At 42.7% G+C, this 65927-nt stretch overlaps 1 protein-coding gene across 1 annotated transcript; it reads right to left on the bottom strand.

Annotated features, from left to right (window-relative positions):
* Positions 1-5761: 5761 nt before the first annotated feature.
* Positions 5762-42201, bottom strand: TBX20 (T-box transcription factor 20). The gene is made up of 8 exons (XM_057425798.1): positions 41883-42201; positions 39783-40017; positions 38647-38811; positions 33416-33524; positions 27870-28028; positions 24349-24425; positions 12357-12466; positions 5762-8069 (listed from the first exon to the last, which is right to left on the bottom strand). The coding sequence occupies exons 1-8, from the start codon at positions 42007-42009 to the stop codon at positions 7729-7731; spliced, it is 1323 nt and encodes a 440-aa protein (XP_057281781.1). The 5' UTR covers positions 42010-42201; the 3' UTR covers positions 5762-7728.
* Between the last annotated feature and the right edge of the window lie 23726 nt (positions 42202-65927).

Below are 65927 nucleotides of genomic sequence, written 5' to 3'. Positions count from 1 at the left end.
ACCTCTGACACAGGGAAGAGATTTTTCTGCCACCTACCTCATCCCTTCTACGAATCTCTCAGAACACAGAAGTTAAGGATCTAAACAGAGAAAAGCTGCAGCTGTTCAAAGAACTAGGTCACTTCCTTTTAGGGGTTATTTGTTCTAAATATCATCAATTACACATTTAGTTGCAAACATTTGCCCTTCTTTAATTCGTCTTCCTGTTTGATCTGTTCTCCTGCAATAGTTCACTGAAGTAAAACAGGTGAAAAGCCAACTGAGTGCCCCTTGTGTATCTGAAGGGTACTCATTCATCTCGTCACGGTTTCTCCTAACCACCCTTTTCCAAATGCAGGAGAGTGCAGGACTTTGAAGTAGGAAATCATGAAGCTAGTGAAGACGTGACTCAAACATAGGAGATTCTCTAGGACACAGAAACCTGAAGCCACTCAAAAATTACTGTGCATGGCATGCCTGGTAGGCTTCACAATAAAAACAATTAAAAGCCAACTAATAGACAAAAATGATACAGTGTGGCTGTGTGATTTTAATTCAACAAATTAGTCAACACAGTCCCTGTATTAACCTGTTTTCCAACCTAAAAAAACCTTAATACCAGATATTGCTGTATGTGGTTGTAGAACTGAATTTTGCGTTAACAGAGCTAAAAATGCTGCCGTAGTGAGCTGTCTAATACTCTCTGCACTGGGAGAAATTGTCATCCTACTGTTCTATGAAACCTCTCTTGCAAACTTCTGAGGTAGGCATTCCCATAGGTTTTGTTATTAGTCCGTCTGGTTATGACTATGGAGAGCAAGGACCAGCTTCTGTAGTTCCCACAGAAGTCCCTAGAGCCTCATTGACCAACCGTGATATCAATGACTAATAAGGATCTTGGGCATCAGACCACTTTTAATTCTTTATTCTTAGAATTACCATCACTGATTATTGTTAGTTTATATATGCTGAACTGATGGTGTATAGTCTAAGTATCTTCTGTGTATTTGAAAAGGTCTTTTCACTCATGATTCAAAATACCATTTATTGCTCTGTATTTCTTGCATACCATTAAGTCAGTGCATTCATTGTGCATCTACACAGGAGGCTTAGAAAATAACACCCTCCAAATAATTTGTCTGCTGTACTGCTCATCTCCATCATAGGTAATTTGGACATAAATCTGTTTTCTAAATGTGAAACACAAGGCAGCCTACAGTCATCATAGCTGCTCATCCATCTCTTCAAAGTAACACTATTGGAAAGCAGTTGAGATTCTTCACTGGGACAATAGCAAATAAAGGCTCCAATTATGCAGGTGTTTGGTGCACAGGCAGCTTGTTCCCAAAGGTCTTGACTGAACAAAGCACTAGGTGTTTTACAATTGCAGAGCCACTGAAATACTTAAGCACTGATTTAACTTCAAGCAGGCAAGCCTACTGATTTCAATGAGACCATTGGCATAACTGTATCTCAAACCACCATACAGCCAACATTTCTGATTCAGGAAAGTGCCAATGCACACGTATAGCTTTACATGTAATCAAGAAAGCCCCCTAGCCTGAGATAAGGCAAACGACTTTCACAGCACTGAATATCCATGAGAGAATACACTGTTTTTGCTACCAAGATGATATAAAAATGTAATAGAGAGACAAAAGGCATCATATACACTTACCAGTTCAGTGATCTGTCCTCATTTTCATATATTCCAAATGTAAAAGAGGTACATTAACACATTTTTGCAACTCAGCATAGTTAAAAGCAGATTTGCATTACCTCAGGCTGTTCCTTCCTTGCTCACATACACAGATAAAACCAAATTAAGACAGTACTCCTGCTGTTCACAAAGACATTACAGCTCTTCTATCACCCTGGGTTTCTTTGTAAGCCAGGGACTCTAGTGAACTAGCTGCAAAAGACCCAGCAGCTGATCTCAATTTGAGGACAAGCTGAACTGCAGCTGTGTAACAAGAACTTTGGGAGCATGAGGATTTTGTCAGAAGCTGCTTTAAGGGATGGGTCTCATAGAAAGCTTGGAAGCACCTCAGGAGATCATTTGGTTGTCCCAAGGCAAGATTAGCTGTAATCACGTAATTCTTGACTAATGCATGTTCAACCTGTTCTAAAAGACTTCCAGTAACAGACATTGCTCCTTATCTTCTTTAGGCAATCCAGCCTTGTGCTTCACTATCCCTCTTTGAATATCTTGGATGTCATAGGTAACTCTCCCTTCCCTTGCTATTAAATAGAAATAAAATACTATTAAACAAAAACCTGCAGCAGATACAGAGAATAATTTACTCCTTGCTTCTTTACATTGATACTTTATTGTATCTGCCCATAATTTTCACTTCTCCAGCCTAAACAGACCTAATTCCTTCCCGCTTTCATAGAATCCCAGACTGGTTTGGGCTGGAAGGGACCTTAAAGCTCATCCAGTTCCAACCCCTGCCACAGACAGGGACACCTTCCACTAGAGCAGCTTGCTCCAAGCCCCTGTGTCCAACCTGGCCTTGAACATTGCCAGGGATGGGGCAGCCACAGCTTCTCTGGGCACCCTGTGCCAGCACCTCAGCACCCTCACAGGGAAGAATGTCTGCCTAAAACCTCATCTCAATCTACGTTCTGTCAGGTTAAAGCCATTCCCCTTGTCCTGTCCCTACAGGCCCTTGTCCAAAGCCCCTCTCCAGGTTTCTTGCAGCCCCTTTAGGCACTGGAGCTGCCCTAAGGTCTCCCCTCAAGGAGCTTTTTCTTCTCCAGGCTGAACCAGCCTTACTCTGTCAGCCTGGCTCCAGAGCAGAGCTGCTCCAGAACTCTGAGCATCTCCGTGGCCACCTCTGGACTCGCTCCAACAGCTCCACAATACCTCGTGTGCTGTTGCCCCAAAGGTGAGTCAGGACTGCAAGGGGGTCTCACCAGAGCGCAGCAGAGGGGGAGAATCCCCTCCCTTGACCTGCTGCTCACACTCCCAGGGATGCAGCTCTCTTTATTATCTTGGGGATCCTGGGATCCACAATTTAAACCACCTTTTACATCTGAGCAGCCCTACCCCATTCTGTGTGCTGTAAGGAAAATCCATCACTTTTCCCACTGCACTTGCTTAGTGACTGGATTAGAGGAAAAACAACAAAAGCAGAAAGATTTGGCTAAATAAGAATGGTATATCAAAACACCCAATATTTTAATGAAAGAAACTGAATATCCACACATTTGCACTTCTGTACAATTTTTTGTGATATATATATATAATTTTAAGCTGTTTACAAATAACATTTAATGCTTCAAATATTACATAATGTTGATATTATATTTCTAGCAGAAATAAATATATTGCACTTAAAAAGAAACTTTTCATTAGATGTTACTTCATAGTTTATGTTCACAACTTCTTTTTCCATAAAAAGATTTCCCCCTACCCACAACCCCATACACACAAACACACACTTCGGTACATGGTGAATGTGCTCACGCGATGCATTATAAACAACAAAGTCAACACAGCAAACAGCAGAACTGTGGTACATTCTGTTAAAGAGATTACATCCAGTTTTTTACCTTCCTTATTTTTAAACCGAATCTTTCCTCATGTTTCTGAAGGTACAAATAGAAAACAAAAAAAAAAAGGAAAGAAAAGATTGTTTAAATGTGCTGAAGGTAAAATACAGCAAACTGTATTTTCTGTCCTTAAACTATTATAAAAGGTTACTTCAGAGTTTACTTAAATTACTGCTTAGTTTTCTTTTAAAAAGATAAAATAAAAAGAAGTTGTCATTTAATAAACTAGAGATTATATGCAAGGACAGTTTATTACAGAGTAATACATAAATCCTCTGGCCAGCAAGTGTTTAGTAAAGAAACCACATCTCCTGCAGCAGAAAATGCTCTGTAAGGAATAGTGAGAATAAGATCTCACTAAACCCAAAGCTGATCTTGCAGTGAGTGAATGTCATCCCTCTGCAGATGACGAATAGAAGCACTGTGGCCACAACTCCCTCCCAGACAAGGATCCCTAAGCATACACTAATCTCTCTGTTGGTTTTACCCCTTATGTAGGGATAAATTGTCACAATTTATATTAACTTACAGTTTTGGAAAGCTCCCCAAGTTTTTGCAGTAATTTTCATTGGTATGTCTCTTTCCCTATAGTACACGCACATGAAGAGGATGCAGTCCATAGAGTTGCCAGCCCAAATGTTTTCAGTTTAGAAGAGGTTAATTTTCAAATGCTGGTTAAGTGTTTGCTGGGTGCTGGAAACAGCAACATCTTCTTATGTGTATACACTCATGCAGTGTCCTGGTCTCCAGGGATAAAGCATTCTGGGAGAAGATCTGCAATTGTATTTTGTAGATTGTGCTACCAAGGATGTTAGGTGTTATACAACTTACCATCTTTGAACTCATGAAGAAGCATTTCCATTAGAAACTCTGTGCCTTTATCCACTTAGGCTATGCTTGTTTGTCAGTTTATACCTAGAAGATTACCGCTGAAACACAGTTGCACTGAATTTCTCTCTTTGACAGTGCCTCAGGCCATACAAAGCAATAGTGCAAACCAAATTTAAAATGGGGGGGGGGGGGGTGTGGGTATGTCTACCTTCAATCAGTGCTCCGAAAGTAGAAGAAAAAAAAACTCAGACAAATGCATCTAAGTCAGCTTGTTAGTCTTTGGGATGCTTTTGTTGGATTAAAGACCTGAGGCTGTTGACTATGTATGGATAAAAGAGTAATCCAGAAAACACCCAAAAGTACTTGTAACACTTTGGAGGATAATCTTACCATTCTCCTTGCAAAGCATATTCAGGCATGTTCTCTCCACCCTGCTTGAAAAAATCCCCACAACATAAACCAGCACCAGTTTGCTCAGCCAAGAGAGCTCATAAAGGTGAAGAGCACTTCTTATGGGATATAAAATGTGAATTATATTGGAAAATGAACTCTAGATTATTATTTGGCATTCCCAGACCATCTACTAGCAACAGATGTTCTGTCCTGAAAGCGATGAAATTTTGACGGCAGTACAGCAACTCCTTAAATAAATTACTGAGTTGTCATCAAAGTCATACAGATGGTTTGGTTTCGGGGTGTTTTTTGGAAAAGAAGTTTTACTCCTTAACTGATTAATTATGAATTTATATTCATTTAATTCCAATTGTGAAATCAATGATAAAGCTGATTTGTAGCTGGGGTTTAGTCTTGTTTTTTTGTAGAGTTCCTGTTTGTTGCTGTCGCTGCAGTTCATTGTTCTTCCAGTTACACTTTATTTTTAGGTGAGAATGTTGAATGAAATCCCATCTTTGTTACAATCAAGCTGACTTCAGTGGGCAGGAATTGTAACTCTGGAATCACTCACATACTGCCCACTGGAAGGTGAGACGGACAGGGAGAAGAAACCTTGCGAGGTGGCAAGACCTCTTCATTGGCCTCCTGTGGTCTCTGTGAACTTAATCCCGTCAACCTCAACCCTGAATTCTGAACCTAACCATATCCCCTGCAACTTCAGATAAGTTAATGAAGCTGCAGAAGGAAACAGATAAAACAAATAGAATTTCCCTACATGCTTCAGTGCATGTCATCAGAAGGCCTTAATACAACTCTAACAGAAGTCAAGCAACTGAAGGAGAGGGATTAAAATTTGCTTCCATATCTCCTTCCCTGAAATTCCTGTTTCTGTGGCCAGTATCATCCAATTTCCTGAAAAAATATGGGGTTTATACCAACATGAGTCATCAGTAGACACAACCTTGCAACATGCACTTTTCAGGTGAAACTGATAGCCTAGAGCAAAATCTAGTATTTAGATGCATCTAGCCAAATTCAGTGTCTGATTTCAAGGCTGGGGCTATTATAATCATTTGTGGAACTCTTTGTGGTAGCTCTGAACCCAGAAACTGTAACTAAATGTTCATTTTCTTTCACATACAGAGACCAGAAGTTGCAGATTGCCTCAGGTCAGTTTTTAACAGCAGGTCCAACAGAGAGCAAAGGGAAATGAGGATGACACTGCTACCAGGAAAATCATAAAGACGGCTCTTACTTGTGGGATGCAAATACTGGCCTACAGTGGAATGTGGGGAAAGACTGACATTGTCATTGGTCTGTGTGATGGGGCAGCTAAGACGAGGCAATAGGAGCAAAAAAGTCATGTGATTTGCCTTGCACTTTACAGAGATGGGAGGCAGGTGACTCAGTATACTCCACTCTGCTTCTTACCATATGATTCCAACACTCACTGGTCAAAAGTAGAGGAGAATAGTGCTAGAAAAACCTGGTTTCCATTCTGTGTTCTCGTTCTACATAGATCTTTAATATATGAGATTGGATTGCTAGTTCTTTTTTATCAGTAGATGTGTTACTGCCTGTAACTTGGACACAACTCTAGACATAAACTCTGTTGACTTACATATGATGAAATCCCAGCTCCTAACACATAGAAACCAGCATTGCACTGGTACTCTTTTCAGCAGTGCAAAGGATTCATGCCAGCTCACTGCAGAGGTGTCATTTTTAATTACACCTCTACAGTTCTTCTGTTGCATCAGACATAACATACTAGGAAAAGTGGACAGGAATGAATGAGAACCCTAATTACGAACTGAAAAAAGGCAGATATTAATCAAAGTTACATGTGAAGCTCTGCACTGATATTTTCCCAAGGAAACTCCACCATTCTACCAGGACATGGAAAGCCAGACAGTACAGCCCTCATTTTCCTGGCCAAAGAGTATAGTGTCAGCCATGACCAAACCTAAGAAAATCAGAACAAATTGCAGAAGGATACTGCAATGCCACTCATCTTATTTCAGTCCATTGATTATAATTTGACTTATAGGCTGTTCTAGCCTGAAATTTGGTTACCTTGATACGCATTTGCTGTTAGAAACAGGTCTTCAGTGGCAAGCACAGCAGCAAACAAGCATTGTTTAAAAGACTTGGTATCTTAGGTTTCTAAGTAACAGGTTTTCCCAAATCAACGTTTTCCTTCATCATACCTTAATAGATAGTTACATTGCTCCTCCTAGGATAGAGGTCAAACTCCTGTTTAGACTGAAGGACAGAATACATCATTACTGCTACAGCCCTGTAACACAGTTCTTTTTTTTTCTCTCTTTTCTTTTTTGAACTGATAAGTGTTTTGTGAAAGAAGCAAATAAAGAAAGACTCATTAAAAAATTTCTCTTTGGGATTATAGTAGCAACTAAGAAATACTGCTTTTGGTGAATATAAGCCAGTCTTTTAAAAAGGACAGTGGTCTTCTCCACTTTGTCCCCTTCCCAGCAGACGTGTGCTGAGATAGCTAAAACATGCTCACAGTTACAGCAATACGTTTTTCTGCCTAGACGCTCGTCAGTCACAAGAAGAGATGAAGATGAGTAAGAGCATTGCCTGATCCAGAACTTATCTAGTATATGAAAAGAAAAAGCTTTATACACAATTAATTTGTACACTGCTGCATAAGCGTCATCTCTTTCCGCTGGGTATAATGCACCTTTGGAACGAGCGGCACGTGGCGGAACATCCTGGGAACTTTGGGATCCATGTCGGCTGTGTTACACCATAAGATCTGGGAGCAGGTCTAAGCTGCATGCTCTCTTCTCGTGATCCCTAATGGAGGAATCTATATCCATAATGCATGTTTCTTAGCTGGTTTGTGATGAGTTCAGCACTCCTGCCACAGGAAGGTCCCTCATATCTTTTCATACCAAGCTTGCACATTGAAAATCTCACATTCTTCGTGTCTTACATCACTCATACAAACGGCGTCATCACTGCAGAGGAGTGGCGCAGTCCCTGGATAGCTGCATAAGGACCCTGCTGGAAATAATGATGGTACCTGGGCATATGGAAGGAAGGGAAAGTGGGGCCACTACCTTGCATAGAGCTGGCTATAGCAGAGGGTGTGAGAGGCATTCCCAGGCGGCTGTATGGAGGCAGAGATCCTTGGATTGAATGAGGAATGGGTGTAGCTATGGATGCAGTGCTGGTACCCAGGGCACTCAAAGACTGTGGATGCTGAAATCCAGGGAAACTGGTTGAGGAGGATACCCAGGAACTGAGGGACAGGTTGTCAGATGTTGTAAATGCTGACCCTGCAAGCAAAGAGAAATAATGCCTGATGCTTCATTCTTCAGGCAACACGCAAAGCTGATAACATAGCAAAAAGGGAGAAAAAGAGCCTTTCACAGCAAGGCAGATTTTAATGACAAGTTGTCATGGGAAGTACTTCTCTCTCCTTTTGTATTTCTTTATATTATTATTTGCCATTTGTTGTTCTTTATCACATATTCAGATTTCCATTTTAAGAAGTTGGTTTCACTGGCTTGAGCAGTAAAATCAGTTTTGCAATTGGACATCTTTGGTATTAAACACTGAAGAACCTTGTAATGCTGACTCTACACACTGAAGCAGCCACTCTGATGTGGAATCTCACTGCATTACAACCCTGTTTTGAAGACATGCTTTAGCTTTTTACATCACATACTCAATAGAACTGTTTAGGGCTTTCTCCTCAAATTTTAGTTTGGCAAAAAAATGCAGAAGAATGCAATTTGCACTACAAGTTTCCCCCTCCCTTTTATTTTATCCCAGTGGAACCTGTCCGTACAGCATCTTTTCACTCAACCTGACTTTTCCAAAATACAGAAAACAAAAGCCCTAAAATGTCAAAGCATTTGTTATTTTTCCTACTGAATACAGTGCTCTGGGAAAAAACACTAATGCTAAATCCTAGTAAGAGATGGGGGGGTTCAGTGAAATGCACAAAAATATTAAGAACTGGCTCTCAGGGTAATTATTACTTTTGATCAAATGGGAGCAGTGTTTCTTTGGTGTTTTCTGAATCTGAAAAGTTCCAAAAGTTATTTTCACAAATTTTCTATCTCTTGAAAATACTTTTCCTCTGAAGTTTGCAGAATCATTAAAAATGAAAAATGGTTACAACTAATTACTTATTTTATATTAACTTTTTAACTGTAAATTTGGGGGAAAACAATAATTTTTTGGTTAATTACATGGTTGTTGTTAGATCATAATGTGACAGTGTTGCCCTTCACCTCTGCAGTTCCTCTATGCATCTGCTCATCATCAGATGCCTGATTTCTAGAAATGGGAATACATAAAATCCTATAAATAAACTCTTTTGATTTCTATTCAAACAATAATTCAGCTCATGTCCCTTCTGTATTTTCTTTCTTGTCCAATTTTGTCCATTGAGAAAATGTTTCTTACTGTAAGAAATAAATTTACTGGCAAGGATATTTGGCAAAATTTAACTTCAATTCTGTATTGCAAAACATTCTGAGACAACACATTTTACAACAGGTATTAGTTTCATAAATCTGGTTCTAGAGGATAGGTTCATCCAGGTTGTGAAAAGAAAAATTACAGACAGCTATCTGTTAAGGTAGACTTACTGGAATGACACATACGAACCAACTGTGGCCATATACTCGAAACAAAACTGTAAGCAAACAGCAGCAGAAAAGCAAAAACGGAAAATGATTTGTTTAAACTCATAAACTTCTTTAGGGTTATATTCTCAAATCAGAAAGAGAGGTACTCATGATTAATTCCTCCCCTGCTTAACAAAACAAATAAAATGGCCCAGTAAAGAGCAATTATGTTGATTCAGCAGTGGAAATAGACTTGAACCAAACCCTGTCCCTACCGCTGAACCAGATCCAAAATGCTGGGAAGTTAGGATCCAGAGCCAAATTATAAGGTTAACACTGTACTCACAGACCAGAGCAAATCAGGGAATATCTCAGCATTATTGCACTATGGGGGAAGCAGGATGGAAATCAGGATTTGCCTGGAAGGTTTACATTTGGCTCTGTTCCTGGTGGCTACTATGAAACCTGTGTGTGGATGCTGGAGTGCAGGCACCCAGACACTATGCATTAAAGAGTTTTAATTGGATTTATATATTTCATATCTGTTAATTCCTTTGGAAATAGACTTCCTGTGATAAATACGCTACTGAAGGCTAGCTATTTCCATCTTTGGATGGCCGAAATTGGCTGAGCTGAGAATGCTCTAGGTGGGTGCTGAAGTAAATAGAAATAAATAGCAGGGGTAAACTTCCTTTGTTCCACACAGAATAAAGTATGTGATTCTTTCTGTGAGTGATCATGAAATGATTAGAGAAATAAAACAGCCTGAGAGAGCTGGGCTTGTTCAGCCTAGAGAAGAGAAGGCTCCAGGGAAACCTTAGAGTACCTCCCAGTGCCTAAAGGAGGCTTATAAAGAAAGATGGGGACAAACTTTTAATACGGCCTGTAGCAAAAGGACAAGGGGTAATGGTGTGAAACTAAAAGAGGAAAGATTTAGATTACATATAAGGAAGAATTTGCAATAAGGGTGGTGAGGCTCTGGCACAGGTTGCCCAGGGAAGCTGTGGCTGCCCCATCCCTGGCGGTGTTCAAGGCCAGGTTGGATGGTGCTTGGAGCAACCTGGTGTCCTTGCTCATTGCAGGAGGGATGGACAAGATGACTTTTCGACCAAAACTATGGTATTATTTGCATGAGGAACATACATAAGTTCCTTTCTTCCTCCAACTGCAGTGGTCTCTAATTGCAGCTTAGTAATACAAAAAGTCTCTCATGCCATGTTTGCCAGCACCAACGAAATGTGCTTTAGTAATTCTGAGGCTGCTGAGGCCTCAGAGGGCTTCTAACACATAGGACCCAGCAGTGTGTATATATTTGGCTGTCATACATATGAAAGGACTTCCCTCAACTTTGCAAGCAGGGTAGTTTTAAAATGCAACAGAAGAAATTAAAATGGCTGTGGAGTTTCTATAAGATCATTATTTCTATTATATCTTGGAGGACTTTTCCTTAGTTAAGTACACCAGACCTAAACAGAGAGTGAAGGTAGTAAGTACCAGTTACTTATCTGCAAGAGCGGTATGTTTTACCCTCTGTGCATTCCTCTGGTTGCCCAGAACAATCACTTCCTATGATAGCATATGGCTCCCAGATTAGAAAAAAATGGGTTGCCACAGCTCATCATCTTCCTCACTTACTCATTTGCCATATTGCAAGCAAATGCAGAACCATACCCTGTAAGATCAACTGTTATAAACTATTCTTTCCTCCTATGACGCCTTTCTAGACATTCTCTTCAGTAGAGAGAGGCTTTAATGGCAAGCTCTCATACCGAGGTTCAACTTGTTCACTTTGTCACTTACAAAGGAGGGTATCATAACAGGGAGAAACTTAATTCTTGGAGAGAAGGTGCCTTGCTCTGAGCACTTCTGGCAAAGCGAAAATTTAACACTGTCTTTAACAATGACTGGCCTAGGATCAAAGGTGACATGAAACGAGGTAATCCCCCAGGAGGATGTGAAAGGATGGCATCATACCAGCTGAGGGGTTGCTCCAGAAACTCTGCAATGTAAGGGACTGCTCTTAGAACAGACGTGTATGAACAAGGCCACCTAATCACGGCTTGTTGAAAAGCAACTCATGGTTAAAAATAAGTGTTTCCTCTGCACAAGTCAAAGAGCTTATGACCAGAAATAATGCTCTTATCTTAGCAACACTGTATGAAGTTAGAGGACAAGACAAGGGCACTGCCAGTTGGAAGGCAGATAGAACTGCTTTACCTCAAGTGGCTGTTGCACATCAGGCAGGTCACAAAGTCAACGTGCAAAGTATAATGCAACACAAGTTTATGCTGGTGATCCCACAAGATGGGTTTGAGATTTATTTCCAGTGGCAAATAATGACAAATGCAATTTGTCCAGCAAGTATCCCCACAAAGAGCGACTGTCTTGCTAAAGTAGACAAACCATTTGATAAAGCATTTGAGCTAAATTGCCTCAGCAGGAAGGGCACCTTTTAGAGACCAAGAGATAACAACGAAACATCAATTTTCCAGGGAGCTATGGACTTTTATTCCTGTAGAGGCAAAGCAGGTTAACCACAGGCTGGTTGAAGATGGTCATAACTAAGTCCTCTGTTGCTGGAGGGCAACAAATGGCGTATCTACATGGTACTTTACAAAGGGTGCTGAGCCCCAGATAGTAAGTCCTGCCAAGGGACGGGGAGTGTTAGCTTGCTTTCAGCACTATGGTAATGATGTTGGCTGTTTTTCAGCCTTCTTGAAGAGGAAGCAGAGATAGTTCTCTTCTGATGGCAAAGACTGTATGAGACATCTCAAGATGCTTCCTGAGCTAACCACCCACACTAGTACCATGGGCATATAAAATGTCCAGAAAAGCCGTGAGGTAACAGGTATTCTCTTTATAGGACTTCAAGGCAGAGAGGCGCACCAGAGAAATGCTTCAGAGCACCACAGTACTGATTGTGGTCCTACTTTTCCAAACCATAAATAGGTCACCATGGTTTACCTCATGAGCACGTTTTCCTACCTCTGCCTTGTGTTGCCTGGCTGTCATCTCCAAGATCATCCTCTCCTCCATAGGTTCGAATGGGGGATCGGGCATAGGAATGCTTTTGGATAAGGCTCTCCACACTTTCTCTGTGAAAGGAAACGACCTATTGTATCAAAAACATCCTAAAACAGCCTCTTGATTCGTTAGGTTAAATACAATGAACACACTGCCTTTTCCCTGCCCAGATCACAGCTTTCTCACACAGACTCTCCAAAATTACTTAACAGAAGGGTTACCTCTTAGCTCTGGAAATGCTAAACTTGGCTTGTGGTGTTTTAACATTGCTGATCACCTCTTACCTGCGTGGTCCTGCTTCTTCAGCAAAGTTGAGAGACCTTCCTATTGCATTTCCTGTATTCAGCCTCATATAGTGGATGTAAGACCAGCAGTCTTCACAGATTTGAACAAACAAGACCTAGGGTTATTTGTGATGAGTGATCATTCTGGGTTCAAAGAGACACCTGTGGTCTAGCACCTTTCAAACAGGCTTTCACGTCGCACATGACCACCTCATGTGGTGCTCCCCCATTTATCTGAAATCAGGCAAGAGGTAGATGAATCCAGAGACAGCTCAGCTCTAACCATACTCTCTCAGCATCAGAGTGAGGCCAGTTCAGAACAGGAAGTCCACAGATACTACTGATCTCTTGCCATGTCTATTCTGGGAGGTTAGATGTGCTTTCCAGGCCCCTGCCTCACTGGTGGCACACAGCACTGAAGTCACCCAAACAATTTTTAAATAGAAGGAAGGCATATCTGCGCGATAAGCCATAGCAGTTTGTAAGGAAGGTCCAACTTTACACGTTCCCTGTGCATTTCCATGTAAGTAGGTGGCATTATACCAAAGAAGAATAAGACCTAGGCACAATTCCAAAAGGGCTTTGACCTTCTGTTCCCATTTAAGAAATCTAGGTAGCAATAGCTGTTTAAATCTGTTTTGTCTGACTTTACCATTTGGCCATTCCTACTTGCCCTTCACTTGGAGAGTGTAGCTGTTGCAGAAATTCCAAGGAAAACCATTTTCCAAGTAACACAATACATCACAGTGGCACGTGTTTTCCTTTCCTACAGAAAGCCCATTATGGTCATTTTGTCCTTGGTCTCTCACTGGCATCATTACTTATGCTGGTCTCCTCCGAAAAAAAAAAAATAATGAAGGGATCTTATCAAAGTGATTTACTTGTGTCAGGATTGGAAGTGGACTGAAAGCAATGGCGGATCCTACATCGAGGATGAGATAATGGGATTACTGCCTTTTAAGTGATTGAAAACAGTGGGCATATCGGGGCTATCTCGAAGAAGATTTTACAAAGAAAAAGACAGATGGCATTGTTTACAGTATGTGCTGAAGGCCCCTTCAAACTCCCTTCTTTGCTAAAGCAGAATGTGAAACGCAAGGAATTTTCCATCACCAAAAAAAACTCTCTCAGATGAGCACAGAATAACCAAATAATGAATTAGCCAGTGTCGTCTGAGTGATTTAGGTACCAGTCTGTAACCATACTCATAACCAAAGTATTACTAATCATTAATGGTCTGAAAAATAGATGAGATTCAACTGATTGATTGTCTGAATTGTCTCTATTGACTTTATTTCTAGTAAAGGTCTGCTTGTAATGACAGACATTACAGCACGTAACAATATCCTGATGCAACAGAAACAATGCAGGCTCTAGTTTTAGTGCAGTGGGCCAATTTCATCTCTAAAACATTGGATCCAATGGTGGTTTGGGGATAAACTCACCCCAATAAATTTACATTTGAATTACCTACAGGGATTTAAAGCTAAATCAAATGCCCACAATTATTGCAGACTAAATTCTTTCCAGATGGGTTTTTATGCTAGACAGAGAACTCTATTATTCTATATGGTTGTCTTCTTTTAAAGGAAAAAGAGAAGTGACTTCTTAGTGAACTCTGAATCTGCAAAGTTTGAAACCAGGGAACTGTGTAGTAAGTTTGTTTATTTATTTTTAAAGCTGTAACATTGCAGGTAGTTTGCTAAAGGTTTTAGAAGATTAGTCTTACTCATTGGCACAAGAAGCAAAGGTTTTTATGACAGAGGGAACAGTCTAAGGAGGAAACTTGGATCAGGGAAAGCAATGAATTTCACAAAAGCTATTTCGTTTGTGCTGCTGGGATTTGATACTCAAAAGCACGTATGCTGAACTTGCCTGACATGGTGGTGGTTTATGCTCGAATCACAACACACCCACTAATGTTTCATTTTAGAGCTTGAGGCTGTGATTCACATGATGAGCACAGTGCGTTGAGGTTCACACCAGAATGTAGGCACCTGTCCCCCAAAGCCTTCAGGTGGACATTCTTTCCACGTACAACACATGCTGCATGTATATAAACCTCCAAACAGACCTACAAGATCAAAAGGCTGAGTAGGAAAACACCTAAGCGTGCAAAAGGACAGAAGTTAAAACAAGTAGTGGTGAATTTTCTCCACTCATATATATCTCTGAGTTATCCTACGGAGCAGTGCTTATTCCACCTAGAAAAACAAGAGCCGAAGTTGCACTCCACCCCTCCCTCACCCCCCCATCCTGGACAAGTGACCTAAATTAAAAGATTACCTTCCCTTTGTGTTTCAAATGAAAGGGATTTCATTTGAAAAAAAAAAATGCCTCTGCACCCCACTCAAATATTTCATGCCCATAGAACACCACCTAAAGATCAAGTCTTCTTGGAGAAGAAAGGGGTTGCAACTCGTCTCATCAATGGTTATGTGGAGTTTCTCCACATAGGTTGGAAAGAGGAGGCCAACCTCCACCACCCTTTAAAGACAGGTGATTTAGGACTTTCTTGAAAGTAGATGTGTGGGAAGAAGCAAAGCTTTAACAATGAGATTTAAGTATCCATGGAATCTAGTTTAAAAAGCAGGAACAAAGCTGACAATCTGGAGCACAGGTTCCTGCTTATACCCTCATTTCAACCAGGGCCTAAAGGACTTAAATCAAAATCTTCCCGAAAATTCCCTTTATGGAAGTGTGAACTGTTCAGGGTATCCAGAATATAGAGGGATAAAATACATTTTTTAAAGTCCCAAAATATTATACTGCTACTACTACTAAGAGGAAAAGACATTAAACTTCTGGCTTTATAGTTCTGTATGCAGCATCTTCAGATATCTCAATGCAGCTCAAAGGATTTATGGAAATAATTCTATAAGTTACTGAACAGTAAACCAGTAATTGACATTTTATGATTCTGCTCAATAATAATAATAATTTAGCAAGTGAAGACTATGGAGGAGTTGGGTTTTTTTAAAGCTTTCCATTAGTATTTTTCAGAGCTTATCCACTCTAAACTGGCTGAAGACTTCCAGTTACTCAATGCTCAACTTCTGTTACTCAGTTTGTGATCAGACACTTACTATCTAATACTTGGACCTAGCAATTTTTACCTTTTTAAGTATGTTAGAATGCCCTAGTTTCTTCTGTTAGCAATAAATTAGCAATAAACCGTGTTTTGAGAGATCACAAGCTGCCAGCTGGATAAAGGAAAGATGTCTTCTTTCTGTCAAAGTCTTTTGTATGATCTACCAACAAGTTGCAGTCTTCCAGACTGCACTTCAACTCACAGGTATCTTGTAAATACCCAGAGGAGGGGAGAAACACACACATAGGCATAATATATTACTATGATTAAGCTGTGCTACGGGTATAACTGGGTAATAGTAGCAGATGACAGGCTGGAGAAGAGCAAGTTAGAGGCTGAAACTCCTTGAGAAAAAGAAGGAACCATATGCCAAATGGCATGGAAAACGCTAAGCTCATATTGTCTAGTGCACCCAAGGGAAGATCCTGAGGCAAGACAAATGGGAGGAGAGATGATAGGGAAAAGCAGCTCAGGCTTATCCTGGTTATCTGTATCCCGACACACCTTGAGCCCAGCCCTGTCAATAAATCTCTGCTTATTATGGATGAAGCACTTCTCTCCTTCATGCAAGAAATAGAGCAGTGAATTTGGAACCAGAAATTGAAGGGAGTGAAGGGCTGCGAGAATTTATCAGTTAGCAAGGTTTTAAGATGCACAGGGAGCATCTTGCCATTCTGCAGGTTTCAACCTCTTGATTGAACATTTCACTCTTGTCCCTGCTGGCAACTGATTCCAAAACTAAACTTCTAGCTAGAGATGCTTTATGTCTTGCAGCTACAAGCTGAGTCTTTGGCCATGTTTAGTTAACAGCGCCCTATACCTACAGAGTAGTCTCAGAGGATCAAAAGTAGATAGGAAAATCCTGATGTAGCTGACAAATGATTCACACTTTGCAGACTAAACCCACGATCTTGCCATGCATATGCACTGGGAGATGGCAGAAAACAGAGCTGACTTGGGAAACATCTGAGGAGTGAGGCCCTGTGTGAGGGTGCTCACTTCCTTTTGCTGTCAAGCCAGATTACATAGAATCTCTCAGGAGATGGTGAAGTCCCAGATTACCCTGAGCAGGATCTTTAATCAAGATGAAAGAACAGTGCTTCTTTGTAGCAGGAATCAGGCATCTCTCTGATGCTTCTTCGTGTAATTTCTTCTGCTCCTTTTGCTGTTGCTCTGCTTCTGCTGTGCATTCAGCAGCAGCCTGGTGGTCACTATGATCCTGATTGTGAAGAGTATGACCATGAGCCCTGCTGATACGGAAGAGGGCTCACCTGGCCACAGTGCCCTGTCAACACTGGTGCTGCTACATGCCTGCATGCACCTGAAGCTGTGGATTTTCCTGGATTTGGCAGAGAGCTTACCCAAGGGATAGAGACAGGAAGCCTACTGCCTCCTTTTGGGACTAGAAGGCTTGAGGCAATGTATTTGGGTTTGGCAGAAGGTGTTAGAAAAGCTAATCCAGAACTAGCTTGCCGGAGCCAGGCCTGGATTAGTATTCATCTTAGATCTGTACCATGGCTCCAAAGAGGATAGAGTTGATGGAATAGGCAGCCACCCATTCCACTGGGAGCCAGGTTCAGCCTCCCTTGAAGACAATGCAAAGGAGCCAGACTGCGGTGAAAAGGAGCAGGTAGCAGAGCCAGGGACTCTGAGTTCATATCTCCTGCAGAAGTTACTGTCTCAGGCATTGGAACAAGAACAATTGGAATTGGAACGTTCCAATTTCAGGGCAGATTTGAGTGACCTGTCAGTGTTTTTTGCTTTTGCCCTCACTACCCATGTGCTAGGTAAGCAAAGAGGTGAGGATAGCCTCACCCCGTTCCTGGTGTGATGGGGTTTGCTGTTTTGCCCTTTGCTTTACAAGAAAAAAGGCAATGTTAATAATAACAATAATAAAAAGGCAGAGGGAAAAATGATAAAATATTGAAACTGACAACCATGTTTTGCTTGGCCATTCAGTCCAACACAAAGAAAAATACAGAACAGGATATAAAGGGTATGAATTATCAGTTTGCAGCCTGAATGAGTTCTTTAGTTCTGCATTTCAAAGGTTTCCTTTTTTTGTAGCTGCCAGTTAGTATGTTTGGAAGAAAGCCCAGATAACAGAAGACATCAGAAGTGAGGTGAGGTGAAGACAGATGGAATAAATGGGCTGAGAAGGCACAAAAATAAACTTGTCGGAAGTGGCACTGTAGTAGAAACTTTTTTTTTTTTTTTAAGGAAAAAGATGATTACTTTGCCCAGGACACAATTACTAAAAACAAGTCTGTAAAAAAACCCTACACCAACAAAAACACAAACCCAAATGAGGAAAAAATGGAATATAAAAACCAACACTGCAAGAGGAACAAATACATTTCCATAACAGCAGCTGAGAGAGAACAACAACAACTGTTCAGGCGCCACTCAGCCTTCATGCTCCTGTTGCTTTTAGGTGCTCTTTTACACAGGCACTAACATACAGAGATATTAATTTGCTGTATGTTGTTGCTCTTGTAGGTGAATATTACAGGCTGACCATAGGAACCTAATTCAGCTCCGACATGGTATGGACCAAATCCTCAACCAGAACGGACTAGCTTGTTTCCACTGCTTAGACTGAAACTGAACCAGTTCTGACCAGGAAGAACCAGGGTCTCTCAGACTACATTGGCTTACATGGCCTAAAAGCTAATACAGAGCCATCAAACACTTTCACAAAGTCAAAACTATTGTGTTGGATGGATATAATACAGTGTAGTGGAAAGTGTCCCTGCCTGTGGCAGGGGTTTGGAACTGGGTGATCTTTAAGGTCCCTTCCAACACAAACCAGTCTGTGATTGTAAAAAAGTGAAACAATAACTAAATCATAAGAAAATCTAGGGTTTGACGATTGCAGGAGAAAGAACAAATACATCTCCAAAGTGGTGTTTGCTGGCAGCCTCAAATAATCATCTGGCTACTGATGGCAGTGCAGGAAGAGCTGCAATATGCATGGAGGTTATGTAGCCTGGCTGAAGCCATTACTTGGTAAAAGTAATGACACTTAGGAGGAAGGATCATGATGTTATCAAATATAGCCACCCTGCTTCTCCCAACTGCAAATAAAAATGAGGAAAACAGCTTTCTTTATACAGGGAATTAAAACAAACAAACACAAAGATAAAATTACATTTCTGTGACTTGGAAACCATGGGTCTGGTCTGACATCATGCCCTCCCCTTATGCACGTACGACACCTGCATGAGGCGAGTGGAAAACAGTAGCAAAATAGAGCTTTTTTATATCGTCATTTTGCACAAATAAAAGGGATAAATAACAGAATGCCTACGTGGAAAATGAGCAGCTGGAGGCTGGAGTGGATCAGCACATCTGGAATGGCACCAGGTACCAGGCATTTAGGCACTGTAGTCCCTGGTGTTTCTCTAAATTCAGGATTTCACTTTGTCTTCCAACCTAAGTGTTGGAGATGGTCTCCCATGGCCGGTTGCTGAAATTCACAGACTGAGAAGTAGCTGGAGGTAAAAGATCAACTGGGGAGTTTGACTTGCTGGAGAGCTATGACAAAGCCCTACTTAATCATGGACATGGGAGTAGGTCGTAGAGAGTAAGTATTTCTGGCTGTTGGTAGGGGGCTTTTAAGAGTCAGGGAACTTGTTCTAGACCAGCAGTATGCAATGGGAATGGAGAGAAAGGCAGCTCAGAGAGAGGATGGAAGAGGAGACCACTGTGGACAGCGCATCATTAAGCACACGGCTTTGAGAGTTACTTCAGCAGGGCAATGCCCATATCTGGATATTAACATTGGTTTCACTTACAGCCTTGTAAACCAGTACAATGTATTTCCACATCTCAGACATGAAGTTCCTCAGGGGAGAATTCAGAACCTGATTACCATGCAAATCCAGCTGGGATGCTGGGATGCAGCTCTCTTACTTCTTCATCCCCAAATCCCTCCTTTTTCTGCCTAAAAATTACTTAGGTGTCCACATTGCCTCTTGAAGTATGTATCTACTCCCAGAAGTATTATTGGTCTTGTGCAGTTGGGTATACTCACTTAGCTCTCTATAGTTGCAAGTCCACACCCTGACTTGCCTATCACATACTGGATCAAACAGAAGCAATGCTCAGATCATAGAGTCATAGAATCATAGAATCTTTAGGGTTGAAAAGGACCTTAAGGTCATCTAGTTCCAACCCCCCTGCCATGGGCAGGGACACCTCACGCTAAATCATATCACCCAAGGCCTCGTCCAACCTGGTCTTGAACACTGCCAGCGATGAAGCATTCACAACCTCCCTGGGCAACCTATTCCAGTGCCTCACCACCCTAACAGGAAAGAATTTCCTCCTTATATCCAATCTAAACTTCCCCTGTTTAAGTTTTAATCTGTTACCCCTTGTCCTGTCAGTACAGTCCCTAATGAAGAGTCCCTCTCCAGCATCCCTATAGCCCCCCTTCAGATACTGGAAGGCTGCTATGAGGTCTCCATGCAGCCTTCTCTTCTCCAGGCTGAACAGCCCCAACTTTCTCAGCCTGTCTTCATACAGGAGGTGCTCCAGTCCCCTGATCATCCTCGTGGCCCTTACCTGGACTTATTCCAACAGTTCCGTGTCCTTTTTATGTTGAGGACACCAGAACTGCACACAATATTCCAGATGAGGTCTCACGAGAGCATGTTTGTGATCTGTCGGTTCTTGTTTGATCATTATTTTACAATTCAGTAGTTCTGTTCACTCACGCTCTTTGTGTGTTCACCTTTTTCCCTGGATTGTTTGCATGACATTAAATCACAATGGTTTTATTTATCTATTTATTTTTAAAAGGCTAATTCTTCACAACAGCTCAAAAGATAAGTTCAGGCTTGAGATAGAAAGTAACCCATTGGGTTCTGATTTTGCATCCTTTTATGGCTTTGGCAGTCCTTTCTTAAGCAGAAGCATAAAGATATTCCCTTAAAACTCATCTCCAAGGTGAATTGCTCATTATAACACCTACATTAATCTTTTTAACAAAGGCTACCATTAAAAAAGATCGCACTCACCCACAATATTGCATTTAGCATCCAATAGTCAACACCAGTGTATGATAGGCTTCACATTCTGACAATTGCTGCTAAATGCTCAGTTTTTCCAATAACAACCACAGTGAGAGCCTTTTTGTAATAGAGGAAATGTAAATACCATGTGAAAAGATCAGAAGGTGAATCAGCTACTTATCTAAATCACAGTAGCCCCAGATAAAGTCTGCCCCATTGCCATAAATAGATTACCACAAGTAATGTATGGAAAGACTTGATTATGGAAGGAATTTCACATCCTACTGAAAATCTGATATATACCAAACTTACCAAAGATGTTTTCAATGGTTAAAAGCTTTGCATATATAGCTATGAGTACAAAGAAACCATTGTAAGGTATATAGCCAGGAACAAAACAAAATAGAAGCATTTCAGCTCCTTTGATGTTGCTACCTCCTCTACCATTTTGTGAATTTCACTATCTTTACATATATTATTTTAACTCCAACACATACAATGCAAACAAATTTAATCCTAAATGCATTTTCAGCTTGGGTTTCCTACTTAAGGATCGTAAATCTAGAATGGGAAGCCTGAAGTCGTTAAAGTCACATATTTATAAAATCATATTCAATTAGGTTAAAAAAGTGCAATTTCTGTCATCATGTCATAAAAAGATGTGTTTTTCTCTCAGATCTACTATAAAGAAAAGCTACCTATATTGTTACAGATAGAGGCTGTTTTCAATCAGTTACAAGGAGCAATCCAATTACTGGATGGTTTAGTGCAGTAACTGACTCCAGACTAATTTAATTTCTTTAGGTCTCTAAAGATCAATTGATCTGATTTGTTTCCCTCCCCAAAGGCTGTTTAGGAAAAAGCAGGCTTAAATACCTGGAAATGAAATACAAAGCTCTGTACACTTTCACACTACTTAGGTCATTCAGAAAAGCTGGAACTCGTGATAAATGAGTGCTCTCTGGCCCTAACATCACAGGATGCTTTACAGGAGACCATTAGGATCACTGTGTGGATTATGCATGCGCGTGCTTCAGAAGCAGTGCATGCAAGTAATTTTCACAGCTTCAAAGTAACTGTTCAGTTTTCAAGAGCTGTACTAATGTGTCTTTGGCTTGCATAGCCTTTTTCCTAGAAAATAAAGATTTTTCTCTGTAATCTTCTAGAAATAGCTAAGTTTCTGACTAGACCAAGAAAGAGTCATGCTATACTATTCCATGTATCACCTACATCTTGTAATGCATGTCACAATGGATATTAAGTGAGAAATTCTTCCTGTTGTCATACGGAATCACAGACTGGTTTGAATTGGAAAGGACCAATTCCAACCCCCTACCACAGGCAGGGACACCTTCCACTAGAGCAGGTTGCTCCAAGCCCTGTTCAACCTGGCCTTGAACACTGCCAGGGATGGGGCAGCCACAGTTTCTCTGTGCCAGCGCCTCATCATCCTCACAGGAGCTGCCTAAGGTCTAATCTGAAATCTACCCTAGTTACTTGTCTTACTGTCATACCATATGAAATATCTCACTTTGCTTTTCCTTGCGCTTTTTATCAGATTCCTTTAGCAATTTTGCTGGCACTAACATGAAGTCTATGGAGCCAGTGAGCACTTAAAAGAATGGCATTCTCATCTGCCTGGATATTTTAATGCTGGAACTGAATAAAGCCCTTGGTATTTCTGAAGCATATCACATAACTTAGGAAATTCTCAAAGAGTTTCTTACCAGGCCTCTTGTGTGTTACACTATGACTATCTCATTACTTGATCTGTTGTGCAGCAGTTTCTGGGGTTATTTTTAAATACCGTTCCCTAATGAGGGATAAACTTTCCAATTTAAGTCAAAATAAGTCCTTAACTACACTTAGACTCTTAAATACAGAGCTTTAATATCATTTAAATACTTTCTACATTCTGTTTCTTGTATTTATTGTAGGTTTCGCATGTGGCTCCCTTATCTTTCGAGGCAACGTCGGTGCCTGGGCTAGCCTGCCTGTCTCAGGCTCTATTCTTACACTTATCAATAAACAAAAGGGCACTGTGGTTTATGTTCAGCATTTCTGACTCCATGCCATGTGCTGTTATAATAAGATGTCCTCTGGAAAAATTCCCTTCATATCCAGCACCACGATAGTCTGTTCATCTGCACAGAGGTAACTTAAGTTTTTCTCCCAGCTTATCTATTCAGACTCACTCAGCCCTTCCAAAGCTGTGTCATTAGGTGTTGCCTGCCTGTAAAACAAGGAAACTGAAGTGTGAAAAATCAAAGTATCTGCTCTTCCTACAGGTCTTTTATTGACTATTTATTGCACACAAACCTGAGCTTTGGGTGTTCTTTACCTTAGTACTTTGTACAGCAAGCTGTGCTATTTTAATCGAATCTGGTTTGGTTCTTTTTCCAATTTCAACAAAGGCTTTCAATTAGGAAGCAATTCTTAACAACTTTGCAAGAGTGCTGTGTAAAATTACTCTTCTTTAGCCAATTACTCAACATATCACTAATGATCCTGTCACTGGCAAGGTATAAAATATACCACTATCTCCCATCAATGTTGCTGCTTAGATTGAGGTACTTTTGCAGTGCTGTAAAGACTTTCCCTAGCTGTATGGATATGACTTCATTGAGCAGTTTGTCCCCTATGTGCACCTGCAAAAGATGATTCACAGATACATCTGGATATCCCCAGATGACATAGGAGCCTGGAGGGTTTTGGCCTCTCCAAACTTTCTTTCATGACTGTGTGCTTACAGGGAAATTTGGATGTGCTGTATCCATCTCCATCAAGTTCCCTTCCAGACTGAAGGACACAGGCAGCTTAATTTGCTTCATTTGCCAAACTGTTTGACACGGTATCGTAAAAATGTGATGTGCTGGAGAGCTACCAAGAGATTGAAGTTAATTTCCTACTCAACTGTGGGTTAATGCTTCTTTCCCTATGGCAGCATTTGCTTATAATGAACTGCACACACACAAGACTCAACAGTTTCCAGATAAGGCTTTCCCCTGATGCAGCCTGCAGTGCAATTTTGGTGAAACAAAAATGGCATCTTTGTCATCAGAGTGGGAGTTATGGGATTCATCCTGATAGCAATAATTGCTGACTTCAGTGTCTGGAACTGCTGAAGTGTATTTTGGGAAGCTCCCCTCTCTTTTCCACTGTGTGGAGCAGTGGGGAGCTATAAAGATGTTTTTCACAGGACCACTACCCTTGTTTCCCATTGACCCAGTTCACAGCCCTCAGTAGGGTTAAATGGCACGATAAGAAAAAAGCTTTTCATTCTGAAGTTGTAAAACTGACCCTTTCCCCCACCCCCTTCAAGAAGTCCCCTCAGGAAGATGAATATATTAGCCCCAACTGGAACAGATGTCAAAACTCAAACCAGCTCTTTCTTCATAAAGTTTATAAGTATTTTTAAAGGAGGTGGAGGAGGCTTATTGCATGCAACAAGATAACATTAAAATGCACAGCTTCTCAGGAGTTGAAAGGATGCTTTTCCTACAAACTCTCTCTTCTCTTTATCTTATCTGCATGGAAAGTAAACAGAAAGTCCCCATTACCTCTCGATATCAGTGAGTCTGGAAGAGTCCCGGAATCCTTTAGCAAAAGGGTTGCTGTCAATTTTCAACTTGGTTATCTGGGAACACAGAAAAGAGCAACGCAACATGAATATAGCGTTAAGGTATTGTAGCGTACAAAGTGTTAACCGATCCATCCTCCTGACTTCACTGCTAATTTTATCCATGCTCCTTGTGTGTGTTCATATGCGCTAGCTACTCCTGAAATGCTGCAAAGCTGGCAGGGGCAAACCAGGGTGTATTACACATATGGCAATGGAAAGACCAAAGGGCACAGTGGTCTCAGCTGTCATGTTACCCAGAGCAGGAGGAACCCACCCATGTATACAGCATCACTGTTTCCAAATACTTGAAGCGGATGAATCAGGCTGTCTTTTCCATGAGCAACAGAGCACCCTGCTAACATCCGAGCCTCATTGGTGGAGCTGCACATCAACTCATTTGAGCCCAAACTAGGAGCTAATGTTTTCAGCCAAACCTACCAGCCACCACACTAGGGCAGTTTAGCTACGGAAAGAGGCTAATGAGGGAAGAAAAATGTGGGGAGAACTCAGATTTAAATTGATGGAACCTGGGTTAAAGGAGTAACCCCATTAAAACCATCAGTCAGAGATCACACAACCAAAACTCTCATCCCTTCTTTAGAAAGCAGCTACAAACCTGCCCAGTGCATCCTGTCATCCTTTCCACTGTGCTCAAGACCCTTTGCCCAAGAGCATCAGGGCTCACCTTGCATTTGCAGTGAAACTTTTCAGCCGTAGGTGATGTCTGCAACTGTGGTTTTATGGGAGCAGGAAGAAAATACACCACTACCCTTGTGAAATGTTCTGACTGTGCAACCAGATGAGATTTGGTGGATAAAACCCTAGACATCATTGTAACATTCAGATTTTCCAGCCATACTTCTTGAAAGAATTCAAAATAAAACCATAAATGTTAGAGCTTGACAAGGGACAACACAGGACTTGTCCTGCCAGGCAGTGAATGCCACCAACTCTAGATGAAACTCACGGAAATAACAGCTCTCAGCACTTCACATTGAGTGGCTATGTTCGCCTGGCTTTCCTCAAAAAAGCCTGTATTGAAGAGGCCACAACCTCATTTTTAATAGCTGTCCCTTGAGACTCGGCAAGAAAAGGGATCTTCTCCAAATCCTCAAACAATCAAATCCTCTCAAACAACAGTATTTCAAAATGGGGTGGGTTCTCCTCCAAATTAAAGAAAAATAAATTAGTAAAAATAGTTAAAAAGGACAACTGAGCCCAGCTTTTCATTATGAGAAAAAGATCTTCTGGGAGGGAAATACAGAGGGAGGGAATGGCTTACAAAGGCAAAACATGAGTATTTAAGTGCTGGTCTGCAGTGTATGAACAATGCGTTGAGTGGCTCATCTTGGGCCCATACAGGTCTCCCAGGCTCTCTGGGGAAGGTCCTTGCTTTGAAGTGCCAGGCAGGAGCTGCTGCAGCTCACCAGTTGTTCCTATAGCTGGCCAAACAGCATGGGACCTCAGTGCTGGCTGAGAGTTTGAGCCCGTCTCGTGATGGTACAACCATGAGGTACAACCAGTGGAAAGCTCCCTGAGCACCAGCCTTGTCACAACGCGGCAAGTTAGCCCTTGACTCACAGTGATTTTGCAAAAAAGTTAGTGCCTCACATACAGTGAACGTTTTTACGGCAGCATCCTAAAAACTACCTTGAAAAAAGACATGTTCTAACTAGTTCCATTGACTTAGATCACCAACACACCAAGCCAACTGTGCTGCAGGATAATAAGGACATCTATTCATCTCCTGAGCATATTTTCACCAATCAAACTTATATTTTCTGATATTAAAGATTTGGTATGACATCACAAGAGAAACTTTTTGTGTACACCGGTGCCAGATGAGACTCACAATCATTTATGGCCATATTTTTCCTGAGAGACTGTCTCACAAACAACTAGAGCACATCTGCTAGGAAGCATTTTAAAATTAAATCTGACCTACAATTCAACTCTGTGGCAGTGGTTTGACTGCTTAAATAAATGCATGCCCTTTAAATCTTAAATTATGAGATAGTTTGTTGAAAGTGTAATGTTATTTAGCTTTTATCTAATAACCTCCAGAAATGTAATCAATCCCTCCTTAAAACAGTTCTGAAAGAAATGGCAAAAATGAAAAAAGGCTCAGTTTTCATCGGTCATAAATAAAAAGACAGCATCAACCTCTAGGGGTTCTGGAGATGTTCCATTGAGAAGTCTTCCAGGACTCAACGTATGTGCTTTGGGGAGGTTAGTTTAGAAACATCTCTGGTGTAAATAGTGCCCGTAAACACAAATCCATCCTACAGAAATGGATTTCAGGTTTAGCTGGTTTTGTGCCTGTAACTATCTTTCTGGTTTCTGAAGAAAGTTACATGGAAAAATCACTCCGTCTGTCCAAACATTGTATTCTTGAGATTGTCAGGTCCTGAATGCATTTTCTGCAGGATTTAGATACAAACCTCAGTTTAAAATCAATACATTCAGATATTAAAGCCTTGAAGTAGGATGTGGGATCTGTCTCAAGGACTGACTTAATACTACACAATTATCTTCAGAGCTTCTTCTGCCCCTGTGCAGTAGTTGCATTTTATTCACTGTATTTAGAAATTAATTACTTTGGCTTCATTAAATAGCCCAGCAGGTACGCTGACTCTGGGATACTCCTGCCTCCATGTTGGGACAGTACTTGTATTTTTCTTAGCTTGGGGGAATTAAGGAGGGAAAGATTTATTTTTTCATTAAGTGACATAGTCACTAAGCACTTAAAGCACATTCCAAATTGCAGTGAAGCCAGCAACATATTTCCACTGACTTAATTATTAAAGCCCTATCCACTGTCAAGCAGAGCCTCTGCTCTCTGTTTATATACTTCCTAAAATTACTCATTAGCAATCCATTGTTATGATCTCCTCCATTTTGTATATATTATTCACTGGCATGCATATTGAAATTCAAACATCTGGATGTAATCTGGGCAGCCTCTGAAAAGCATATCTCTGAGTGATTTCCCTTACGTTTAAGCCTTACATCTTAATTAGTCAGCTTTTTAAGGCCATGAAATCATCCCGTGCAAACCAGAGTATCTCTCAGCTGATAGCTTGTGACATCAAAGATCCTTGCAAATAAGACCAGTTCCTTAATGAGCTATAATTAGAAAAGGGCTAAATGATAATATGCAAACAGCTTTGTATAGGCAAAAGGGAAGACAAATGAAAGCCTCTTTCATGTCATCTTTACTCCCATGAATAATCCTTAGGGCTCTTTGAAGTTGGTAGTACTACCCATCTACGTAAGAATTACGCCTGAATATGAATTAGATTCGGCACAGTCACAACAGACCCTGGCACGGAAAGGTAGGTTATATAGAAATTTTCCTAACTGGAAAAAGAGGGAAAGGGGGAGTGGAAATTGGGGAAAAGGGAGTTCTCAGCAAGGTGGGATTTAGTTAAATCTGTGGAAATTAGCAAATGTACTCACCAATTGATTCTGGTAGGCAGTAACAGCAGTGAAAACGGTCTCTGGAAAGATAAACGTCCTGAACTCCTCCGATTTCAGGTTTAACAGAGAAGCTGTGTGATCCTTCTTCTTAATAATATGCACCCTTGGCTGGTACTTGTGCATGGAGTTCAGAATGATCTGCAAGAAAGAGTGACAAGGGACTGTCCTGAGAGGAAGGTTAACAGCACCCTCAAAGGCATGCAGGGGGAAAACAAGATCTAATTCACACTGCAGGGGAGATCTCTGAAATACAGCTAGCCAGGGGCTGATTTTCAGAGGAAACTCTCCAGCTCCTTTTGGGCAGTTCCAGAAAAGGAAGGTGGAAAAGCAGGCGTCCCAGGAGCTGCTTTCCTTTCACTCCTACGCCACTGCTGAGCACTTATTTTCCTAAAGCATAAATACCTGTTCCTACAGGTGAGGTGTTTTACATACAGGCTTTGTTACTGCTAGCATGTGCCCAGGTTTGCAGGTGTCAGCTGCAAGGGAAAATATGTTACTCATGAAAACTTACGATTCAGAATCCACACTTGCAGAAACGTGCAGGTGCAGAATGAAAACAGCCAGGAATCCCTGGTATGTTTTATGTATATAAAAAATACACACACATCCCCAAACCAAAACCCAGGAAAAAATAAAACCCAATCAAAAAAAAAACAGCAGCATAGACATGACCAAAATAAAACACCCCAGATCCTTTTACTTTGGCAAATCTTTAAAGCCAACTACGCTGTAGATGCTCTTCACCGCAGACTACCAAAAACAGACTACCAAAAATGAGAGAAAGGAGGAAACCCAGTACAGAACCCCAAAATGACCAGGTTTTGCCATTTTATTCTCGTTAATAGTTGTTTACGAGGTCCCAAAACAATTCTAAACCTAATGTACCAGCTAACCAAGGTCAGCGTTCACTGGAGTCAAACCCAGAGTCCCACTTGCTTCAGTTACCACTGGCTGGAGGCCTGTTTGGCTGCCTCTAACCACAGTATTACAATATAAGAATTAAATACAGAGCTCATCTTGCACCAGTCCTTGTTTTGGATATAATCACAGTCACAAGACGAAATTGGCACTGGTGTGGGTGGTTCTATTTTGCAGGGGCCATAACGACGTTACAGTCAGATCTGTACATCTGGAATAGCTAATGTGCATTCCTCAGGAAGCGTTAACTTCAGCTGAAACACAGCAGAAGGGGTGCAGTATTTCATGCTAACTCAGTCAATGGGAGAGGCTGCATGTTGCATTGGAGGGGAGAACTTAGGAACAGATTTGCCACGGCTAAAGTTTCCATCAGCATTTCCTTTGCAGCCAAATATTGCTGAAACTTGTACTGTGACTTTGTGGGGGCACTTTTATTGCCCTGAAAGTGTTGCATGTGCTCTTACCACCTCAGTTGCTTTCTTGCATCACTTCACCTTTTTCCAAATGCACACACAAAACTGCCATTGACTTTGGCTTTAATATCCTTAGCACTCTTCCTTCTCTTTGTACAATTTTGTCTTACCATCCTGGTCATTTGGGCAGCTCTAAGCAGCTGGAAAAGACACTTTAAAGGGTGGTATGGTGATGAGCTTATTGAGGGGTTGGTCCACAGAGCTTGGCTCTTCCCATTACCTTTCATTACTGCTTTATCCACCCTAAGGCATTACATCTGAGCAGCAGCCGAAAGGAAGGAGGAAAAAACTGTGACAAGAGCAGATCCCACACATGCCCTTTCCTTTCACTCCTCTGTGAATGTGAATTGTCATAAAGAAACTCCATTTCTCAAACACGATCATGTAATCTTGTATGAAAGTTTTCCAAAACCAAATGTGCATATGGATAACATCCCCTGCCACAATGCTCTACACTGTGCATTCCCACTAGAAACAAGTCAGGTCTTTCAGGTACAAAGCAAGTACCAGATATAGCCAGGATGTCACGAAAGACCCATGGCCAAGGGTTAGGTCACTATTTCCTTTTCATGAGGGTCTGTGTAGGTAGTGCTCCATCTGCATCCCCGCTCAGGCTGCAGATGTTGCAGTATTCATGGATGCTAAAGTCAGCAGGATACCTCACAAATATACCCCTTAATATCCATGCAACTTCTGAGGTTAGGACCATCAAAACAGCCTGAAGGAGTTAGGTACACAGGGTGCTTCTCACAGAGTAATCTGCAAGGGTGGGCTCAAAGCCCAGGCTGATGCCAGTTCTGCAATACTCAGGCTAGTGTGCTCTGAGAGAAATATCAAGTGTATATATGCTTAAGGCAGCCCCCCTGGCACAGGCTTACTGGCAATACAGCATGGTCCCAGGTCCCCAGCATCCCATCTGCCTTTGTGCTGACAGCCTGCAGCAGGGAAGATGACCAGGATACGTTCACTCTAGGGTCAGGCAGGTTTGTAGGCATCTGGCTCAAACTGTCTCCAGACGAGTCACCAGAGGCAATCTGGATGCCAGCTGCAAAATCCCTGAGGTGGCTTTGAATTTAGGAACTGTGCTGTGAATGCAGCTTCCATATTCACCAATGAAGAGTGTTACCAGGCACTTTGCTTTCTAAAAGTATGGAGGCTCCTCACTTCTGCCAGGTTGACTCAAAAAACACCCTGGGCATAACTCCTGGTGGCTATTCTGAAGCTCCTGCTTTCACAGTTACTTGTTGGCCATGTTCACACCTTTGTGTTTGCTTTTGCAAACATTCACGTGTTGGAGTTTTGCTATCGTGGATGCCAGAAAAGCAATTTTGATAATGTATACGCTCATGGTTCACCTCACCGTAAACCATAAATGATGCAACCCTGACTAAGCACAACGAAAAGGCCTAAAAGCAGCAGTCTGTGTGAAAAACATCACCAGGAACCTGGAAAAAAAATCATGTTCGTAAATGTTCCACAAGCGAAAAATGGGAATTACTCTCTTGGCTGTAAAAATCCAGAGACAGGAGCCATTTCCTTCCTCTGGCAAAGATAGCTGAAAGTGTTTCCATGGAGCAAGCTGTATGTCATGCACACAGAGATAAAGACTTCTGCCTGATGCTTGAGGAGAATATGTACATAGCTATGGGGTTATGCATACTGAAGATACACAAGCAGAGATGCTTGCCAGCTCCACAAGTCTCGGAAGAAGAGAAAACTAACAAATGCTAGAACAAACAAATGCCTCTGTTCAGATTCCTTTTCCGGAAAAGAGCCACCCTGTGAATAAAACACCACAATTACCTTCACAACCAAAACTGTCTTCTGGAGGATGAAGTAAGAAAGCTACTAGAAGAAGCTGGAATCAGGTTGGATCCAGTTTCTTTCTATCTAACTAGCGATTAAAAGCGTCTCTTAAGTCATTCAGACTTCCTCGGGAACCAACACACCTTAGCAAACATAATTAAGATTTTAACAGGTCAGTTAAAAAGGATCTCATCAGTGAAGAGGGGCTCTTTCAAACTGAAGGGAGATGTTTCAGGAGGGATTTCAATTCTCCCCTTCTCTTAGTACTTGGGAGCTCAGAAACACCAAAACACAGCGAGCCGTCCTTAAAGGCGCCACAGAATTAATTTCTTCCTTAATTCTACTGAGCATCCAATGATGGCAATTTCATATCTTCAGTGAAGCAGCACAGAAATTAGGCACCCTAATCTGGAACATAAACCACCACAAAATACATGAAGGCACCTGTCACACGCACCTCAACGCAGGATCAAGCCTTCGGGGCTTATTCTTAACTGAACATATAAAACTTTCCATCGAGTTTTGCTGTCCAAACCTTTCATGTAAAGAATGGGATCCACCTCTGCTGCTTCCTTAAAGTTAATCAGGAGGCCACATCGCCAACACTATGGATCATTTTTTCCCACCGCCTGTGTTTGAGATGATTACATCTCCTTGCTCTGTCACATGTCTCTGTTCCCGACAGCTTCTCAGACCTACTTTTTCTTTATACTCGTCTGGGCTTCTGGGAACTGCAGTGCTCCTAACTAGTTTGCAATATACTGCTGCAAGCCCTTTATTAAGAGGCACACATGGCCCCTGTTATGATGAAAAATGCTTCTTCTTAAATGTGCACGTATACTGCTCTATCATCGCTCAGTGATAGAGCCCACAAATCTTCAGCTTTGCCCTTCTACAGATTATGAAATAAAAGAGAGAGGGAAACAAAAATACATTCTTCCCTAGTCAGGAAGGGAATGGTGGGAAACAGATTCAAGAAAAATATACTCACAGACAGATCTTTACAAAAGGACCTCACAGAGGCATCTCTGTGGGCTTGCTTTGTGGGTTTTCAGTGGGGGTTTTGGTCAGGTTTTTTGGTCGTTGTTGGGATTTTGTTAACTACATGTGTTGTTGTTGTTATTGTTGTTTCCAGGATGTATTTTGAATTATCATGGCCCTGGATCAATTCTTAGGTCTTGAAAGGAGTAAAAATTCTCTTTTGGGTGAGAAGTGTTTGCACAGAACGGCTCAAACAGCCACCATCTCACGAAGTCCAGAAAGGCAATAAATACCACACTAGGGGAGGGATTTCTGATAACGCGTGTGCCACAATTATTCAGCTTGGCAAGCTAGTTACCCCTACACATGCTTCAGAGTTCAAAATCACTCCTCTCTTCCTGACACCTTGTTTACTAACACTGCCTTTGTGTTCCTTCTCAGGGAAAAACCCTTCAAATCCATCCCCCTGCTCCTTCAGCCTTCCCCTGGGGAACAGACAAGCCCAGAGGCAACACTTTTAGCTCTTCACTTGCAATTTGATGGTGTACCAGGCTGGGCCTTCTCTTTACAAGCACTTTTTGGAAGGGGACAGGACAGACAACACTTCTTCTTACCACCTACCTTTAGTCAGGTAACTAAAGGAGTTGTTCCTGCTGATGGAGCACAGTAGGAGCTCATGGCCAACAGCTCTGCATCCTGTTTACCAACTTTCAGTGTCAGGGCTTGTGACAGCAAACTGGTACTAAACAGAACTGGGACCTGTCTCCTTTAGAGGCCCAAGTCCACCCTGAGGTACCTTGACTTGCAGGTAGCCTGCAGTTATTTCAAGGGAAACAGAGACATGCTTATTTTTATAATTCAATAGCAGTTGCTTTAGTGTCACATCAGCATTTTCTGCTGACTGTGCCCATGCTATGAGAAGTCTGGAAGTAAAAGAGCTCTTGTTGATGGACCAAACCCTAACAGCTTGCCTGTAATGAGAGGGAGCTTCCAAGCACATGTGGAAAAGCGTGTGAGCTGGCTAGCCAGTGCACATGGCAGAGCATATGCCATGCCATGTCATGGCAAAACGTAGGCAGAAGCATGACAGAAAGCTCACCTGCTTCCCTTCTCTCCCTTGCTTGGATGCTCAATTCTACCCTGAGCTTGTCCCCAGTGGATGTTCTACCTCTGATAGCAATAGAAGCATAACTTGAATGCTTGCATTGACCTGAGCTCTACCTTATGGCAGGTAAGAAGCCTGATTTCTGGTCACCTGTTCCTCAACAACAGAGATTAAACCCCACTATGTTTAAGCTGTGAAGCCAATTGCTCCCATTACCCTTTCCCACCAGGAGGGCTACTCACGTGGCCATGCTGATCCAGCTCGTTGTTGGTGAGCTTGACTTTCTCGAAGGACACCATCTGTTTCAGCAGTTGCTCTCCTGTGAACGGGGAGTCAGGGTGCACGTACAACCTAGAAACCACGGGGGACATGAAAACTCTCACCTCTTGGCTTGCCCACGGGCACCACCTCATAAGCAGCCCGTACTATCTTGCTTTCAGGATAAGCAGTGGTTTCACAGATGCTTATATCCCGAGAGCTTAGGGTAATACAGAGCTGCTACACAAACAAGATTCAATCTCCCCCTAGTTAATAAGTGCCTGAAAAACAACCGTTCATGAAAGGCAGCGAAGCAGATGCCTCAAGTTGTTTTAATTCACTGCAACATAATGAAGAATCCCCTGTCCAAGTGCTCGATTGCTCTCTAACCATACCTATTATTTTATCTGGTTATCTAAAATGGAGACATTAACTAACATTTGCTGTTGTGCCTTTTCCCAAATGAAAAATTGATCATGTCTTTCCCCACAGCTGTACTAACAAGCACTTAAAATAACAATGACTACAGCTCCGAGAGAAAAAAACATGGTGTCATTAGAGAGATAATGGGGGAATGTAGATAAAAATGCATTTTTCTTTATATGTAACATTAAGCTGTGATAATGATTTTAACCTGCACTCAATCATACGTTAGCTGTGGTGATGTCTGTTTATAAGAGGTTGGAGGCTGCAGTCCAGCACAGTGGTCTGACATGAAAAATTAATTGCAGCTCTGTAATTAACAATCCACCATTTTGGAAATTAAGCAGAAGAGAAGGAAGCACAGAAGACATGTAGATACAACGCTATATACATCATGAGCAGACTAATTACCAGTGCCAGGCTGTTCATAAAAAATTACTTTATAGGAATAATGTATTGCAGAAAATTATTTAACTTCAGTGTTCTTTTATGACACTGAACAACACCTTTAGCTAGTGCAAACCAGACCTGTTCTGCTTCTGTCGGTGTTGGTTGTCACTCAGCGAGGGCCTGACTCTTGTTTTGGGTGATGTCTTTGGCCACAGGCATGGATTTCTTCCATTAGGTTGGTGTAGCAGCGCCGAGACGCCGCGTTAGAAAGATAAACATTTTTTTAGTGTTGTTGAGCTACGATTCTGGTTTAGGCGTAAGGAGAATGGAAAAACCACTAAACAGTGGGGCGTAACTCTCTGATAGACTGCACTGATCCCTAATCAAGAAATGCCTGTCCTAAAGACTCTGGGGAGCACAGCTCTGTTGCTTAAAGAGGAAGGAGATTTGATCCTGCACTCTCCGGTTTTGCCAGCAGAATCCCCAAGACACAGTGAAACTGAAGTTTACCAGCACAGCTCACTTCGGATATGCAGGATGTTTTCCTTACATTGATCCAAAGCGCAGCTTGGCTGGTAGAGCTGTGTCCACAGGAGGGATGCTGAGCCTGGGTTCCTGTTGCAATAAAATATTTGTAGCATACACTGCTATCGACTTTACTGATTACACTGCAAAGCTCATGAAAAATTATGGTGTATCTGAAAACCCAAGAACCTGGAATCCTTTTCTGTCAAAAGAATTTTGCTTCTCATGAAAAATAACTTTGCCTTCCTGTAAGAAAACCCTATGAAAATCTCAGTCTTTGGAGCCAGGAATTAGAGAAGGCAAAAGAAATAAGGTCTCAAACATGCCCTGCAACTTTTCAGCCAGCGTTAAGATACATGTTTTGTTCAGACCGACTCCTCATTTTGAAAGGCTGGATAGCTCATAATGTTTATTGTGACCACAGAGCATCAGGCTCAGCAAGGTTTGGCTAATTGGACCAAAAAGCCAAACTATTTCAGCTATGCGCTGGGGAATGAATAAAGATCTTGGTGTGTCTAAAAGCTGAGCACAATTGTTTCACACCAGAGGCAGTTGATGCCTGGCAGTGCTTTCAAACAGCCAAGTGCCTGGATGTTAGCAGAGCACCAATAGGAAAGTCACTGAAGGACAGGCTGCATAAATGTGTTAACAGACCTTGCTTTGCTTTACAGACTTGCTACAAGCCACTGCAACATGTGATTCCACCTGGTGAACTACACCTATCCACACACTTTGACAGCATGAGCTTGTACACCTTGGAGAAGGGGGTTGAAAACTAGAATATCCCTTTGAAGTAAAATTAATCAACAGGACTATGAGCGTGTACAAGCAAATGGGCTAGAGAGATAAATGTGCACATTTCAGTGCAGCACACACGGCTCACCCAGAAGCTCATGCAGGCTTCGCTGCCTAAGGCTGGCCAGATGCAAGGGGCTGCTCATTTCAGTTCACAAAGGCTTCAGGGGCCATATTTGGACGTGAATTTGCTCCACAGCATATAATGTGTCATGATATAGTTTGGGTACTGCTTCCTTCTGGTGTATCTTGGAATGAAACACCACTCTCCTGTTTAGTTTAACAGTTTGTCTGGTCCTACGCACCCCAAGCATGCTACTTTTAATGACTTTAATGTCTCAAGTATGATACCTTTTAAAGTTTTCCTACCTAAAGGTCTCTAAGCATGTAAACACCATAACTTCATTAAAAATATGATCATAGCCAAATACAGTAAAAAAACAAACCAACAAAAACTTCTGAGTGAAGGAAAGAAGGTGAAAAAGGAAGAACAAATAAAGGTACATGCTGAAACGGATGAAACTGATGTTTCACACAGTATTAGCAATTTAGGAGAGCAAAGTATCAGATAGGTGTTCCATCCCCAAATAGCACTTCTGAAGATTTACAAAAGACTCTCCAAAAAATATTTTTATTTGTTTGTTGCAATGTAAGCTTGTCTTAAACATTGACAGCGGGAAGACAGGGATAAAACTGGTTTAAATAAAAAGTTCCCTGAAAGGCTAATCTTTCAAACAGAATCACAGATTACTTATTAATTTGGGGGGGGGGGGGGGGGGGCTGTTTTAGCATTGAAAGTTATTTGCATAATGCAAAGAGCAAAACAGCTAACAGGTTGAATCCTGCAAAGTCTTACACACATGCACAATGTGACTCCTTAATAATTCCCCTGATGCCTTTGTGCCTGTACACATGAAGGCAGGGAGGATGAGCAGGGGGAGTTCGCACCTTGGTACCAGGCGCTAAGCACATGTACCCCCCTCACTAGCACTCAAGTAAGAAGAGCTAAAACTGTGTGTTCTGAGGACAAGAAATCTTAACTTCATTAAGGGGTTCTATTACTGGAGCAGGACCAAGCCTGTTTCAAGGTGGGAGGAGTACGACTTTTAATGTGTTCAAGCAAGACAGAGGCCTCCCACCTCAAAAGATGCATTAACAGAAAAAGCACAAGTAATGCAAATGTCTGAACCTCTTGACACCCTTTTTTCTCACAGAACAGAAACATAAGGAGGAGAAAGTGTGTAAGTGTCTATGTAAGTACCCTTCATACAAAGAAAAAGCAATCTGTGCCTTTGCTCTGATCACTGGTCTTTTTGGCTAAGCATCCTGAAAATGGAACAGGAGAGGGATGCATTTACACATGGGGCAAAACAGCCTGAAAATGAAGCAGCACAGGTACACTTTTGCACACAGAGGCACTGATCCATTGGGGACCTCAAAGAGCTACCACAGTATTATGATAAATATTAAACTGCAAGAAGGTTTGACCCTGGTTCTGAAACACTCAGTAGGACAGCTGCTACTTATTCCAAGGATCAGTGTCTTATATTCTTGCATTTCCTTATTGAACTAGTCTATGCCAAATACAGTGTGAATTAGCAATCTATTTAAAGGTATCCCAGAAAGCACATGAACAAAAAACTAAGAAGGGGAGAACTCTGCCTTAAAAACTATTTCTGTCCTCCTTTCATTTTTCCTTTTGATGCCGACTTCTTTGGAGCAGGACCCGTGTTTTTTCCTTGGGGTTTTGATCAGTGCCTATTACAATACGTCAAATGAAGCCCTCAGACGTTAACCGCATTGCAAGAAGGAGTTTTTGGCCATGAAAACAGAACCAACATAACTCCTAGGTTGCTGTCTTTAATCACAGCTTCTCTGCATGCACTTTTTGTTTGTTTGCTTCCCTGAGCCGCCTTCCAGAGATGAGCAGTCAGCAAGAATCCAGCTAAACTATTTATATGAGGGAGGCATGCAGGATTCGGTCCCTATACTCACAGACACCAAAAAATCCACTTCCATTTCTTGTGTTTCACTTCTAATTTCTGCCTCTGTAATAAGCAAGTTCTTAACCCCGGGCTAAGCCACCTGGAGCAGATCCGTGTGCCTGCATTGAGCCCTCAACAGAAAGGTTCTTTGAAGCCAGAGAGGCATCCAGGTTATTTCCATATCTCCGGCTCTGACTCAGCAAAGCCGTTGGACATGTGCTTCAGCCTTATGGGACTTGGGGGCTTAAGTAGGTACTGAAGTGCTGTGCTGAATACGATGAAGTGTGGGACTCTGAAGTGCCCTCCCACCGCACAGCCTAGTGCTGCAGCCTCAGTTTCTCCATGCTCAAAGGGGTCAGTCATTCATTACATTAACAGAATTATTATAGGAATTGCCTATAGCATTTTGTTTCTGTATCGAAAATGGGGAGAATTTAATTGATTTTTTTTCCCATAGTTTCTCAAAAAAATGTCAGGATTCCTTAACAAAAAAAAAAAAAAAACCACCACAAACAAACCCTGTGCTGCAGAACTGATCCACACTTTGTCTGCTGCCTAAGAGACAATTAAAATCAAGAATAAAAGTATAGTTTAGCAAATGTTGAATGTGTTATCAAGAAATAAGCAATAAATATTTAAGCATAAACAGCACTGAACTGCAACGGAGTATTTCAACTTGTACTTGACAGTGGTGGGCAAATGGGGGGGGGGGCAAAGCCAAGAGAGAAATCGATATATATTAATTTTTTTTAAGCTTTCTTATCTGAATTGAGGCAAACTTCATTTATATATACATATATATACATACACACACATGTATATACATACAAAATAAAAGAGCCTTTAGTGAAGTCCTGCATGCGTTGGAGCATTCAATATAAACTAAACCTCAAGCAGCGATTTGGGGCCCGATTCTGCATCACAGAAATTGGTCAGTGTTTTGCAATCAATGCTGTTGAGCACAGACTCAAAATCTTAGAGTGCTGTTTCCAAACAGTGTGAAAAGATAAACACCGGATATTCTTGAAGAAAATAATAGTAACAATAAAGAAAAAGTAAAGAAAATAAAAAGAATCCCAGCAGTAAAATCTACAAACCTTGCAGGGAGTGGAGGGTCAGCTTTTCCAGCCACTAGCCAGGAAGACCTGTGGTAGGCATATCTGTATCTTTTATTGTCCACAGGAACTATATCCATTAACACAATATACTTGGCTTCAGGATCCACTCCCGAGAAGGAAACCCTGATCGTAGGGAACATCCTCCTGAAATAAAGGCAAATCAGAAAATAAATAGGTGATGGAGAAAAGAAATAAAAAAGCTTCTGAAAATAAGAATACTATTTAAACCACCTGGGGAAAAAAAAAAAAAAAGCATCTATTGATTGTGCTTCAGCATAGTAGAAATTAAATCCCGTGTGTACCTCTAATACGGGCAGAAAAAAGACCAAACAAAACAACTTGAAAGCAAAACGATTTTTTGGAAGCAAAACCATGGCAAAAATTAAAGAGGAAAAATGTACCTTTTGCCTGTTAAACGTACAGAACGATTCCCGAAAATACTTGTACCGAAGGTACATAAGTCCTTAGGTGGATTTTTTTAATGGGATCCACACAGTGTTAGGGAAATAGTGCAGAAATCATTACCGTTCAGTGTCTCCCGTAGCTTAGATGTGCGTTTACGATTATTTCCGAGAGGAATTTTCAAAACCTAAAAACTTCCTTTACGTCCATTTCTACAAGACGCTATTTTTAACTGTGAGATTGTGCCGTCGACCCGACATAGTCCAATAACTTTTAAAGCAGTTTCAATTCTTCAGCCTCAAATTGCAGATTTTGTATGTGCTTTTAACACACACGCTGGTAAAAAACACAATCGTCGAGGAACTGCGTTAATAACGAGTAACTCTGCGGGTTACAAAACCCGACAAGCCACTCGGCTCTTCCGGACTGCGATGGACTCATCCAAAAGGCTTTACAGAAGAAACGGAGGAGGAAGCCTGGGATTCTCTTGCAACGGAGAGAAAAGAAAACCGAAGCAAAACAAGCCCTGGCCGAGTTCGTTCTCCACCACCCCGCGTTTCCCCGTGTCTGTACCAACCCTTAGCCATCCGTGCTGCTCTCCCAGAATAAGAACCGGGGGGGGGGGGGGGATGTTTAGTTTCCCTTCATTTCCCTCTGCCCAAAGGCACTGTACGGAGGCTGCCCGCAGGGATGCCGGGGCTGCCCAGCCTTACCTCCCGGACTTGGTGATGATCATCTCGGTACCCAGTTCATGAAACTTATCCCAGAGCTCTTTGGTCTCCAGGCTGCAGGAGATTTTAGCCATCTCCTCGCTCGGGATGATAGGGGTGGTGGGGATGAGGGGCTCGGTGCACAGGGATGAAGGACTGGTGCTAAAATCCCCGTGAGGGTCCAGGCTGGATAAGTCACTCAAAGGCTGGGCGCAAGAGGATTTCTCAACGAATTGTTCTGCAGGATTTCAGGGTGGGGGGAAAGAGAAGAAGAGAGACACTATTCAGTCAAGACGGGACTAGGGACCGCTGAGAGAAACTGTGTAAAAATACAATTAAATTGAAAGGCATTTCTGGTTCAGCTGTCCCCTCTGACCCCGCACAGCCGCGCTGTTTCTAAGGCGCCTGCTCATCATTTGAGGATAGAGCTGGTGATTGTCGGATATGAGCTTTGGGAAAAGGCCGGGGAGCGGCTCAGCCCCCGCCGCATCCCGCCCGGCTGCTGCCGGCTGCGCGGGCGCGGAGGGTCAGGATGGGATCCCCTCGTTGCCAGCCGAGGATTTCCATGGAAAAGTCACTAATTCTCATTCAAACGGGAGCGCCCGGCTCTGAGGGTCTCGCTGGCGGCTGCTCCTCAGTTGCGCCGCTGTCAGAGACCGTAACTCGGAAGGAGCCTTAGCGCTGCCGCGCTTCCTCCGCGGGGAAGCGAGCTCCTAGCGCTAACTCACCCGCCCAGAAAGCCGGCTCTGCCCTTGCCTCTCAGCCGGATTGCTGAGGCTCAACACACTCCCTTAGGGAAACGGGCTCCGGGGAGGGGAGCTGCGTGCGGCCGCGCACCCTGCGCGGAGGCGCTGGCCCCGCGGGTGCGGCGTTAGCTCCCTCCGAAGCTTCTTCCCTCCCCTCCCCAAGCTCCGGGAGGCTTCAGGGCCTCTGAGGGGAAGGAGAGGAGGGCACAGGGGTCTGGCCCGTCAGCGGGATGCGGCCGCGGATCCGCAGCCCGGCCTATCTGCAGCGGGATTTCGGCCAAATCTCCGGGCAGTCGTTTCCCTTCGATTCCCAATTCAGTGGCGGGGTGGGGGAATGAGTTTAAAAAGTAATTGAAAAGTTAATGGAAAGAGCTATTTCAGAAAAAAAAAAAAGGAAGGTAAATGAAGAAGAGCAGCTACGGTTAACACAAGACCATGTGAATATATCAAACGGGAAATGCTACAACATTCCCGGCCTACGTTATCGCCTAGTCTAAAAAGTAAAGTTCACAATGAACCCCTGGACTATGTGAAGCTGTCGAGTCCGTTGATGAGGTGGAGCAGGCGCCGAGAGCGCTGCCTTCTCCGAATTCCTATAACATCGAGGGTTATCTTCTTCATTGGCGCCCTGGAAGCTTAACACTTTTTTTTTTTTCTTGTAGCAGTATTTTCCTGCGAACTCTGGGATAGATGCAAGGACCGCAGGAATTTCGGGGCAGGAGGAGAAGAAGGCAATAATGAGCGGTTTTTAAAGCCTTAGAGCATCTGAATCTAGGCGAGTGAATAAAAGCGAAGTCGCTTCCCGAAAATCGTCAGGAATTACTAGAAAAATCCTTCCGGACGCTGTAGAGTAAAACAGCCTGTATGAGCCTACAGCGAGCGGCTGCGGACCGAGGGGATTTTCAGGTCTACGTACAAGTTTTACTACCCCTTATAAGCCTGGGCACGACAGCGGACATTCTCTTAGATGGCTTCAAAACCATGGTTTCTTTGCTATAGCTATGAAAAGGTTCGCTTGATGGCAACGAAAGGAGATGTAACTACCTCAGGGTGTGAGTAGTTCTAAGAATGGCAAAACCGGGTAAGTGACAGAAGTGATTTAAGCTAGAGGAATTTCGGAGCCGGTTTATGCTATAGGAGCCCGTTCATGCTATAAACAGCCTCGCCTAAGAAGGGCGGTGAGTACACGAAGAGGCTCCTCTGGGTTTCGCGGCAGAGCTTTGACTTCTGCAAGGGGAAACCTGCGGGCAAGGAGGAAACCGGCTGCGGGGCTTTAAAGGGGTGGGCAGATGGACGGACGTAGAGAAGGGAGCTCCGCGCCCCACGGACACCAGTGGCCGCCCCAGTCCCCACTCACCCAGAGGTTTGATGGTGCTCTCGGAAGACTCCTTGTCCTTGGAGCTGCCACTCGACATGAGGGCTGCGATGGAGAAGGCGTTGGCCCGGGAGGAGAGCTGCGGCTTGGGGGGCGGCGTGTACTCCATGGCCACCCACGGGAGAAGCGGCTGGGCACGAGACAGGCGGGACGGAGTACCGGGGGCAGCGGAGCCGGGATACCGGGCGGAAAGGAAACGCTCTGCGCCTAGCGCTGCGCGCTCCCCCGCCTTAACGCGGGGCCGCGGAGATCCTATCGGCCGGCGGCCAATCGGCGGCGGGACACGTCAAGGGCCCCGGCCCGGCCGCGGAGGGGGGAGGAGGAGGGCGGAGGAAGAGGAGGAAAATAAGGAGGAAGAAGAGGAGTAGAGGGCTGTGCCCGCCCGCGGGGAGGGCAGGGGGTGGCCGACCCCCGCCGCCGCTCCGCCCTCGGGCAACCCAGTCCCGCTGCTCACCGAGCCGCCCCCGGGCTGCCGCTCTGAGTGAGCTCCCCTCTCCTAGGAGTCCTCTAAGGGGGGGTATGCCGGCCGGGGATGCTCCGAGAAGGTCCCTAGGCTATGCACTTTGTCGACACAAGAATCAGTAGAGAGATGGTTGAGAGGAGGAAGAGATTGGTTTGGGGTATATTTTCCATTTTTCTTTAAAATTTTACTTTATTTTATTTTAATTTATTTTACGCACTCAGGTGTGTGTCAATTTTCTACTTTTTGTAGAAATTGTAAAAGACCGCAACTCTTAAAGCATCCTTTTTAGTCGCTTTCTGCCTTTTGCGACAGAAGGTTCCCTAAGGCTGATCGTACACTTGGTTTTCCCGCACCTGGAAGCCAAATATTGTCATCCCAAACAGCTCTACTTGCCCCGGCCAGACCCTTGCCGTCCCAGATTGCCCTCTTCTCTGCAACCCCGTTTCATATCGGCGCCACCAAAGTAAGTAGTATCGATCAAGTACATAAGACAGAGAAGAAACCCAGGACGGGCTGATGGTGCCAACAAGCAGATTATTCCAAGGCAGTGATTTAAGTAAGTTGCTCGCCAGGACTCTAGTAAACATATCATGTAAGCATCTTTCCTTTAATAATAAATAAAAATGCGAGTAATTTAACTAAAGTCCTTTAAATAAAAAGAGGACTAAAAATACTTGCTAGCTAAAATGACTCAAGAAGACACGCAAATTTGTTCAGTAAATTTCCAACTTCTAATCCTAGAACCTAAATTTAATACTCAGGCTTGTGCCAAGAGACACAAGGACTAGCCTCGGCCAGGGATAGATAGATCTGTGCGCCTCCTATTCCTGCTGAATTTATTTGATTAATGAATACGGGGAAACAATTATTCGGGTCACCCCCTTACAGCCAGTGAAGGGGGCAACGTGAAATAGTGCCTTATCGCTTTGAAATGAGGGAGAACCAGCGGCGGTTTGCCATTTATTAACGGAATTCGCTAATATATAGATTACATAGAATAGAAAACATAGAATAAATATATAGATATTCTATCACAAACAGGGTATTCAGGAGCTCCTGACGCTTTTGGCAGAGGGCTGAGGATTTCAGTGTGGCCCACAGTGAGGTCTGGGGGCCCGGTCCCACCTAAGGCATGAACAGTGGAGGAACCCCTCCAGCCCCCGCTGCAGCAGCCAGGTCAACCCCCGGAGCATCGCTGACCACAGCGAAACCGGAGCAGAACGACTGTCCCGCCATCAACCCGAAGAAAACAAACAAACAAACAGCTCCAGGAACACTTTTCCGCTTCACTCCGAGGGACATCCCTTCTTTTTTACAGCCCGGGTTCCCTGCTCCTGGGGGGTCCCGGCCCTACACTTGCTTGGCCCTACCTGGAAAGCAGGGTCCGGCCTGCCTGAAAAGAAAGACAAGGGAGGGGTGCGAATAGCCTGAGGAATTCTCTTCACCGTTACGGTGGTGGTGGGGGATGCCTCAGTCCCCTTTGGTCTCCTACCTCCTCTATGCACCTCGCAAACATGGATAAAAAAGCCAAGATTCCGTCAAAGAAACAGCGCGGATCCAGAAAAAAAAAAAAAACACCTAAACAAACAAACCAAAAAACCCCAAACCACACAACCCACCAGAACTCTCCCTTTTCCCCTTGCTTCTCTCCGTCCCCAGCAGCCAGGTGGTAACATACCTGTCCCTGGCAGGGGCTGCCCGCGGCCCGTCGGGGCTCAGGGGAGGGGTGAATATGTCGGTGCTGACTGCTCCTGGCTGGAAAATACCGACGTGCAGGATCGGAGCCTTTTCTGCTGTGCCTCGTCGCTGGATTTCCAGCCCCATGGGGTGGACGTGCGCTGCCTGCAGCCCGGGAAGAAGGACCTGGACCCGGACCCGGACCTGACCCTTGCGAGGGCAAGCGGGAAGTGGGGGGAGCGGCTCAGCGGGCGAGTTGAGACAGGGGCAGGGGGCTGCTGTCCTGCGAAGGGACCGGCTTTAGGAGCTTGCTGGTCCAACCTCGTACCTCAGAAATCGAAAACCCGGGGTGGACGGAAACCAGGAGCTTTATTATTTTGTTTTATTTTATTTTATTTTAATAATTTCATTTTGTACGGGGTCCGCCACCATAGGATGGCTCTTCTTTACTCATCAGAGCAGTGCAATTTTTCTCTCTATCCCACGAGAATCTTTTATTTTCTTAGTTTCCCCCTCGCTCCGCCTCCGATAAGCAAAAGAGCCTTGTCTAGACATCCAGAGCACCCCTTCCCCAGCCCCACGTGCAATGAACGGGGCTCGGCTCCGACAGCCTAATCCTCGGTGCGGCTCCGTCCCCTGCCGCCTGCGGACCCCGGGTGGGAAAGGGAAGAGACGCCGGCTGCCCTGGGCCGCCACTCCGGGGACGGGGGTGGGGGCTTCCAGAGACTGGGGACCCCAATGCTCTTGATCCCTCTCTGCTTTCCCATTAATTAACGTAATTAATAAACCCCTGCGGGCCCTTCCCAGGGGATGGAGCCGCAGCAGCCGGTCCCCGCCGAGACGGTGCAGGAGTGGCTGTCACCGCTGCATCCAGCCTGCTCCCGAGAGCAGAGTTACAAGCCCTGCTGGCCCCGAGCAGGGCGTTTGCCTTGGATGAACCCGTTCCTATAAAATCCTTCGTTATTTCTTTATCCGTATATAAAGAACACGCCATCCACACAGCAGTTTGTATTCTGTCTAGCAAATCCGTGTATTTGTCTCTAGTGTCCATCTGGTAGGGCAGAGCCATGTCATTAGGCTTAATTATCCTTTCAAAATACCGTTTTTTTTCCACCCTCCTCTGCGTGAAAAGCTCCTCGCTGTCCAAAAAGCAGCGTGCGGGGCACAGCTGAGGAGAAGTGCCGCACGCCCCGTTGAGCTCGTTCCTTTACCAGCTTTAATCAGGATTAAATCTCGGTTTCACCGTCAGGTTTCAAACAGGGAGCCTCTAGCCCCTTTCCAAAACGTCTCTCTGCCCGCTGACAAGCAACGGGAATATCCTAATCCCGTGAAAACTATGGACGCCACTTCCTCCCGGCCCAAACCACGGCAGGAAGGAGACACGAGGGACAGAAACCTGCTGAAACCCGCCTGAAAGCTTGCCCTTCCGCCGATGATTTCAGGTGAGCCTTTTCTTGGGTGACAGGAGCTCACAGGGTGCTGTCTTTTGCGCGGCCGCACAGCGCTTCTGCCTGCGGAAAAAAAGGGCGCAAAGCGCGCGGAGATCACGCGCGGATTTTAAGCCAGTTTCGCGTAGTGATGGAGGGGCCACAGCTCTTTTATATATATAGAAATACATGTCTATATCTATATGCTGTTTCCGTCTTCCTCCCTTACTCCCACATCTCTCCTCTGGAGCCATCGCCTGTGCAGAGGGCGAGGCGCCCCCCGCTTTAATTAGGAGCCCGAGGGTGAGGATGCCGATGCCGGCCCCTCACCGTTGCCTTCCTGCCTTGATTGCTCCCGGCCCAGTGCTACCAGGAGCCGGTGCCCGAGCCTTCATCCCGCACCGCGGGACAACTTGCGGGGCTGCTTTTGCCTTGACGGCATTCCCGCCTCGGGAGGGGAGGAGTTAAATCTTTTCCTGATGCTTTTTCTATCTTTCTTTATATTTTTAATCCCTCCCAGTAGCTGAAACCCGCTTGTCCGAAAGAATCGGTTTTAGTCCCTCGGTCAGCCTCTGCAGAGCGCCCGTTCATGTCTTGCGAGCACATAGCCACTCTGCAAAGAGAAGCCCACAGGGCTCCCCGGCTCCGCTCATTGCAACCCTACACGATTATCAGTTCTACTTTCAGGCTCTTTTTCCCTTTCCACTCCTCTGCTGCACATAATTCCATAGCTCTCTCCGCCGGCTTCACCCTCCCTTTGGTCCCCGGTTTCGGAGCAAGCCCCGTTCCCAGCGCTATTCCTGCGGCGGGGTAGCTCCATCCCCCTTCCCGCGCTCTTCCCGCAGGTAAAGGAGAAGCCCAGGTACCCCAGATCCAATTTCCCAACAAAACCATCTCAATGTCACCTATGCCGAGAAGGCAGCTTACTGGGACAAAAAAGCGAGGCGTTTTAAACCCATTAGGCATCTCCCAGATGCAAATCCAATGGTGGGAAGAGAAAGGCTCTATTAAGACCCGAGGGCTGGCAATTAGATTATAGTCCAATTGCCAGTGGATAATGTGCTAAAAGCTTTCCCACTTAGTGTAACTCCTCGCTGAAAATTATTCGCACTTTGCAGGCTGCTGCACTCCTGAACCGAAGACGTCTTTGTCCATGGAGAGCACGAACAGGAATAGCTCAACATGGACACATGGACAGAAAGACACAGGCTCGGGAGGTCTCACAGCCAGAGACATCATTAAACACATCCATCCTGATCCAAAGTCATATAGCAGATCTGCTCCTGCTGTATGTACACACGGTACAAGAGTGTGAGTATCGATGGATCCATGGGTGCACCAACACCTATTCCAAAGGGCAATACCGTGCATACACACATCGTCATGTCAGTTGGACATGATTCAACATTAACACCCCTTCCATGTGCAGAAAATACACTGTATTTTCCATATAAACCTCAAGTTCACACTTAATGGGAGCAATGACATTTTTAATCTAAAAAAATCCTGTTTTGGTTATTCTGCAGGTTTTATTTTGTTGGTTTAAACCCATCACTAAAAGCTGATGAACTTTCCTGTACGGATTTGTACTCCTAATGCTCTTCAGCTATAATCTGAAGCACTACCAAGACTCCAGATGTGATCATTTCCTTCAAATATTGCAAAATCTCTTTATGTTTGAGGATTCCCCACTCAGAAAGCTGCCTCCATGCAGTGAGGGACCTTTGCCCTCCTCCCCATCACATTCACCAGAAGTCATGAGCCTTTTCTTTTTATAAAATTTTGGGATTCATTTTTTTTTTAATTAATTAACACACAAGTTTGTCTTGCTCAACTTTCCCAACATCATTTACATGAAACCCAAAGCAAAATAAGTCATCCCCAGCCAGCACACAGAATGGCCAAGACCCATGCCATGCACCTGGTGCCTGCAGTCACCAAGCACCCGCTTTGGAATGTGGGGTTTAAAATAACAGCCAATGGTGATCTTTAACGTTCTGGTTTTATACATCTATTATGTGCTCATTTTCAAACCGAGGTCCTTAAGAGCCCTTCCACCTGTTTTGCAGAGGTAGAGGAAATATGCATTGAATTAACTGGCAGAACTAAGCAGAAAGGCTGGCTTCTTGGATGGATGAAGAGAGGCAGAAAATCTCCTTCATAGGTCTTAAAAAATAAGTAAATAAAAGTCAGAGAGTATAAAACTTTCTGTTCACATTCCAGCTACTTCATTGGAGGGAACTGTGTGTCAATGGCTGGCAAAAGGAGCCGTTTGCCTGGTTTCTTCACACAAAAAGAACTTTCAACTTCATTGCACACAAAGCATTTCAGAACACTCTTCCAAACTTTGTAAAGCATAAAATGTCACTTGCTTACTTAACGGATGGGAATATTATTCAACATGAAAATGATGTGTGTGCAGGGATACATATCTATCCACATAGCCCTGCAGTATCACACACTTAAAACTTGTCCAGTGGTGCTTTTCTTAGTTGCTTTCCATAAATCAACACAAGCAACCTGCAGTCTGCCACAGCAGAAGATTTACTGTCAGCCTAAACCACTGCTTCGGACCAAAGGTTTGCTGGAAAAGAAGATTTCTGTATTTCAGTGCTCACTTTAAACTTTGACTTCCACCTTGAAGATGGAAGTCAAGATGCAGTTTCTGGTGGACTTCAGATTGCAATGGCTCCTTCTCCTTTCATCAGGTATGGGGGTCCTTCCAAAGTTTTGGGCTTGCAGTTTCCAGGAGAGCTGTCCCTGCAATCATTTGTTGGTTGAAGCAAATCTCTGGCTACTGAGTGAGTGGGACTCTGCAGTGGGACTGCTTGGCAAATGTACCTGAGCTTCTGAAACAGTATTGTATTATTTTATTGTGTCTCTGTGGTTGATCTTTTGAGTGAATCTCTTTTAACTTTCTTTCAAGTCTTCTTGACTTTTTCCATATTTTATATATAATTTTAAAAAGTACTTAATAAATCAGAACTTTTGAGCTTTACCACACAATTAGAATTTAAATAGGTGGTTTGTTTGCTGTTTAAAAGTTTTAAAATTGCATATTTAAAAGATGTTACTAAGCAATAAGTTGCCCATTGAAAGTATTTAGAACAAATTCAGCTACATAAAAACGTCTCAAGAAGCTTTTTTTGGTTAAAAGTATAATGAGCTTTTACACAGCAGTCAGTCTGAAGATAATCACATGCGCATTATGAGGAAGGGCAATTCTTTTGCAGGCCTTGGATTAGTAGGAGAATTTCAGAGTTGCCTATAATGGCAATATGAAAATAGGGATAGCGGGAAGCGTGGGGAAGGATGGAAACCTCAAGGACTAAGAAAAAACATTTTCTGGCAAATGCTAAAACTTTTTTTTTTTTTTGTAATTTCATTTTAAATAGAAGAGTCTCTGGTTTGGGTCTCCAGTTTGAGATGCCCTGGGTGTTACTTACTTCATCTAGATTTATAGTTCCTTGACGCTTCTTTTGTTGTGTCCAATGTTTTGTCCCAAAATATCCAAAGCTAAGAACCTAAAATTAGAGACTGCCTTTGAAATTGCTGACCTCTGCATATTTTCCCTCTGTGAGCATACAGCAGTAGGAATACGCCCAAAGACAACGAGTTTTGCTTTGAGGGCCGAGGGTAGAAAGAATTAAAGGAAGACTATCAGCCATTTTCCAAAAGCTTCAGTAGCAGATGCTGTTCCATTTTTGCTCAGTGATGCATCTATGTTTTACATCCCACATCACAAGTAAAGGAAAATGGAAGTTTGAAAAAGAAAAGAAAACAAAAAGCTAGTAAACAAGGAGATATAAGGTGAATGGAGAACAAAGATTTATCTTCTGGCCTGGTGAACTCGCAAAGTGAAAAGAAGCGTTGTGATTTACAACTCTCCCAGATCACACAAAGCAGGTTGTGATAAAGCGTGTTATACGGTCTGGGAGCAGCACTGCTGTCACCAAGAAAGTGCTCTAGCAGCTTTCTGCAGCCACAACTGCAGAAACCTAGTGCTCACAGATAGGGCCATGCTGCTGGGCCCGTCAGGCACCACAGACAGGGCTGCCAGATACTTCTGGCTTATTTCCACGCTGTAAGGACAGAGGGAGAAGCATTCCCACACTGTGGTGTGGTGAAAGGCATTGCTTTTGCTTATTTTAACAGTATGAAGGACAGGATTGGGGGTGTTCTGGTGTGAAAAGGATTTTTATTTTGTTTTTAAGCTTGCAATTTCCAAAGTATTCAGGATTAGGGCTTGGAAAACACATTTCAGTACCCATAACATAATAGTGATTTATCTGGCAAGGGCTAAGCTTGCAGAGGGAAACTAAGCTTATTTGAAACAACGTGGTCGTAAATAACACTGGGGGAAAGCAGTTCACTAGTCTGAGTAATTCCCAGCATGTGCTTTGCTGGGAGGCTGGCACCGAAAGGGTTTTCATTGCAGCAGTGCAAAGACAAGCGTACGAGCTAAGTGCCTCCTGCCCTGCCCATGGAAGAAACCAGCTTGCTTCCATTATATATATCAAAGTGAGGAAACCAATCCACCTGGAACTTGCACTGTAAAACATGGCTAAAAGCCAAGTAGGTTGCCATAATCTTGCAGGCAATCGGAGGTGAAAATCTGGCCCCTTTAAAGTTAACAGTTCATTTAGAGTGGATCAGAGAAGAACCTGAGCCAACACTTCAGTTAAACCTTACCAAGCCTCTTGGGGAGTTTTTGGCTGGTATTAGAGCTTAACTTGTTGACTGTAGTACAGTATTAGTGGTAAATCTTAAAGCTTTCAGCAATAACAGTTACGGTAATGAAAATACAAATCAATTAGGCTTCTGGGTGACATAGGAATTAACATTTCCCTATGGCAAACATGAGATTATAGCAATTTATATTTAATAAAAATGAATATCCAGTTCTTGCTAATGAAGAACATTTATAATCTTGTAGTGCTCAGATTTGTTAATTTAAAATTAACAGATGAGTGTAAAATTAATAAATGAGAACAAATAAAGTCTTAGGATCAAGTGTTCTTGCAGGATACAAAGTTGGACTGGGCTTTATGAGGTACAGGAAAGGTTTACAATATTTGCCAAGCTTGTGACTGTTGCTACTGTGAAACCCAAATGCAAATGACATATAGCTAATAGAATATGTCCCACAGAATATGGGACAAGAAGGTGCTTGTCTTCATGCTGCTGCAATGAAAACCCTTTCGGTTCCAGTCTCCCATTAAATAATAGAATATTACCTTGCTGCACATGTTGAGTGAATAACCAATAAATATAATCATAGGTATAGTTTATAAACACATATAAATTGTGCAAAGTTAATGCCTTAGGGATAAAAACAATGGGAAGTAAAAAGGTGTGAAAATAGGTCTTTTCCATCAAATAGAGACAATATTTATCCTAAGACTCTTATTTCTCCATAGCAGAGAAATCTCTGTTCCTAGGCTTTTATTTTGTCAATTATTTGTTACACAAGGATTGAACTACATTTGCAGTGTCATCTCTTGGCCCAGCATTAGGAAGATAAATGGGAGCTTTTAAGTTTAAAGACTGCTGTACAGAAAGGATTCCTCTTGTGCAAAACAGCCATCAGGGGAGGAAGACACAACCCTTCCACCACCACTGCCCCCACCCTTTCCTTCAAGGAGGCTGGTAGGGTCTTTGAAGCAGGAATTGGCTTTTCTATATGTCTATAGTTGCCCAGTACAAGTGAATCCCAACACAGTTGATGATCAGTAGCAAGGGCAGCCTTGAGTCAATGCTAGTAGTTGATTGTCTTGTCCTTGTCTTGTCCTTGTCTTCACCCCTAGCCACTGCTGAGGTCTAGGCTAAGCCTAGCCCAATTAAACCAGTGACTTACTTTGCCTTCATGGCAACTTCTTAAACTCAGGATTAAATACTTTTTTCTCTTGAAGAGGTCTTTCTTTGATGAAGAGATTGATGAAAGTCAGCCTGAAGCCATAGACTGTAATTCCGTGTGTTCATTGAGCCATAATAAAAAAAGAATATTTGTCAAATAATAAATATCTGCCATTAGTTGAAAGTTTTTTCCATTAATGGAAATGTTAAACATTGAACATTTAAAATGCATTAGAATAATATATTTAAAGTTAAAAACATATTAACATATTTTCCATGGTTACTTTATGGCAAGTTAAAGATTTGACCAAGAGCTTAGGTCTCACACAAGTTGAAAAGTCCACGGCATAGCCCCTTTTATATAACGAAGACCATATTCATCTTTCTTTTACAGAAACTCTTGAGCAAGAATGAAGTACAAAACCCTCTTGTACGCCTTTCCATTTCAAGGATAGCTGCCAAAAGACAATACAAGAAATAATGTTTAATATATTATTCTTTCAAGCACCAGGAATGCTGTAAGTTCTAATGTTAAAAATACCCTTGACTCTCAGGTTTGAAACACTTGGATATAAGTGATCCTGTGGAAAGTGATATTTACCATCCTATGGTGCACAAAATACTGAAACTGTTCTCTGTGATAAGTGTGGATACCCTAAAAAAAGCCTAGAATAAATAGGAATTGAAAATTCCCTTTAACCTACTAGAATAAATTGTATGGATTTACTAAGAGGATAGTAAAACTGAGGCTGGCACTGTAAAGAAAAATAATGGTATACAGTAGGCTGTAACAGAGGTGAGGAGGGAGAAGCCTGGACATAGTTTACTGAGTCCTTTGAAACAAGTATTTTATATCAAAAAGGAAAACCAAGGTTAATTCTGGCAAAATAAATGGACATATCTGACGCCTGGTAATGGAAAGAAAATTAAGACCAAAGGGTTGAGAAAGAGAAGATTTGGTGCTAAGTCCCAGGGGTGGAAACACTTGCTGGGAATAAAAAAGTGCATTAAGCACAGCTGAACTTTTACAGCTGTGATGACAGCTTTGTACTTCAGGTGATGCCTCCACCCTTCCTTGGCAATGCCACATTTTCTCTCAATCAGTACAAGATGGTGACTAGAACATGAGACCGGAATTTACTAATCCTAGACTCCAGCCCAGAACTGAACGGCTCTACGTTCCTGCTTTGCTCTGCCCCAAAACGAGCACAAAGATGCCAGCCTGCTGTAGAAGAGGCTTTGGAGTCTGCTGATTAAAAGCTCCGTACAGAGAGATGGTATTAGTACTGCTTATAAAACAGGGTACTTGTAAGACAGTTTGATTTGTAGATTCTGCTTGAGCTTTCACAATGGAGAATATAGAGTCTATTCTTAAAGCTGGCATTGCTACTCACTAGCAGCCGATGACACCATCATATCCAATTAAATCAGATTTCAGAGAGCTTTTTATATATTTTTGCTATCAAAGCAACCCATATTTGAACCCTTTCTTTCCTAAGTTCAGGTTCAAAGGGTTGTGAGCCTTTTGCAGTGATGTGATCCTCAGGATTGGGAAGAGCACCTCTATGTTTAACATACACTCATGCTTTCAGCAAAAGAAAGGCCCTATGAAATCTGTCACTTAATATTTGCAGCCTGCATGGTATCCTTTTCTTCAGTTTGACAGGGGAGATTATGCCCACAAATAAACATTCCCAATAGTATATCTGGGCTCTTACCACTTGGCATCTGTCAAACAGCTTGCCATCAGCTTTCTAAAATTGACAGTTTCAGTAGATTTCTGCTAAATGTTGAAAAATAGTTTCGCTGACCTCTTCTCTATTGAGGATTCAGACACCAGCTGAGGCAGCTGTCCAGTTTGCAGTATGATATAAGAGAAGAGGAATTAACCCAACAGCAATTGAATTTGGAAATGTCTTTAGAGAAGCCACCGACTGCAGCAGGAAAAGGAGTATTACTTAGCTCTGCTGTCACTAAAATGGATGACATGTGCTAATCTACAGTGACCGATCCCTCTCTAATGTGTGACCTGAGCACTGGAAGACTGAATGGGTAGAGACTACAGTCACAAGCACAGCACAATGGTCACCATTATTTTGCTGATCTTCTCTGCTAAAAACTGAGTATATACAGTTTTGAATAACATGTTAACCTTGGCATTTCTTGTCTGTCTCTAGACTGTGCTCTTTTGCCTGGAAATTTGAATCTGTTGTTCTTTCAATGGTGGTGATGGTGGGATTACAGGAGCAGCAATCACTTGTCTCACTGACAGCACCGCAGATGGTAGAGATGGGGGCTGGAGAAGCAGATGCTGCACAGAGAGTGGGTTTCTAATGTATCCCTGCTGCTTACCCTGTTTTTCTTACATGGACACAAGTGTGCATTCTTAAAGCTGTATCATGCTGAAGGCTGGAGGACCAACTGTCATAGGGATGAGAGGGCTTCCACAGAAAACCAAGAACAAACTTTTGCGTGCATCTGAAGTGCGTGAGTGAGAACTCCATGGGCTACAGGGGTAGAGAGGAGAGGTTGTGCACACGCAGCAAGAAAGGAAGGGTTAGCCCTTTGGAAAAGCACCTTCCTTATTCCTATCTGAGTTTTTAAACAAAAGAATTTTCAGTTTATTCAAGCATTGCCTACCTCATCTGAATACAAGCTCATGGCCATCACTGGCAGCCTGCCTCCTTGACATCTGTAACTCACTTGGATTCTCATCTCACTTCTATTTATTTTAGAGAGAAGCAATTTCTGCTGTCAAATGCCAGCCCTTTCACAGGGCACATAAGTTTTGATGTAAAGCTGAAACATCACATTCAAGCTTAGATCCAGAGGAGTTAAACAGTGCTTATCCTGCAATGTTTTTCCTGCGTCTTGTCACCAGTCTTCATTCTTTAGCCACTGTTTAGCTGGATCTTTGCCAACACCCAGAGTTACTGATGAACTTAGCTATCCACAGGAAACATGTCATACATGATCTAGCAAAGATGGGGTCATTTCTACAGCTAACCATACTCCTGAACAGAGTTCTCAGTATCTCAAAATAATCTCTCCTCAGAGCCATCAATCAAGGAGGGAGGATCGCAACAAACTTTTGCAGCCATACTAATAGGCTGTTTGTAACCTGGCCACTTTTTCTCTGTAGACTCATATGATTGACACCAGAAGCTGTGGTTCCTCATCAGGCTCTTTACCTCAGTCCTTGCAACATGCCCATCATTTTTACCTCTGAGCCTGTGGTTATTAACAGGTAGTGGGGACAAGAAACCTACTTATCCTCATCTGTCTCTAGTAAAGAAGAAGCAGGCCTGACCAAAGCACTGGTTCTTTGAATCTCCTGGGGAATGAGGGGTGGGGGGGAAAGGAAGGGGCATGACAGACATAATAGAGTTGATGAAACTTGAGGACACTGGTGCAGGCTTTTCCTGTGAAAGGAAAGACTTCATAGCTGGCTCTGCATATGGAACCCAGATTTTACAAAAGTTGGGTTCCCTTCTTAAGAAGGGAGACAGAAACCAGATTTACTATCTGTTCAACAGACTTTATATTAATGTGCCATGCTGATACCAAATAGCTTTAGATGTGTCTAGGTGTGGTTCTGTTTGAAGGCTATGGTAAACCTCCTAACAAGCTTGTTTAGTCATCCAATTGCCAGGGACTGAAGAGGTTTAAGCTGTTATATATGAGATAGCAGGACATACAACACAGCTAAATTACTTTTACCCCCTCTGGTATAATTTGAATTTACAGAAGTTTATAACAAATGAAACAATCACATAAACTTGTGTAATCAAAGCAAGGAAGAACATGTCAGATGTCACAAAACTCTTTGGGCTGGGAATACAAAGCCAATTCCTAGGCTTGAGGAACAAGGCTACTAATACACCTACCCCACCTGGGGTTTACTGAGGACCAGGCTGTTCCTCTATGATGCCATGGAGCAGGCAGTATATGCAAATTTAGGTCCAATTTCTCAGCTGCAGGGGACATAAAGAAATACTTTGCATAAAGTAGAAGAATCTGTGAAGGCTGGTAACCCATAAATTTATGTCTTGTGATAAATTTTGCTATGTAAATACTTATCTAATAAGAAAGAGAACCAAATTATGCTGTAATTCTTCCAGCAATGGAGGTATAAAGAGAATCTCTGCCTCCTATATTAGTCTGTCTATATTCATAAAACAGGTATACAATTAATATCATTGATATTCCATCCTTATTTACAAATTAAATTGAAATTAGCCAAGTAGCTCAGAAATTCTGTTGGAGAAGGGGTAGGAAGGACAGAAAGATTTGTTTCAGCCTTGTTTCTTTGAGGAAGCCAGTTTTAAGAAACAGGCAACAAGCCTAGTTCCCTCATGGCAATATCACAACAAGGAAGCATATCTGGTTTGTGTTATACAAACAAAGACAGCGCTTTGGGGTCAAAAACTCTGGGAGAAACATTAAGATGCCTTGCAAACTTCAGTGTTGAAGTTCCTGTAGGTGAATCATTAGATGAGACCTCCCTCAGTTAAGAGAGATACTGAAAGCAAATTGCACAGGGTCCACATCAGGTGAGTGTCAGAAGAAGCAAAAAGCAAAAGGCTCCTCAGACAAGCCAAGGGGAAAGTTCCTGATTGCTACTTCCCTATTGTTTTGTATCCTACGCTTCTGGAGAGGAAAACAAGAAGCATTTGTAAGGAGAGAGCACAATACTTCAGGAACTTTCCCTGCTCTTTGCAGCTTGACCAGCATCTGGTTTACAAAAAAAAAAAAAAAAGATAATGAAATGCTGTAGATGTGGGAATATTTTGCCCTTGGCAACTGTGAGGAAACCCATATAAGTTATCTAAGATGTCAGCAGATTGTTAGCAGCAGACGTGACCCCAGTTGGGTGGGTACCACATCTATGCAGAAGTACAGTGGTATGGAGAGGAGCATAATGAGAACCAGGCTGAGCTGCAGCATGGCTCACATCGAGAGAGGCTTTCTTTGCAGTCACTGTGATGTGTCAAGGAAGTGGAGTCTTTGTGAGTCAGCAGCAGGAGCACTGCTAGTGCTCCCTCAGAGAGACACTACCAAAATGGCTAACAGAGCTGAACCAGAGCTGAAAAGGATGAAAAAGACACTATTATACCATCCAAAGCCTCCCCACGTGAATGATAGGAAGGCTTGACTTGCTCTCTGGTGTCAGATGGAGTGTTAGAGCATTTGGGAACTGAATCTGCTGTTTCTTATCCTCCTCTTGGAATTTCTCAGGGCTTTACAGAGCAGCAAATGCTGTAATACACTGAGTGAGGAGAGCAAGCAGAAAAGTAAGGACAGCTTTGGACAACTAGCCTGTTAGTTAAAGTACTGCTTGCAGGGCTGGGGGAACTGCAGAAAGAGCTCCAGGGAACCAGTTACCAGTTCATCACCATATGACATGCATCTTTGGCATGTAATGTACTACTGTCCCACTGTTCTCTTTTCCCCTCAGTTCTTGTCCGTGGCTATGTGTATGAAAGACTTGGCACCGTGGTTGTTTCTATGCATTTGTGCTCTAATGGCAGTAGATTTTGGCAGTGTTAACTAGTGCTAGTTCATTAGCTTGCCCTGTGCCCAATCCAGTGCTGTGCATTGCATTGCTGAAGCACCAGCAGCATGAAGGAAGGATGATGAGAGCTACGAGTTGGACATATGTTGGGTACTGCTCATACTTTCTCAGAGTGCCATGTAAAATTATATAATTTCAGGGCAATGTAGACGCATTTCTTCTTTTGACAACTGTTTCAGAGAGATGATGCTGGTATTAGCCAGCTCATGCCATTGAACTCTGCTGGAAGTTAATATATTGGTTGAACAACAGTATCAGGCAAGTATTCATATAACAAGGGCAGCAGGGGAAATACTATTAATAAGCCATGAACGTTCACCTGAGGAAAAATCATAAATCTCTTGATCTTCCTACTACTTGTACAAAGGACTAGCTAATGCAAAAGACAATGGTGTTTTGTCAGGTATATGCAAATACTGAATAGTATGGTGCCTTCTGTAAAGCAGCCATGTAGGAAGGGATGCCCAAGAAGTCCATGAGAGAAGGACTTTGTGTTTCCAGCACCCCCAGAATACAGTGACATTCAGCTGAGCTTGGACCATGCAGATGATCACCGAAACCTGCAGCATACTGTAGCTGTCAATTCTCTTTCTTGGGAGCTGAAAAGAGATCAGTGAGACAGCATTTTCACTGTTTATTTCTTAAAAGCAGCTCCAGGTAAGCTGCAAAAGGCAGAGGACAAGGCTGGCAGCCTGCAAGAACACACCATGCCAAAGACAAAGAAGATAACAAAAAGGGACTCCAGCAAGACAGCTACATTATCCCTCAGCACCACTCTTCAGAGAAAGTGTGCCACCAAGTGTCTATTCAAACACAAGCTGCTAAGAACACCATGCATCTGGTTTCAGTTAATTAATACACGGAAAATCCGCATGAAGAAAGCAAAGAGCTCTCATCTGAATACTAGAGAGATGCAGCTTCACTGGCAAGCAAATGGCATTGCTTCTGCATCACTCAGTGCAACAGAAAAATCATTCTGGTATGTGAGGAAACAAAGATTTCAGCTGCAGAGTTTCCTGGACATTTCTGCTTAGGGGCAATGGTGTTCCCCATGAAACCTGTGCTTAACTCAAGCTACAGCTGCCAGTGCATTATAGTATTAATAGTATTAACAGTATTATATAGCATTAATAGTATTAACAGTAAGCAATGATGAAAAGGCATTTTATCACACTTTTCAGTGGTGCAACTCCAGTGCTTTGTAAGTAAGTATATTGTGATAGGTAGGAAATGAAATACTACACAATTTGTTTCAGCTTTGTCCTCTGAAGTACTGGAAGGTAAATGGTAGGAAACACATTGACACCTCCTGAGACCCATGCTATATCAAACAGAAAACATCCATGCTCCTTTTTGGTGTGTAGACAAAGGAGCCACCTGAATACAGATGCTTGGACTGGTACTGGCATTCTTCTGCTGTACTGGGAAGCCACATCTGGAGATGCCGCTGTCAGTCTCCTGTTGGACACAGCCAGAGGTACCTTGCAGGAGCAAAGCTTCTCTGACAGCTGTTTGACAGCCCTACAGAAGGAACAGAGAGCTTGTCTGATGGGTCAGTTGTGTCAATGAAACCAAGGCATAAAGCAGAAAGAAAATAAGTAATAATATAAAGCCCAATTTAGGCTCTGATCTGTATGGAAACCAGTGCTGAGGGACTTGTTGCAACATGTCACCATCATGAAGACTCAGGAGATGAATTGATAAAACTATGTCAATGGTGGGGATGGGTTTCTTCTTTACTTATTATATGCATGCAGCCCCTGTGCAGATGTTTCATTACCTCCATGCAAAAGCCTGTTACGTCTGAGTAGTTTATTCCTGTTTCCTTCCAGAAATAAGCCATGCCAGCATAAAACATACCTGATATTCAAGAGCAAAATGAAAATTCAGAACTGCTAGCATGCCACATGCGTTCTGCAGCCCACATCAGAAAAGTTCCAGGACATATTTAAAAGGAGCTTTTATTTCATCTCATTTGCTTCACTTCCAAAGTAGCATCAACAAAATCAGGTTAAGGACTTTTAAACTCTGAATAGAATTTTGACTCAGGAATTTAAATGGACTTTAACTAATCATAAGATACACACTTCTGGTTAATTTGGATGGGTTCCCCCCCCCCCCCCCCGTGTCCCTGTATAGACAAGCTGTTAGACTGCATGAACTCTGGTCATCTTCTTCATTCAGGGGGCAAATGAAACAGGATCTTCATTTTAGCTCAAACTGTTAGCCACTATCTAGATACTATGGCAAAATGAACAATAATCACAAAGTTTTACTGCTACCTCTTGTGTCTTACAGACTGTAGGGGATAAATGCATGTTTTGGTTTATTAAAAAAAAAAAGGAAAAAAAAAAGAAGAGAGGTCAGACACATGGAGTCTCCCAACCACCACAATTCCCTGAGATTAGGAGACTGCCATTCAGCTTTCACCTCTAATTTTTCCCTTTGCTCATTTTTCTATCCAAACAAGAAGTGTTATTAAATCGAGAAGATTAGCAACAGGATCAAGGCTTTTTTTTTTTTCTTCTTTCTTTCTTATTTTTCTTTTTTTTTTTTGTTTTATTTTCCCCCTCTGTGTGTTGCAAGGAAAGAAACATCCTGCAATCGCTTGCAAAGCACATGGTCATGATCGCGCTACAACTGTAGATATGGGCATACAATAGAAGTTGCAGGTAAGCCTTCCACTGCTTGAATAAGCAACTCAGGCCAGGGCTACCTGTTCTCAACCTCATTTCAGTATTATGTTAGGGAGAGAAGTCTCTCTGTATCAGATCTGACAGGCATGTGTTCCCGAGGAAGTGGAGGGGAAGCCCTCCGTTCATATGACTAATTAGACCGGCTTCATGCTGGGTTGCTCTTTTTTGATGCTGATCCCTGTGCTAATTGTCAGTTTGTTCCTTGGGAAAGCAAGGTTGAGTTCAAATGCTGCAGTGCCTTGTTCCCTGTTAGCTTTCCTGACCTTAAACTGATGCGAATTGACAAGGAACAGACTGGGAAAAGAGAGTGAGAGCGTTCATTCTGCTTGTGGAGAGCACATTTTGGAGTTGCAGGGGTGGAGTGGGGGGAAAGAAGCTGGAGTGCAATTAACAGGGAGCAGTTAGATGAAAAGGGCAGTTGCACCCCTGAGCAACAGTGTGAAGAGTTTGAGGAGGAAAAGGCGGCATCATGGATAGGCAGTCACTTCTAGCTGAGATTTTGCAGCTCCCTTTGGGAGGGAAGCGTAGATGGTTTAGTTTTTAACCATTCAGAGGTTTTTTTTCCTCTGCTTTTCTTCTGGTTAGATCTGCAACAATTTAAGACCAAGCTACTAGAGCTGAGCCAGGCTCATTTCCCACCAGCTGCTTGGTTTTTTTCCTTTCTTTCCTGAGGCTGTTTTAGCTCTGGGCAGGCTTTTTTTTTTTTTGGGGGGGGGGTGGGTGGGGGAGAGAGAGGGGAGAAGAGAAAGGGGGAGCATTTAATCAAATCTGACATTTTGAGCTCAATCCTGCAAGGTACTGAGCTCACTGACCTCAGTCCAAGAAAACAACATACATAGGACTTCAAAGGGGATACTCACATGCTTAAAGTTAAGCAGATGTCTAAGTGGTGTATTGGATTAGGGCCAGAGAAAGCGGGGTCTTCCAAAAAGCTGAGGAACTCTGCTGTGCTCAGGTCTGCAAACTGGTACCTTTGTTGGCTCAGCTCTAAGTGTAGCTCCAGAGCAGGTGTTACAACTACAGTAGGGTCTGAGATGAAAGGCATCCAAGGGCTTGGCTCCAAAGACAGGAGTCCCCTGGTCCTTGCAAAATAAATGCTCTCTTATGTTATTTCTGCTTAGCATGAAATGAGGCAGCCAAATGCTCCATTCCTACCTTAAGTTCCTGAAATTCTAATTTACAGTCAAGGCATGACAACTCTGCAATAGAGAGAAGAAAGATCCCAATTTTGTTGGTTGGGCTTGTCTCCCTTTTCTGATGCTTTTAATTTTAATGCTAGAGTTCAGGAGTGCAAAACCGTAGTTTTGATTTCTGGAGAAAAGAGCTCAGAAATCACTGTGTGAATGTGAGCATTTGAACCTGACTTAAAAAAGTTGGTGTTGTGCAACTGCAACAGACTTTCCTCCACAGTGTGCATACACATCTGTGGGAAACAAGAGAGTTTTCAGCCAAGTGTATACTCTCTTGGCCTGCTTTTGGACATGATGGTCTCAGGAAGACTTCAACTGTCCAGAATGTCTTGGAGGTAAAAAGCAAACAAGACCTGACTCTGATGTTAACATCAAGAAGAAAAGAAACCCCAAGCAATGATGTCTACTGGAAATCTCTACTGAAAAAGCAGTGATTATCATCTGTTTGATATAATACTTTTGTAACTCCTTTTGTCCAGCATCCTTCAATTAAATATGTCCTACATATTTATATTATGTTGCTTTGCCCAAAGAAGTGATAAATGTTCCACCCCTGCCAGCGTTCAAGGTCAGGTTGGATGGAGGCTTGGGTGACATGGCTTAGTGTGAGGTGTCCCTGCCTATAGCAGGGGGTTGAAACTGGATAACCTTAAGGTCCTTTCCAACTCTAACTCTTCTGTGATTCTATGATCTGACATAGATACATATGCACACAAATATCTTCCAGTTCTTAATTTGGTGTTCAGTAGAATTTGTGCAATGGGAAAGCTTATTTCTGGACACAGCACTGATATTTCTGTCCACCTGACACACATGGAAGTCTTAGCAAGTGGGAGGGATACAGATAGAACATTTCAACCTCCAAAGAAATTAAATCTGCAGAAGCTCAACTGGCTGGACAAGGACTAAGCAATTATTGAAATCTATGAAATTATGCCTTTGAGATACTCTAAAAATGTATTTTAATCAGTACAGTATGCTAAACATCAGCTTTCTGACAAAAGTCACTACTAAATTACAATGAGTTTAGGGCTTTACACGGCACTCACAATGGATTTTCTAATTTTCTGTCAGGATATGACATTTTAAAAAAATCCTGCTTAGGATCTGCTTCCCTTTTCAGTAAGACCAGAAAAAGGTGGGAGAAGACAGAGAAAGAAGAACATCCAGACAAGCAAAGCACTGTCACATGTCTGACCCAGTTTAAAGTCTGTGACATGGGTAGAGGCTAATGTACATAAAAAAAACCCTCCAAACCTTTCATAATATTTCTCTAGAGCAGTTCAAAGAATTTTGCATTGCTGCTGTAATAGTCTACCAGTGCGGGTAAGAGGGTGACTGCTCCAGTCCTGCTTTCTTGTGATACCTCAAGAGAAAAATATCATTTCGGTCTTTCAACCTTTTGGGGCTTCAAGATGGTGGCAGGCTCATTCAAACTTGCTACAAGCATAATATATTAAGGGCTACCATATAATGGGCCATGCAATTTTTCTCCTGTTACCATCTCTAACTCTGCTGTGGATGACTGTCTGGTCTGGAGCAAAAGGAATACTGCAAGTGAAAGTTTGCCTTGCGCACCTTTCACTCATGACACTGGAAGTAACAAACCATCCTTGCTCTTGTACACAGGGTTTCTATTTTAGCACATTAGCAGCCAAACAGCTTCATTGTCACTGTCTACGTCTGCAGTAGGCCCTATTTCAATTTAAATGATGGGTTTTCAATCTTCTGTGGTCTAGACTTTGTCTAAATAGAGGACTATTATCTTATGAACACCTTCCTCCACACTCGCATCAGCACAGTCTTGTGAGACACTTTCCTGCTGAACTTGATAAAGTGGTGCATTAGTAATATGTTTCAGAAAACTCTTAAAGTAAGAAATAGGCATGTAAGAGAGAGGTCACAAAGAGCCTGGTGGACCCATTCACTTTGAGCATACAGTCTTTCAAAGCCAAATAACAGGCTCCCCTGTTCATGACATCTGTCCCTAAATGTCCTCAAGAAGTGCTTGCTAATGAAAGAGGGGACTTCCAGAATGCTAGAAGGAACTATCCTACATCAAGTCTGCATTCAGATCAAAGACCTTACTTCAAATCCTGCCATAGGGAGCCTTTATGAAGCTTTGAATCAGATGTTATGCATTGGCCCTTCAACTTTTCCTTTTAAATAAAAAAATGTCTTTTCTTGGTTTTCTGAAGCAGTTAAGAATCAGTAGTAATCTCCTACCCATTTGTAAAAGAACCAGTTACTTACTTACATCCTATTTCCAAGTGCTTGGATAATGTCCCAACAGCTTGTATTGGGTAGTACAGCTAACTTGAGTGCAGCAACAACTGTGTGGTTGTGAAAGCACCTCAAGTGATCAGAAACACACATGCAAAAAGAGAGCACTAGATGCTGGTATCCTCCTGTCTTAGAGTTCCTACATCTGCAATAGCAACTCTCCATGTACCAGAGCTCAAGATAGCAGTTCTCACAAAACCACCAGAATATAGATGGCATGGTAATTTTTCCCCTCCCTTCTCTCTTTTTCACATACATGAAACAAAGCACGGCAAGGGGAAACAAAGCACAATTACAGCACTGCTTTGAGAAGAACAGTTTAGGTCCCATCATTAGGGCTACATGAGAACACACACAACAATCAAGGTTTCTTGGAGATCATTGTGGAAGGAATCTATTACATGCATGTGCTATATAGACCATCTAAACCACAAAAGAACATCAGGATCTCTTTGCTGCACTTCAAGATCGCTTGCTCTGTTGAAATGAGTCTCTTGAAAACAGCATTCTTGATATTGCAGAGGTCATGGGTCCAGTGCTGGGTTTGTCGATATTGCAATAATTATTCCACAATGACAAGCTTAGCCAAAACAATGGGGACAGAGCATCAGGGCGGTGGAGTCTCCAACCTGCAATTTTCAACTCCAGCCTCCCTATTCAGTGTGAAAACAGCAGTGTGTGTGGCATGCCCCCTGACTGACGTACAAGGTCACTGAAAGCAAAAGTGTAGCACTTGGTGAAATAGAAGTTTAGACTAAACAGTGGGTGATATTGTCGGGACTTGACCACGTGAAGGAAGCTTTCATCACCAAATCGCATTTTACCAGATGTTCATGAGTATGCACTCCCAAACTCACAATCTCTTGTCTATCAGGAGGAAATTCATGCCATTTTTCCTTTGTTCCTTAAAATAGGGTCTGATTTGGTTTTATTTAGGTTTATAGGAATATTTCAATGTATAACAGCTCCCATTGTAGACAGCTGGGAGTGAGTACTTGAAAACCTAGTCATGAGATATAATCACTGAGAGAGTGACTGGAAGACCATAAGAGAGCTCACTAAGCACAGTGCTTCCAACAGATTTATTCAAAGTTTGCCACCATACAAGATGGTTAAGGTGAGAAAAGGGAATTGGGAAGATTGGGAGAGGTAGATGCATAGTTCTGAGAGGAGGAACAGAAAACTCCTGGCAGGAACAGTTTGGGAATGGGGAAGGAGCTTGAAGAATGGGAGCTACATGCTGGAAAAGCGTCAGAGAACTTAGAAGCACTGGGGGTACTTGAACTCTAGGACAGGAGGGTTGAGAAGTGGAAGATTATGAGTTCCCATCACCCAGTTTCTCACACTAAATCAGGAAGAGATGGGATTATCTTTAACTAGAGATAAGCAGACCCTTATTAGGAGTCCAGGACACATGGAACTCCATTTAGTTTTCTCTTGTGCTGGACTACCAGGATACTGTCCTTCTCTAACAAGCTGGAATTGTCCTAGCTTTTCCAAACTTTCCTGGCCATAGGGGAGATCTGTTAGAATTTCCTAAGCAGTTTCAGGTATCATTCACATTATGCTCTGTCTTGTAAAAAAAAAGCTTCTTCACATTATCCAAGAAATTCTAACATTTCATCATTTACCAGTCTAACACAGATGATGTACAGATTTCAGTTATAGCAAACCCAAATAACCATCCCACCTTAACCCCTACTGATCTTAACTAATACTCAGAGAAAAGCAACATGTTGTGGTATTCATAACAAGCACCCCCACCCCTTATAACTGCAAAATGAAATCTGGGTTGCAAATAGTTTTTTATACTCAGATCCTTTCAAAATGGTGTAAAAGCAGTGAGTAGATTCTTTGTATCTGAATCTCAACAAAGAACACTGACTGAAAAACACACACTCCTCAAATGATGCATAATTTTACACTGTAATACAATTAAAGTTCTACATCCAAGGTCCAGAAAATTGATTATTTCTCCAGTTAATGGCAATTCTTTCCTAAACCTCCATGCCATGCTCAGTTTAATTTAGTTAAGACTATGTTAAAACATACAGCATCCTCTTGAATTTCAACCAGCATTTCTTGGGAGCAGTAGACAGCCTGCTAACCACAGCTGTAGAAGCTATAACATCACTGCTTGTAAGCACCACATGTGATAGACAGTTTTAGAAAGGGAGAACCAACGTAGCACCAACTTGAAAAAGCAACATATCAAGGAAGGGCTATCTGCACATAACTGTCCTTAGAGATGCTCTGGGTGTATGCTTTAACTTCCAGTAAATGGTGATTTTCCATAGCCCTTCCCTCTTTGATACCACTAATCTCATGCACAATGAAGATGTATCAGCCTAAGGACCTCCAGATAAACAAGAGTAAAACAGCATACTCACTCATTAACGAGGAAATACATCTCTTAACAGCTTCGCTTTTTCCTTTTGGCTTTAGCAAGGTCAGCATCTGCCCAAGAGTACCTAGAAGGAAACCAGAACCATGTAAGAGCCCTAAGTAGGTTCCTCACCCCAGATATGCTCTCCTATGAAGGGAGGTGTGCCTTTGTACACAGGTGTGGTAGCTCCACACCTGGTGGAGGGATGCTAAGTACTGATTTTAAGCTCTGTATAGGTGCTATTTGTGAATGGTAGAAATCAGCTTCGCCATGTTCACTTACCCAGAAGGGCTGAAGCAGTACTGCAGCTGTTCTTCTGTATCTTCATTGGTGATAGAGGAGAAAAAAACCTCTTTGCTACCTAGAACTGGACTACTCAAATGGCAAACTGTGGTCTGTATTGAGAAGCATTCAGTGGATTTTGCTTGCTGCAACCCTCCCTGGTGGTACCCACACCCTGGTAGAAATGGAGGC

The sequence above is a fragment of the Pezoporus wallicus genome, unplaced genomic scaffold (assembly GCF_028554395.1).
Source record: "Pezoporus wallicus isolate ANWC-B61680 ecotype Strahan unplaced genomic scaffold, APGP_CSIRO_Pwel_v1 contig_7820, whole genome shotgun sequence".
NCBI classification, from domain to species: Eukaryota; Metazoa; Chordata; class Aves; order Psittaciformes; family Psittacidae; genus Pezoporus; species Pezoporus wallicus.
Note: the sequence above shows the minus strand (reverse complement) of the source record. Positions and strands in the feature narration are given on the sequence as shown.

Bases quoted from the DNA above. Each gene is read 5' to 3' on its own strand.
- TBX20 (XM_057425798.1), bottom strand. From the start codon at position 42,009: ATGGAGTACACGCCGCCCCCCAAGCCGCAGCTCTCCTCCCGGGCCAAC. The intron at 40,018-41,882 runs GTGAGTGGGGAC...GAAATCCTGCAG, and splicing joins GAGCACCATCAAACCTCTGG to AACAATTCGTTGAGAAATCC. The intron at 24,426-27,869 runs GTGAGTACATTT...CTGTGTTCCCAG, and splicing joins CTGCCTACCAGAATCAATTG to ATAACCAAGTTGAAAATTGA.